Source organism: Cupressus sempervirens, chromosome 11 (genome assembly GCF_028749045.1).
Source record: "Cupressus sempervirens isolate cs-2001-9-10 chromosome 11, ASM2874904v1, whole genome shotgun sequence".
NCBI classification, from domain to species: domain Eukaryota; kingdom Viridiplantae; phylum Streptophyta; class Pinopsida; order Cupressales; family Cupressaceae; genus Cupressus; species Cupressus sempervirens.
In genome coordinates, this window is record NC_143128.1 from 38,805,680 (window position 1) to 38,877,768 (window position 72,089).

Sequence of the window (72,089 nt, forward strand, 5' to 3'; positions counted from 1 at the left end):
GATTACCATATAGATTTGAATTTTGCAAAGGGTCTTGAGGCATACCTTCACATTGGGCCCATGGCCAACACTGAGCAACAAAGAATACTTGCTTTTCATCTTCATCTATCTTAATGTACCTAATCAGAAGATGTTGGTTTTCCATGCTAGTGACTAATTTGTATTGGCAATCTTTCTTTTGCTTCCAACAATTGGGGAAGTACTCAACTAGTTTTACTTTAGCTTTTGCATATTTCTTCTTTGTAATCATTATGTTAAGATGTGTAGAAACATCATTTATAATATCCTACTTAAAATCTAAGAGTAGACTAGATATCTCAATCTTTGAAATATCTTGACTAATTCCTTTAATAGTTGTAGTTTGGTGTCCTTTTCCTTTCTTCATGGTTGATTTTGAGTAATGAAGACAAATTTTCTTGAGGTCATTCCAAGAAGATTGATATACATCTCCTCTAGCCATCAAGTCTAATGCTTCTAGACAACTATCATTCACACCTCTCAAAAAGACTAGCTTTTGTGAATCCTCAAACAACACATGTAGAGGGTGTATATAAGAAATTTCAAACATAATCTTCCACTCTTTTTCCTCCTTTTTTGATATTCTAAAAATATCATCTCCTCTTGACTCATTTGCTTTGAAATACCCCTTCTATTTCTCTAGAAACAAAGTTTACATTTTATCCCAAGTACCTATTGCATTGGCTCCTAAACCCATGAACCATCGTAAAGCTGACTCTTTTAGTGTTGTTCGAAATAATTTGATTTTGTGGGCATTAGTTTTGTAGTCAAAGATATGATAGAGTATGAAAAGCTCAAATAAGAAAGTATTAGGATCTTCAGTTGTGAGGCCATAAAACTTTGGAAGAGCTTTTGGAGGTATATTTTTGAAATTAGCATTGGTTACAAGACTTGGGAGAGGAAATGGAAAATTAGGTTGTGCCATTATTGGAAGTATTTAATTATGAGATTGCTGTTAAAAAGGGATATTGGGAACTAGATTGTTAGTAACTACTAGATTTGGAGTAGTGCTATCAAGAAAACTAGCCAAAATTTCAGCAAAAGGTTGAAGGCCACTTGTAACCAAATTTTTTTTCCCTTGAGGATGATTTTGTAGGAAAAATAGGGCTTGTGTTTGAAAAAGACAACTCAGCTCCTTCTTCAATTTCTTTGTTTAGATTAACAAGCTTCCATGGAAGAAATCTCCCCTATTCATCTTGTGGTCTTCCTCTTTGATACATGAAATTGAATTGGTGACTTGTGAATCAAGCACTCAATCTTGTGGTTTCTAACTAATGCACTAATCTAGAAACAAAGGACTCATGAAGGTTCCTAGTTTGACACCATCCCAAGTGGGCCCCCTTGGTTGGCTTCAACTAACTTAAGAACACAATAGGTAATCCAAAATCACTCTCTCATTAGAAATCTTCTTTTGTTAGATGATTGAAAAATTTGTAGAGAATAGAGAAAACAACTTCAAAATCTCTGAATCCCCTCACTAACTCTAACTTTCCATAATATAGAGGATTGGAACTTATTTCAAAACATAACATAAAAACTCGTGAGAAAACATTATCAGTAAAAAAAGGGAGGGATGTTAACCATGACTTTTAGAACATTGATTGAGTAAAAGACTAGTAGTCCCTAGATAATGTAACAAGTTAGCTTTCTGAAATAACTCCTTTCATGGATGTGGCTTATCACCTAGAACTAACCTGGGCTTCTCATGCTATGACCGGTGTTCATTAATCCTTCTTTAACACAATGCTCATGACTATTCATGCCACTTCTATATTTCCTAAAGATTAGAAACATTCAAACACATACAACAACATTTCTACTCATTCAAATATTAAAACATAGCCTAAAATATTTATATGAAATACTACACTTTATATACAATATTAAGCAAGGTATGTTATATCCACTATCCATAGGTTTAATAGGTTCTAACTACATTCAACATAAGTTCATAAGACATTTAAAAGAAGTATTTTGGAAACAAAATTCTTGTGGTTCAAGGAGTAAATTTAAACTATATAAAAACTATATCAAATTTGAGACATGCATATGCCTCATCAAAGATGTTGCAACATTTCTCTATGGAAAATGCTAAAGCTATTAGCACACCTTTACTTGGTCATTTGAAGTTGACTAAGGAGAAGTGTCCTAAGACACAAGAAGAGGAGGATAAGATGTCTAAGGTACCCTACACTTCAACTATAGGAAACTTGATGTATGTTATGGTATGTACAAGGGTAGATATTGCCCATGGAGTGGGAGTTGTTAGCAAGTATATGAGTCATCCAGGAATTGAGCTTTGGAATGCAATCAAATGAATTCTTAGATAATTGAGACCATGGTTATACTTCTGTATGTGTTAATATCTATTAGACTATTGGTGTATCATGATGTTATTTCATGATTATCCATTTGATGTGCTCAATTGGTTGCAATATGTGATGCATTTGATTACTATGCATTAATTTTAGTTGTATCATTGGTGATTTAAATGTCAAATCATGTTATTACTATTTTTATGATATATGTATGATGATTATCATTGATTCCTAATTTTGTTGTGCCTCACATGTTGTTAGTTATGTTTATGAAAATTTGCATGGATATATGCACATATTTCTAGAAATAATAATTTGATGTTTTTATATTTATTTGAGATGCTTAATGTAAATGTAATGGTAAATTTAAAAGATATAAAGATAATCTCTACGTTCAAACAAATCTTATGCATTATACCCATTGTGTTGTGCAAAGTAAGAAAAAATATGTACTTAATATACTTAAGGTCCAAGATTACGAACAGGGGGGTGAATTAGTAATCTATTAGATTCAAAATTGACACCATCTTATCAACAAAGATCAACCAAAAAAGATCATAACCATTTAACCATTCACCACATGCATTCAATGTAAACTTTTCAAACAATAAGTAAGATAACTAATAAAATCATTTGCTCAAGTACTGCAAAAACAACAATATTCTTCATGTGGAAACCTTTAGTTAGGGAATTAGTACCTGCATATACCTTCACTCTTCTAAAATGTGCTCTATTAAAGGCTTATTTATTTTAGGAGCTTACACTAATGCCATGTTTGGAGAAAATTGTGTTACAATTCATCTGATTAAGGGATTTTCCTCTACCCCTATTAGGAGCTTTACCCTATTAGTAGTAACCTCCTTGGAGGATTTTTAACTCAAGCTAATGGAAAACTCAGTTAAGGGAATGAGTCTTCAGACCTTTTAGGGTCCTACTCACCCTATTAAGAGTGGCTTGGTTAAAGGATTTAATTTGGCAAGGAAAGTGATTTGGGTATAGAAATTCTCAATTACTTATATAGATGCAATTTATCTCAATGTCTACTTCTAATTGTAGGAATTCAACAACTACCTTGATTTCACATGCCATCAATGATCATCATACTTGCAACCACAATATTCTGTCACACAAATACACTTCTTAATCTCTAGGGAAGCCACCCCCTTAACCAAAATGTTTTACACTTGAACTCACCTAAGGACCACCAAAATGTATTACCAAATCCTAATATATCCTTTACGAGATCTACATGATCACCTATTTGAACTGGACATTGATTTAATAAAGAAATCTAGCATTTTGCACTTTTTCTAATGAACATGCACAAATTCGAGAAATTTGATCACAATGATCAATGTATGATCAATTCATTATAACGTATTTATGCCACATCATTTTCACATCATCACTTAACTTTACATCACAAAAAATCTACCCAATTCATCCCAAAAACTAGCAGTTGAAGATCAAACATAAGCGTTTCTCAGTATTCTTTCATTTCCTCCTAAATGTACTTCCATTGATCCAAAACATGTCTTCTAGTCAGCCAAATCATGTACTACTATAATTTAGTGATCTAACAATTGAGTACAGAACATAAATCCTGAATTAGAATATCTAGATCATCACAAATTTGATACACCAATGAAATCATTCATTGTTTATCACTAACTATTCAACTTTGTTACATTTTCACAATTAAATCTTTCATAACTTTCTCCATGCTTATGTTGAGTACATAAAATAATACATACACCATCTTGAGACATCTCTAAGTTTCCCATCCTAATTGTGTAGTTCAATTCCACACATAGATTAACTACACACTAGATTTCTACTCTAAAAATACTAGAACAATGTTCCTCGTAAACTATCAACCAACGACCTTCAAGTTGACATCAATAGAAACACAATAATTGATCAATTGACCATCAAATGAGTACTAAATCATCTCTTCAATACAATATACATCAATTATTCCAACAAAGACATAGTCACTCATTCATGAGATCTACACAATGTATCATGCTCATTCATAATTTTCTATCATGCCTGTTTATGTGTTTAAGCTATTTATAGTGTGAGTAGCTACAATTGATATTTGTGTGTTTTAGTGAATAGGTTATCAGAAACATTTTGCCTAAGTTGCATAATTTGAGGGTGTCTATATCATCAATAGTGATATAGGAAAAAGTAACTTTGGCCTTTCAATAGTGAGCCAATAAAATTCTTGTATGGATGATGTACACATGATTATAATGTTATCCCTTTGACACATTCATAAACTTGAACTTTATAACAAATATTGTGATAGACTAGTTGTATATTTATGTCTTAGAGCTTTCGTAGTTGTCGCAAAATAAGTTTAATATTATTATTATTTTTGATTGGTAAAAGTTCTAAGCCAAATAGTTTTGTTAATTTAAATTTATAGTTGAGTTTATACAATTTAAATTAAATATTGATTTTTACGTTTGGAAAAATAAAATTATTTACCAACTAATTTTTCATATATGGGTTCTAATTGTTTGCAATTGATTTAATTGATTTTGGGGTAAAGTCAATAGTTCACTTAAAATATCTAAGTGAGTTCTTTTCACTCACTTCTCACCTTTGCTCTTTTGCGAGAATTTTGATTTTTCTCTAAACTTGAATGGAGAGAATCACATATTATCTTGTTGGGTGTGATTCACTTGTTGGATTGGTGTATGAGTGTCTTGTGCCAGAAGTCATGTTCAATTTCATTGAGTTTTGGATTTTTGCTCACTGTGTATAGGTTATACAGTTTGTATGAGATATAGGGCTCTTCAAAAAAAATTTATTCACTTTGTCTTTTCCTATGAAGTAAATTGCTTTAGGCTTGTAGGCTAAGAATTATCACCCCCCACTATTTAATTTCTTATTTAAGTTTCCATGAGCATTGCATATTTTGGAGTTTGGCATTTAGGGTTTTAGAAGTGTTATGCTACCCAATTTTTTGTGTGTTCCTAGAAATGATATTTTATTTTAGAGATGTGATATTGGGAACTTAAGGGAAAAAAGGGTTGTAATTTCATCAATTTATTTGATGTTTATTTTTTTGGTCTTTTTCATCAATGCATGATTTTGTGTGTTGCCTAGAATTGTGTCTCCATGTTTGGGTGATTAGGAAGTTGGGTTTAGTAGTATCCCATAACTATTGAGAATTGTGTCATCAAAATAGTTAAAGTACATTTTGGGTATTTGTTATGGTAATCCAAACTTGGCCCTTTGATGTTAAAATATCATTTTTTGCAAGAATTTCGGGTTTTCATGTATCTTGTGGCTTGTGATCTTTCCTTGTGTTCCCACAATATGTATGATGGATTCTATTAGAATTTGAGCTCTTGGCATAGTGGCCAATAAATCATTTGGCTTTTATACCCATTTATTGATTTTGAGTATTTTTAGCCTATCTCATGCTCTAACAAGATGTGTGGTGGATTTATTTGAATCATGTGCTCTTGGAGAAGTGGCAAATTGAGATATCTGGTATTTGTGCCTTTAGTTTTTCCTTTACTTGGTTCTTACCTAGACCGTGTTGGGATTTGACACCTCCTCCTTTCTTTTCTTGTATTGTTGTGGCTTTTGTATTATGTAAAGACACCTTTGATGCTTGAGAAGAGCTCCAATGTGACATGTGGATGTAGGTGCTGAGATTGCATTCAAGCATGTAGTTGAGCTATGCTCCTACGATGATGTTCAAGTCACCTGTGCTCTTGGGTTAAAACCAATGAGATACCATGTTCTTATGGATTTTGACTTGAGAGTCTATTCTTTTTTTTCCTTTTTCTTGTGAATGCTTACGTTGCTTCTTGTCCTTGATGTAGACAATGTTGGTGATGTATCTTGTGTAATTTTTTAAGTAGATAAATTAGAAAATCCTTGGGTTATGCTATCCTTGTGTAGGCCAAGCAGAGAATCTTGGGGTTATGCTATTGTCATGTAGATTGAGTGGACAAAGTTCATTATTTTTGTCTTTAGTACGGTTAAGTAGATGAAGAGCTTTGTGTATGTCCTTGTGTAGATCAAGCCAACAAGATTCTTGTTTGGTCTTTGTCTTCTGATGTTTAGTCACAAAAATAGGTGTGTTGTGAAGGCTTGAGGAGTAGTTCCTTACATATACCCCTAAAAGTGGACTCATAGGTTGCATTAAGGATTTTCTTAGAAAGTGAAAACCATAATCAAATACATCGAGTATAAACATTAAAAATGATTAATTAGATTTGCGGAACCCATTAAATCTCAAATGTCATGCGTGAGTGAAGTACGAGTGTAGATGGTGATGTGATTATCATTGAATCCCAAAACATCATGAGTGATGCCTGAGTGTTAGTATAGATGGTGTAGACCATTGAATCCCTAAACACCATGAGAGATTCATGTGCAAGATAGATGATTGCACCCCAAATTTTAGTATTGATCTATACATGCAGAGATACATCTTATGGTTGGTACTCTCGTGTCTAGGTCCATTTGTAGTGTGTAGTACCCCCAATGTATTGTGATTTGTGGTATAGTGATTATGCTTGGATATTGACCCATATTTCAAATGATCTCCATGTGTATTTTTAATTTTCACCTCTGTGTATCACATTTGATCACATGTTGAGTGCTCTCTGTGTATGAATTCATTATGTACTTATGTTTATATTGGACCTCTGTATCATCCTTGAGATTATGTATTTTCTTGGCATGTGTGTTGTCACTTGTTATATGTTTTTCTCGTGTTTATGGATGAGTTTCTATCTTCTCGAGCATAATGGGGTAGGCCTGAGGGTTCCACATAGTAGGGTGGTGATGTACTTTACCATAGTTAGAGGTTACTATATAGATGGAAGATTCTTCTAGGGATAGAGATTATGAGGACTAAAGGCTCAATGCGTTTCCTTCATCTTGTACCATTGATATATGTACATAGATATGCACTGATGTTATGATATTTCACTTAGTTTTCTTTATGCTATCGATTTTGTAATTTATGAAAGCAATCAAGTGATTATGACATTGATGTATGCTATCCAATTCTCCTTAGTGTGGAGCTAGATGTTTATCAGTCGTACATTGGTGTCATCATAGGTTTTCCCAATGATTATGACCTTGATGTATGGTATTCAATTCTCCCTAGTGTGGAGCTAGATATTTATCAGTTGTACACTAGTGTCATCATAAGTTCTGGGAAAAAATCATGAAATGATGTCTATGTGGATCACTTCCATAAATTTGTGACTCCAATTCACTAGTTTGAGACTTTTTTGTTTAAAAACTCTTCCAAACATTAATCAATGTCTCTATGGATTTTTTTCTCTGCAACCTAAATTGGCATCACTGCCTAGTTTGGTTTTCTAATTAGTTTTGGAAGTTGGGTGAATTTACTATGCTTTCAGGTTGGTCTCTTAAGGGTTCTTGGATGTCTTCTAGGTCTTGTCAATCTGATTTAAGGATTAGGGTGATACATAAAATGTAACATTTAAATATAAGTTTGATATTCTTCCTTTCTTATACTTAAAGCTGTATTTTATGTAATATTCTCACAATTTTTGAGAGTGGTTTCAGCTTCATAGGAGTTAAGATAAAGACTCTAGATTTTAAGGGTTTTAAGGAAACTTTAGACTTAGTCAAATTTGAATTCTTCAATGAATTTTCTCCACCATAGATCTTGCATGGTGATTTGGTTGTATCTTTCCTTTCTTGTTGAGAATTAATCTTATGCACGATCATTTGTGGATTATTGCTTGTGCTATTCCTTATGCTTATGGTTAATTGGTAATTAACATGTATGTTTAACCACTCAAGAAACATTTACTTTGAGATTAAAATGAATGTCAATGAGATGGGTTTTGAGTATGAACTAGTTTTCTCTTTGTATAGTTGTGGGTTCTTGTTGGCTTAGTCTCTTGTGGTTTGTTGACAAGCAAAAACCTTGCTGGGAAACCTTGGGAAAACTTGTTCTTTATTTCAAGATGATCATGATCTCTTCTCTTGCATGTTGTATCTTGCTTATGTTCATGGTTATGACATGCACATTATTACATGATGTTTATTCCATGTTTCAAAAAAAACCTATTACTTGCATATTTAAGTCTTTGTTCCAAGGTCTCCTTGGTGGAGAATTATATTTTGTATGGATAAACTTAAAGATTTCTTCAACAAAGTTGTTGGAGGAGTGGTGTAGGATCAGGCCTCCTAGAATATAGAGTTAGTAATTAGAAGAAAATGTAATAATAATGATGATTGTTCCATCCATTTATTCAATATAAGCCAACTTATAAGGCCTTGGAACCTTTAGGTGCAATTACGAACCAGGGTTCTACCTTAGTCAAAGGGATTTTTTTAATGATTTTCACAAGTATTTATGCTCATAGGGTAGTAGTAGGTGTTTTGGATTTCTGTTTGATTGCAAGGAAGCAAGATGGTCCAAAAAGTGCAAATATTGTAAAATTATTTGTCAACGGTGCATAATGCAACTTTGACAACTTTTAGCAAAACATATCAACTACCTTCCCAAGTGGCCATTCTATTCAAATATTAGTTATAACCATTGAGAAGGATTCAAATAGCCCTCTAGAGGATGAGGGATTCAGATTTGGAAATTTGTGTGAAGGTTGGAGCAATTGGAGTGAACAAAGTATCAAGTTATTGTGTAAACTTGTTGTTTCAGTGACTTGTACAAACTGCATAGATTGGGAAATTTAATACTACATGCATGGTTAGCAGGGTGTCTTATCTATCTACTGCAATTGATTTCATATCTTGAAGTGATTGGATATGGTATATTTTGCAATTTTTGTCTTGGGTGGTCTAAAACCCTCTCAAATATAAGGGTTTCACACAAAAATGACCCTATCTTGACTTTCCATTGAAGGATTTCAATTACCATTGGTGAAAACAAAGTAGGGTCATGCTTCTCTTAGTTTCCAAAGACTTGGTCCTATTCAAGATGGTTTTCTATTTTTAGTGCTCAGTCCTAGACCCAACATCTCAATGTGCTCGAGTAAAAATTGGGTGAAAAATGTATAACAGAGATAGATCTATTTGTGGGGTTCCAATATGATAATAGAAATGATGTTCTTATCCATGAGGAAAGATTCCTAAATTTTTGGTTTGACCAAGGTACCCTTACATTAGGTAGTTTCTTCACAAAAGTGGTCTAATTAGCCCTATTAGGCCTAGGTGGCTATAGAGGGAATAATGGTTTATTGAAGATTTAGGAATTTGATCCTTTATAGCATGTTGGAAGGATTGAATGGTTATTTGAAAGGTCACTTAGTTCCCTAGGTTATGTGGATAATATCTAAGTTGTTGTCCAAAAACCTTTTAGGTCAACCTAATTGCTTTAGGTTTATCCACTAGCCTCTTTGGTGATAGATACCTTGTGGCTATTGAGGAACCCAACCAAGACTTGAATCGTTGTTCTTCTATTCTAAGTAGAATATCCAAAAAATTAGATTGAAGGGTTGATAAGTATTGGGTAGATTTTCCATAATGGACCTAATTCAAGGAACCTTTCCCCAAAGTATGAAATCAGTCCAATTTGATCAATTCTCAAGAGAGTTAGGAAGGTTGTGAGATGTATCTTGAACACATGAGGACTTGCCCAATGTTCCAAGGAAGTGGATGAGTATAGTGAAAGGATTTGTAGGTGATTTATTTTGGAAGAAACTTGGGTAGAGGCCCTAACCATTATTTTTGTAGTGCCCTCTGCATCAAGTAGAGACTTGGTTGATTGGTGAAGTGGTGAAGTTTCTTTATATGAAGACACAATCAAAATACTTTAGATTTATTTCACTAAGAGGTTGGAATGCAAGTAAACATCAACACGAGAATATAGTCATGATTTTTTCTTTAAAAAGGAAGCAACAAACTAATTTTATTTTTGATGTAAGCTTGCTTGAGATAGTGAAAAAATACAAATACGTAGGAATTAAAAATGCAAAGTGGCTAGAGAGATTTATTTGTACTTCAAAATATATGGAGAAAGTTGAGTTACGGAATAGAAAATCAACTTAGCTCTTTTTGGTTGGTTTCTTGTGTCAATATTCCTATAAGGTTGTGAGGTTTCAAAGAGTAAAATATGAAGTTGTAAGTGTAGGCAAGTAGAAACAATCCAAAAACATTTAATCATCACCTATGTTGAATTAAAAAATTGAAATCATATGAGATTCTTTTGGCTAAGATGGGAATGGAGCATCAATAATAATTCATTTTCTATGCTGGTGAAAGAGGGCTAAGAACACAGATGAGCCTTTTGGCCAAAATTGCTTCTTGAGTGGGAACTAAACAAAAGAAAAAGACTTGGAAGAAACATAACAAGCAGTAGATGAATAAGTTGGACATTAGTTTGCATGTTTGCCTTAACAATAATGAAGAGAAAAAAAAGTCTCAAGTTACAAAGATTTAAACAAAATGTAAGATGTAATTGAAACAAAATGTTACTTCCTCTTAATACTAAGAGTATGTGGATATTTGAATTTTTTTAGCCTAAAATCGTTGTGAAGGTGGGCAGTTTGAATGAATTATTTAAGGTGGCAAGGCTTCATGAAACACAAATTCCTTGATCAATATTCACAATATAAGAGTTGTCATCGAAAGGCACTTAAAAATGTGTTAATAGTTGTGTTCCTTGGTCCCTTAGGCTGCTCATCCTTGTCAACATCAATAATATTCTTTCATTTGATGTTTGCAAATGCTTTGAGAAATATAAATTGTTATTTTTATAGTAGAGCATGTTTATCAAATCCATTATCAAAACAAGGAAATACTTCTATTTACTATGAATGTGAGGTAATGAAATTAAGCATTGAAGCTCTCCTAGACCGTGGAAGTAAACTTAGATTCCATGCATTTAAATTTCTTTTATTGACTATAAGATGAAATTGAAGTTATTGAAAAAATGAAAATTTTGAAAATATAAAAATTTCATTAATTTGTTCTTTTAGAATTTTGATTGCATATGTTTCTAATATCGAAATCCTCTCTGAATTCAATTCAGATAAAATGATTTCTTTGATTTCTTCTCAATTCTTGGAAATAAATCTTGCTGGACTTCAGTTCCACCACAACTCTTCAAAGGGAATCCATTAATTATAATTCTCACAAAAAGAGGTTCTTTTAGCTTCAGGTTGTATATGATTCTTTGTGTCATGGATAAAAAAATTCTATTAATCATAATGTTTAGATAAGTAAATTGTTATCCAAGCTATAGAAAGAGTTATGGTTCTATTCTGATGTATAAAAAGCTAGTTCGCGACTTGAACCATATTTGGATTATATGACTTGCAACAACGTCAAATGGACCTCTTGTTTTGTTTGGTTATTTCTGAATTGGCTCCCCATGCTAGTCTAATTTGAAAGCTATAAAATCCATTGTACAAGAAAAATTAGATGTAAAGAGGCAAAACAAGTCCAGGAAAAAATTAATTTACAAATTTGCACTTGCATGGATTTCATGAACTTCTCCATGTCTTGTCTATTGGCATTATGTTTATTGAAGGATGAACATGATTTCTTTGTTTATGCGCAACATTGTCTTTATACACATACTGATCTGACTAATGGCTACAGGGCTCCAATGAGGATATGCTCCCTTCAGCAAAGCTACAATACCAAAAATGTGTGACACAGTTGTGCCTGAAATTATGTTGAAGGGAACATGCCTTTTAAGTTCTAACAAAATAATCTCCCTCACTAAGGAGCTACTGCTTCTGAATAGTTCTGAACATGCTGTAAGGATGTTCAACCCTGCAGCTATAGTTAGGCTGCATTAGTCACTCAAAATTTTTAATTGCAAAATATTTCCAGGTTCACAATGTAAGATCAAAATAAAATAAAATAAAAGAAATAATGGATTATGAATTTCAATTTGGGATATATGATATCTTTTGCTCTAACAAAACAGACAGTGATTCGAACTTGGCACATGTTTTTGTATCTAAAACGAAACAAACGACACTTGAAACTATTGCTGGCAACAGACATAATTTAAATCATTTGACCTAAGGCCTGGCTTGTTTAACAATACGTTTGAACTTTTAAATGTATGACCAAAATATAAATTAAAATTGACTTGGTATGTTAGACTCGTATTTTTCAATTCTGTTGAATTTTCCTCTTGTCCAATATCCAAATGTTGAAGCTTCATGAATCACAGAGAAAAGCTGATTAAAAATTCAGTTGTTTATGATTCTATTCTAACTAATTGTCTTTTATGTAAGGTCATAAATGAAGGTTTCATTTGAAATATGAACATTTATCAATGATAACAGTGAGAGAATCATAATATCATATTATGTCATTATTTATAAGTTCAATGTATAAGAGACCTTGCTTTCAGCGTAGACATTCATTTATATTGAAAATAATTTTAGAAAGAAGAATTATACAATAAATAATTTAATTATCAGATTATATTCTGAAAAGAGGCTAGTATCATAATATAACCATAACTATATACTTTTAACAATACACCAACACAATATTTTTGTATTTGATCTAAAATAAGGTGATAGGATACTATATTGATGAAGAAGAAAATTATAAAGAACTCCTTAAGTTCCTCATTGTTAATAGGAATGTGTTCAATTAACTATTGGATGGATAGTTCTAGTTCTTATAGACTTTGTCATGTGTTGCTAAATTTCATAATCATTTTACTTTTAATTTCTTTTAAAACTATTTATCTATTTTTATTTTAATGTTAAACTACGATTAATGTATTGCTAATGTTTAATTGATAACTTCCTTAAACTATCTTCCAATTGTCAGTATAATACCACCCTAATCTGGACTATCATACTATGAAATTAGAAAATAGATGAACATAATTTAACCACTATATTAAATACATGATCATAATTTAACCACTTTATTGTATAATAAAAAATTTACGACAATTATTAAACAATCACACTATCCTATGACAATGTCACTACCATAGTTTTTATTAACATGATATGATTTTTTTTTATTGGATGTCAAACTAGAGTTTGAATTGTGTCCTGTAAGTGCTCCTGAGATTTATCAGGTTGAATAGAAAACAACACTGATTACAAGTGCTGGCATTTGTGTAGTAGTCAAAACTCAAATGAATATTGTCATTTCAGTAATGACGTGCTCTGACGTTATCCTTTCTCAATTTATCCAGTCTTGTTCTATTGTTGGAATCTTTAACGTTAAGCTCCATGAGCTTTCCACAGTGTCTTTTTGTCTCCCCACATTTGTTGCTGATTAATGTCTTGTGGTATATAGAGGCCTCACCTTGTTTTTTAAGCCGAATATACTGAAGATTGAATGACAGTTCCTGCAAAAGTCATTCTCATTAGCTCAGTCTCATATCACACGACTCATCAGTATCACTTATATTTGTTAAGTGCTTAGAAATATATCAAATTCAAAGAGACCAGTTTTAGTTGATAAGTAATGTATTTAAAAAACTAGACGACAACTACAAGTCATCAAATCCTGTTTGTCATATTGGTGATTCAAGCATTTTATATATTAGAAAGCTGCAAGCCTTGGTCACTTTTGTAAACATGACAAAAAGATCTTTCCTCAATGCATTGTAAAAAACCCCATACTTATATTATAAATACAACATTGTTGTTCAAAGATTTAACTAATTCAAATGTAGTAGTCAAGAGGGAAAGTTATAGTTGTCCCCATCTGCAAAAGTATTTGCCTATTTGGTTAAGAAGAAATAAAATATTGAGTTTTTGTAATGATGAGTATATAGAAATTGGTAGACACAACCCACAAATGTTACTGTTCTCCAAAATAACTGACAACATGTTGGTATGACTCCAAGTCATAGGGGTGAGCAGCAAGGAGATTTTGTTGCACTCTTTCTGAAGAGTCGTATGTCACAGTATTCCAAAGATGTGAATACTTTCCGTAATTTAGTTTTGAATATAGAGCACTACTGAAAACAATATTGAAAACCATACTACAAGAATATATTTTATTATGTTTCTATCTGCATTTCATACCCCAGATATTTAATGTTCGAGCAAGAGAAGGCAATTCCGAGAACGACATACTTCGTGTACAAAGCAACATAGCTTTGTTGCTTGGAAAGCACAATCCAAAAAATCATCATTATAATTATTAGCGTAGATTCCAAAATAGTAATAGAAGTAGTCCTTAAATCAATAATATATTAGAATATTTATCTCAAAAATTTGATAGAGGTAACTTTAATGGCCGTCAGAACAAAGTTGGTCAAAATTGATAGAATGACTTTCATCAGAATATTAGAATGTAAACGAATTAAGAATGTAAATGAATACTCTGCATATGAATAAAAATGAAAATATTCTCATCAACTAGAATGAAAATCATGGAATGCTCAAATGGCAACAACATCTTGAAGATAATCTACAAGAGCCGCTATGTTACCAGAAATGAGAAACGAGAAACGCAACGTAGAAGTGATGAGAAACAAAAATTTCAAAGGTTGTGTAAAAGAAACGTATTATATATATATATATATATATATATATATATATATATATATATATGACCAAACTAATTTATTTCTTAGAAATTAATTCTTGACTCTATGTTAAATTGTATTAATAAATTCCTAATTCAATTGCACAAAATAATTAATAGTTGACTGGTACTAAAGTAATTCTCTTGATTAATAACACTCTATGTTTCCAAATATTAACAAAACTAAAACTATCACTTTGTTAACAAGACTGAAACTGTTACTTCATTTACAAACTAAAACAATACTAAAACTAAAACCACTAAAACTAGTTTAACAAAACTAAAACTACTACGCCTGTTACATTCCCTATGCACCCTATAAAATATATTATTGGTTTTTAAATTTATAACATTATTGCCACACAACAAAAAAATTATTAATAGTTTTTAAATTTATAACATTATTACCATGGAGAAATGGAATGGCCGTTGTGTGATGGGAAACCTATTTCGCACATTGCAACATGAAACGGGGCTTCCCCGTCAAGTTTCTGGCAACTATGGCAAGAGGTAGATTAGAGGATAGAAAAATAAACATATCTACTCCAAATGCTGCAAGAATATCTGCACCATATGATCCCTTTTCCCAGCAAACTTTGTAAGCTACAGATCTTGCAAGGGGAGCTCCTTCCTATGCAATACATACCCATTCTTCTTTCATGGCATACAGAGACCTCACCTTGGCTTTTTGGCCAAAAAAGCTGAAGATTGAGAGAAATTTCCTATAAATTTTATCCTCACTAGCTCATTGCCATATCATACAATTTTTTATAAACATATTAAATTCAAAGAAACCATGATATTAGTAGATAACTAGCATGTTTCTAGGTACCTGTACTTTGTACCTCATATTATTTTCTGGCAAAGAAAAGCCGATTTGCAGAAACATGAACCTTGCACATAAAGTATTGTACCTTTGCTCCCTGCAAAAGAAAATTAAAAAAAACTTGTCATTATAATTCTTAATACAGATTCCAAAATAGGTCCAGAAACAGTCCTTCAAATAAAAAGGAAACATTCCCAACAAAAATTGCTCTGCTTTATTTACCTCTTCCAGAGGCCAGAGGCCAGAGGCCCAAGAGGATCCAAACCAGAAAGAGAATTTACATGGAACCTAGAAATGCAATTTCTTTTGCAAATTACCCCAACTCATTGGAAACGCAAAAGGATCTGATTTTGCAGTAGACCCAACAAACTTAATTGGTGCTTCTTGAGGCAATAGGTGATATTCAATTTCAAGTTTCTCAAAAATATCCTTCATTTTCAATAACAGATCGGATCGTCTACTTGACTTCTCACAAATGTTCTGATAATTCATTGTATGTCTGAGGTAAAGACCCATTCTCATTCTAGTTTTCTCAATCTCCTTCACAAATAAACTATGCTCCGGGTGCCAGTGCTGAGGCTTATTTTCAATATAGCTGCATAACAAACACAACACTTGAAGATTCAAACATCCAATAGCTATTTCAGAAGTAAGATAACCTAACCTAACCTTACTGACCTAGGCCAGATATTAAGCATAATTTTTTAGAAATTTTGCATGCTTATCCCAATCAAATATTTCATATGTAAGGCTATTTGCAAATATATGTGTAACTGTGGCTTGTATTATTGCCATTAGTAAAGAAACCACACAATCACAAAGAGAAATACCTGCGTATTCTCTCCTTAAGTGCAGCAGTTTTTTCTGCAGTAGTAGTAGCATCCACATAAAAGTCGACGCTCTCTCCCATATCTGGACTCCTATGATAGTTACTGATTGGTTTTGTAGATAATATAGAGTTGGGGTAGTACACTTTCTCGTTATCAGCACACAGAAACATTGTTGTGAGGATGTTCATTTCTTCTACAACCATCTGTACAACTCAAAAACGGGTTAGTTATATGGTTTTATTCAATATGTTGTGTGTAACATTTGTTACTTTTCTAATCCATTGTTCAATCTTCAGCTCTCATCTTTTCTGCTTTAGCTAGATGTATAATTATTACCCATTCACTCATTTTAGTCATTTGTCAAAGCAGTGAAAAGTGACTTCTACCTGAACTCCATCAACAACACAACGATCGCCCACATCAAATGGATGGGTGACAAATACGAACACAATGGCTTCAAAAATTGTTTTGCACGTATTTCCGAACATGAAAGCCATAAGCAGCAGGTGAGATATTATAATAGCAATAGCATGGGTGCTGGCAATGCCCAGAAGACCCAAAGAAAACATTAGTATGGTTATAATCACAACTGCATTGATGAGTCTGTGTAGCTGTTTAACTGCAGTTCAATAACAGATCGGATCGTCTACTTGACTTCTCACTAATGTTCTGATAATTCATTGTATGTCTGAGGTAAAGGCCCATTCTCATACTAGTTTTCTCAATCTCCTCCATAGACAAAATATAGGATCCTCTTCCTTAAAATAAAATTCCTCTCAATTACGAAAACTGCTACTCGAATTATCCACTGGGAGACCAATCTATGTATCTAATCCCCAGATAGTATGTTTCTTCAGAGGCCCAGCTATAAGGCTTGATATCAGTCTTGCTATTAGGGCTACAAAAGTTGCACATTCCACAAAAAACCATTTGTCACACTCAGAGCACTTGTAATTTCGCGGAATCTCCTCTTCTGTGAAGGGATCATATTTCAGTTTCCTTTCAGCCATTCTCGTAGAGTTTTCCATTGCCTCAAATAAAAAAATTGTATATGACACAGTAAATAAATTACGAACTCGTTGGAATGAAATGAAGAAATTGTATAGGAAAGTTGCATCCATGACGCATTAAATAAGCAATGAAGAACTCGTTATAATGAAAAACCTTTCCCGTTCCCTTCCAGTCCGCAGTCCGTTTGAATGAAAAACCATTCACATCCCGCCCGTCCCCTCCACCCTACCCCACACCCCATTCGAAATTACATTGTAACGCTCGAAACAGCGTGAATGGAAGGAAAGAAAGAGAATATTATGAATATGTTAAAAAATATAAAAATTATCAGTTGATTTTATATATTAATAGTATTTGTTGCTTAATGACCTATTAATTTAGGAGCCGATTCAATTGTAAATTCTTATACGATGCATATGCAATTTATAAATTATATTTTTTCTATATTTTTAAATATTACAATTGAGAATGAGCAGTAAGATTAGATTTTTGAAGAGAAGAATATATTATATGTGACTAATTGATGATCTTCAAAGGTCGAGCATAATTTCAAAACTTCTAAAATTAGCAATTGCATCTAAGTGTATAACGGGTATAAGATATAGAAGGTTAATTAAAAACAAATTGCTCCACTTTAAGTATCAAAAATGACAACAACAAAGAGAGATCGTACTCATACAACATTTTGATTCATCTATCTACACTCATTTCAATACTCTCTATAAATGAATTTTGATAAAGTTTGGTATCTAATAAGACCTTAAATTGCCTCATTCTATGATAAGGAGACTTGTCAAATACTACCATAGATAATCTTATTTCGTGACATTAGAATTGGTCATCCATTTGAATAGATCCCTCTTAATCTAGTGAGTTAGTCTAACATTTACCAAAAATTATTTTATATGATCATATCATCAATAATGAACATTTATGCACATTTAGGTATGTAATTGAACACAATTTATAACATTGTCATTTATACTTTGGTTTGCATGATCATACCTCTCCAAGTGGGGTTCAAGAAGGTTAATGCCATGTTTCATCTTGTTGTGTCTTCTTTGTACCTAAAATGAATATAAAATACTTAGAGTTGCATTTCAATCATATTGTTGCAAAGTATTTTATACTCATATGCATTAGTTTTACATCATGACATCAATGACATACATATATTTAATAGTTGTTCATCTATTTTTTAGGAAGTCATTAGCCTTCTTTTTGAATATAATAGATCTTCAAGGTTCATTTTATAAACATCATTGTTTTAGATGTAATTAAAAAATAAGTAGGTATCAAAGATTATTGAACCAATCACACATATGCAAACTATCCAATAAATTAATTATGTGCAACACTTTATCTCAAATTAGACCAAAAATTAACATTGGATCCTATTGTTGTGAAGTAATTTTTACTATTTTTATGTATCAAAAAGATGAATGAAAAAAGTTAATGAATAAAACCAATATAAAAAAGAAATTAAAAATTACACATTACAACAATGATTATTGTCATTCTCCTTTTTCAACATTAGCACAACCTTTCATTGTTCACTCTCCAAAATATGTCTAGTATGTTAGTCTTAGATTTGTTTTGACATTTGAGTGTCAACACACTTAAACAAATTCTCAAGATGATGTTGAGTATAATACAGAAGCTGAGCTATAGTGTACACTGAGCTGAAGAATTCAATAGGTGCCGAGTGAACTTCAGGTGCTAAGCAATCTTTAGGTGCCGAGCAAAGTTCAAGTGCCAAGCAAAGTATAGATGCTGAGTGAAACAAAATTACTATAGGAGCCGAGTGAGCCAATTTTCCTATATGTGTCAAGCATCAGGAACTAGTAAGTGCTGAATAACACAGAATCAACATTAGAGTTTGGGGCTTCACAAACTTAGATGTAAACCATTTTTGGAGCTAACATAGGATGAATCTTGAAGAATCTTGAAGATAAGATTGAATCTTTTGCATTACCTATATAATTAGTATGTAACCAATAGGAAAAGTGCAAGAAATGAGCAGAAAATGAAGATTTGATTTTGATTGTAGATTCATACCTAACCCTAAGTCTTTGAAATCTTTAGAAAGAGGACAAAGCCCCATTATTTAAGAGAGAGGATATGCAAGAAAGAAGTGTATGGGTTAATTATAGCAAAGTGCAGAAGGGTAAAAAGATTTAGCGAACAATAGAACATCATTGCAAAACCTAATTGATCAAGAATAGAGTATCAAAAACTCGAAGAGTGACATATTAGATTGAGCAAGGGTACAGAGCAAAACAAGGATCTGAAGTCAGCAATTGAGGATTGCAAGTCATCAGGTCAAGACATTCTTCTATACTTTCTAACCATTGTATTATGAGAATGGAAATCCTATGTTGATAGGTTGGCTTAGCGGCTATATTGGTTTAGTAGCCACATTGTAGATCCTTGTCAGGATTGTGCAGGGTAGCATTCCAAGTGAATGTTTGTAAATCCTTTAACCAGGTCACTTTTAAAAGGGTGTAAAGTCTTTAACAAGACAAGCCTTTCATAGGGCAGACCATTGGAAGTGTTCAAACTTATAACTTTGAACAATTACACATTGCTACAGTGATATTTTGTGGGTGTCATCCCCACCCCAGTTTTACCTTATCATTTTGGAGGGTTTCTGGGTTACCAAATTTGTTAGTTATCTATTTTCATGCATGTCTTTTACTTTCATGTTTATTAGATGAATTAGATGCATGTGGATGGTATCAATTAAAAGGATTTGAAAAGGTTAAAGTTACTTACTTCTGATTCACCCCGCGCCCTCCCCCCCCCCACACCTCAGAAGTAAATCTTCCCACTTGTTAATTCCAAAAATTGGTATCATAGCCAAGCTCTCCCAAGAAGGAGCCTTACAGCTTGGAGAAAAGATTAAGAAATGGAAGTCTACAAACTTGAGAAGATCATAGAGAATCAGGCAATTGATATATGACTTGCATTACATGCACTAGAAGAAGCTAGAGAGGAACTAAGAAAATCCTTAAAGAGAAGAAGAGAGATTGCCATAGCTGAGAATGACACACAATACAAGGAGATTGACACCTCAAATCTATTTTCAAATGGAGATTCAAAAGTGTTTGATGTAGCAATAGTAGACCTAATGGAGAAGAATAGAGCTCAAGTAGAAGAAATCAAAACACTCAAGCTTGAACAAGAATCACAAGTCATGATGCTTTGTGAAGTGACTAAACAAAAGAAAAGAGCCATTGAAGACAAGGCTATGCTAGAAGAAGACAAGAGAAATCTTGCGAACAGACTGGAAGAAAATTCAATTGAACTTGCAAGAATTTCAAACATGCAACTAGACACCCTGAGCCAGACGATGAATGCACATCATGAACTGAATGTCAAGGATATTGAGATCTCTGCATTGAAGATGTAGAATGAACAACTGCAAAATGATCTAAAAAGAGAAAAGGAGATCGCATAAAGCTTCAACAAACCTAATGAGGCCATCAAGTACTTTGAGTAGCTATTGAAATCACTAAGGGCTTGTAATGATACTTCAAGACTAGGATACACCAGCATCGAACAAGGAGAGTCATCCAAGAGTGTAGAAGAAAGGATTAAGAAAGGTAAGAACACTAAACCCACTTGTCATTTCTATGGTAAAAAGGGACATACCTTTAATGTGTGTAGGAGCAAGAATGCCCATCATCTTGAAAAGCCTAAGAATGCAAGTTATTGTCATAAATGCAAAAAGCAAGGACATCAAGAACATAACTATAGGACTAGGACTATTAAGACACCAAGATTTGAAAGTCACTACTACAATTGCAAGAAGTATGGACATAGAGCTTGTGAGTGTAGATCAAAACCTATGTGGACACCAAATTAGGAAACAAGGGAAGCAAACCATGGTCATCACTAGAATTGGGACTACAACACCAGGTATAGCTGTCATTATGTCAGGAATATGTACACATTCCTAAAAATTGCATAAGAATGCATTTTAGAGGGAACTACAATAGATGGTTGAGCCAAACCACATGTTTCAGTTACTTGAAGACTGGTCATATCAGCAGGAATTGCCCAACAAAGTCAAAGGCACTCAACTCAAAAAATGACAAAGGTAAAGATAAGGTAGATGTTGAACACATCAAAGGAGAAATGAATAAGATATGGAAGGAGAAAGATGGGTGCAACTCATAAAATGAAGGGATCACTTCACCTAATAGGTCAAGTGATCACATTTCATCAAATTAAGTAAAGAGAAGGCATGAGGGACTGATTTACAAAGTTTGATCATACATCAGTTCCTAAACAAGCAAGTACTAAAAAGAAGAGATCAACATGAACAAAGATGAAAAGTTAAAATTTTAAGATTTCACAAGTGTTTCTAATTTTTCCTTAGATGCCAAGTAAAAATCCAATACATGTCGAGTTGATTGTCAAAATAATGGCAGCCGAATGATTAGTAGGAGCCGAGTTGTTAGAGGAAGCCAAGTGAAAAAAAAAAATTTAGTTGAAGCCAAGTAAAGAATACTCCTATGGAAGCTGAGTAATGAAAAGGCAATGGAAGTTGAGTAATGTAGAATCCTTCATAAGTTGAGTGGACAGTTGTAAACACACTAAGCATTAAATGTGATGAAAATAGGGTATATTATCATATTTTCAATCATTTTTCTTCATCATGAACAAAGAGAAAATATGAGAAAGAGTATAGAATGAGGTTAAAGTAGAGATTCAAGTGTTTAAACAAGATTTCAACAGCATCACAACATGATTTCATCAATATTAAGGTATTTACATCTATGCCGAGTTACACAGTTTAATACTTTCTTTGTGATAAAAACCTAGAATTACAAAAATTGCTTCTAGCTCTAGGAAAACTCAGGAGAAGGAACCTTTTGAAGTCTAGCTAGTGTCCAATGAGGTCAAACAACCTAATTTCTATCCAGTACCAGAGGTTGCATATAAGAATGACCAAGCTGGAGCCCTATCCATCACACCCCCTAAGGTTTTAATGGTTCAAGATGTAAGGAGATGCTATAATTGAAAGCTTGGAGCCATATGTGACATGGAAATGAGAGAAGCCTATGAAAAATTGTGTGATAATGGAGTGTTGTAAGAAGAGTTTTAGAATGTTGAAAGTAAGGGTTTAACGCATCTCCTAGAATTTCTCACCATTTTTAAAATTGAATGGATTAGACTAGTACTCAACCGAATACATGATGGAAGCTTATGGTTGGAAGATGACGTAGTGAAAGTCATGAAAGGAATTGTTCATAGAGTGACAAGGTATCCAACCCTAGATCGGTCGAAGATCCTTAGGAGTGATTATAAGGAGGCAATTGAGAAGAATACTAGTGCAAAGTGGAATAAGAGAGGGATGAAAATTGACGATCCAAGACCTTTTTGTTGATTTTTCTATTAGAGTCATTGCACACAAATTCTACCAATCTAGCAGACTCAATAGTGTGTCTTGCATTGCAGTGGCTATAGGATATAGATTGGTGAAGAAGGATCATACCTATGATCTTGCAGAACAGCAACTACAACAGATAAATGATAATCTAGAAGCTATCAAGAGAACCAAGGGAGCCCAATGTAAATTTGGTGCTATTTTGATATGTATATTCTTTTATGTTTAGAATGAGTTTCCTTCATTTGGTAAAGTAGCATGGAAAACAAATAGGTTTATTATAGCTCAAGTTAATGAATATATAGAACAAATAGGAGCTAATTTTGAGACCTTAATGACTAGTTATTTTGAAGACTTTAAGAAGTTAATGAAGCAAAGGCTAAGAATTCCAGTGTTAGAGAGACATGTAAATGAAGTTTTTTTTCTTGTAGATATAGACTATACATACATTCAAGCTACCATACAAAGAGTGAGATGGCTAAGACCTCTTGGATATGAAATAAATATAGATGAAGCATCAATAGCAATAATTTCATTATTGGTAGAGGATATAGACAACGATGCATCACATTTTGGTACCTATGATGTGGTGAGATCAAAAGTGGATATGGAGTTAAAGACTGCCTCCACTTTGAAAAAGAAAGATAAACTTGTCAAGAAATTAAAAGCCAAATTTGGGGAAGGCACTGTACAAGTAGTAGAAGAAGAAGGTGATGATGTCGAGGGTGATGAAGAAGAGAAAGGTCAAGGACCACTTACCTTACCCCAAGGTATGGGGGATGATGTAGATGAGGAGGAAGGTTCTGAGTAGGAAGCACCCAAGGCTAAGACAAAGAAAAGGAAAGCTCAAAAATAGCCAATTGTCTAGCCAAAAGGAAAGAAGAAGGTAACAAAGCCAAGCCCATCCAAGCCAACTACAAGGGAAAACACCAGGACTAAAACTCAAGGGGAAAAAGAGCAAGAGAAATAGAAGGCAACAAAACAAGGAGAACCTATATAGAAAAAGAAAAGAAGAAAGTATGTTGCACCTCCTGAATCAGACAAAGAAAGAACAGAGTCTAATTAAGATCAATTCAAATTGGTAAGTCGTTCTACCACATCTAAATTGGAAAGCATTTGCAATAATATTAGAGATAATGCTGATTTAATTGGTCTAAATACCATTGACTTTAATAAATTGTCAAAAGAACAACAAAACATAGTGGAAGAGTCCATCTACAATATGATGGCTAAGTTCAAGACCACTCCACTTGAACTAGACAACTCAATGCCTAAGGAGCTAAGCTCATTGGTTGAAAATAAATAGCATTACTATCTCAAGATGGAAAAAGAAATAAGGGAGTCAACATTGGCTCATATAATGCTAGACCTTACAAAAGGTCAAATAAAAAAGGCTAGCAAGAGACATGGGAGAAAATTTGCACCCAAATATAGAGCCTTCAATATTTTGCAAAATCAAATTGAAGATATTATGACAAATGTGGAAACTAATCTATGGATTGACAACTGTCAAGGAAGAATAGGAAGACCCTTTTGAAGTAAGGAATGATGAAGAAGAAGAAAATGGGAAAGATGAAGAAGCAGAGAAAGAGAAGGAAGAAGAAATAGAGGAGAAAACAAATGGTGAAGAGGCAATAGCTGAAGAGCATCAGAATGAATAGAGTGTCCAAGACACCCAACTACCACCACCAAGTCCTCCACATACAACACCTATAGAAATAGTAATAGTTAAGGATGTTCGTAACACCACAAGTCAGAACATCAATCCTTTAACTCTATAGGATCTCAAGAAGATTCTTCACCAAACTACATTGCAATCACAACTACATACAAATCTAGTTTTGGTAAGTGTGGATGAACTACAAAAGCTTGTAGTAGAAATCACAAGGGAGAAGGTGAACACACAAGAACCAACTTCACAACCTCCCATAGCTACAAAAAATTAACCTAAAGAGCAGGAAGCACAGGACATAATTGCTAAGGTTGATTCTACCACAAAAGTGACAACAACTGCCAAGAAGCCAACAAAGGAACAAATAGGGCAAGACATTCCTACAACACACACTCAAGGTAAGTGCTGAATAATACATAATTAGCATCTGAGTTAGTGCCTTCAAAAAATTAGATGCAAACCATTTTTTGAGCCAACATAGAATGAATTTTGGAGGATCTTGAAGATAAGATCAAATCTTTTGCATTACCTATACAATCAACATGCAGCCAATAAGAAAAATGGAGAAGACATGCAACCAATAGGAAAAGTGCAAGAAATGAGCAGAAAATGAAGATTTAATATTGATCATGGATTCATACCTAACCCTAAGTCTTTAAAATATTTAAAAGGAGGACAAAGCCCCATTATGCAAGAGAGAGGATATGTGAGAATGAAGTGTATGGGTGAATTATAGCAAAGTGCAGAAGGGTAAAAAGACTTAGTGAAGAATAGAGCAGCATTGCAAAACCCAGTTGATCAAGAATAGAGTGTGAGAACCTTGAAGAGTGACATATTAGATCAAGCAAGGATTAGAGCATACAGAGTAGAACAAGGATCTAAATTAGCAATTGAGGATTGCAAGTCATCAGGTCAAGACATTCTTCTATACATTCTAACCTTTGTATTGTGAGAATGGAAATCCTATGTTGATAGGTTGGCTTAGCAGCTATATTGGTTTAGCAGCCACATTGTAGATCCTTAACAGGATTGTAAATCCTTTAGCAAGGTAGCATTCCAAGTGTATGTTTTTAAATCCTTTAACCAGGTCACTTTTAATAGGGTGTAAAGTCTCTATTAGGATAGGCCTTTCATAGGGCAGACCATTGGAAGTGGTCAAACTTGTAATCTTGAATAGTTACACATTACTATAGTGATATTTTGTGGGTGTCATCCCCACCCTAGTTTTACCTTCTCATTTTGGAGGGTTTCTAGGTTACCGAATTTGTGTGTTATCTATTTTCATGCATGCCTTTTACTTTCACATTTATTAGATGAATTATATGCATGTGGATGATATCAGTTAAAAGGATTTGAAAAGGTTAAAGTTAGTTACTTCTAATTCACACCCCCCTACCCTACTCAGAAGTAAATCTTCCCACTTGTTAATTCCAACATAGTAATCTCTCATGCATAATTGTTTAGGCATGTTGCTAAGAAATAAATTGTTAGAATAGCTTTAAAAGCTCCAACAAAGTCCTGACTAATTGCATCATTAAAATTGGAATTAAAGTTTTAATTTAAAAACATAAATATTTGGTTAAATTCAAGAAGCTTATAATCACAGTATTGGATTGACAATGGAAAAAAAAAAAAAACTAAAATGTAAATATATAAGAGAACTTTGGAGAAAATCTATCCCACTTAATAATATATATGCTTTAGTTCTTTGTTTAGGTGTTGCCATATTTTAATGCTTAGCATCAATGTGTCAACTCAATAAAAATTGCCCTTGAATGGATATATCAACACTTGGGTTTGTAATCTTTTGCAAGGAAAATGTGATAAAAGATTTGACATGAGTTGATAGTAGTGAAAGCATAACCATACATCTGAAATGGAGAGATATAAAGTGGATGGTACTAGAAGATTCCTGAAGAGGTTTCTAGAGGACCATGCATTCAAATTTGAGCTAACAAGATGAAGTAATAAAATTTCCACCAAAAAGACTTGATGTGGACAACATTCCTCTTTTAGGATAATGTGAAGCAATCCTATCTTAGAGTGAAATTAGATAGTGCTACATGTTTTGGTTGTAGTTCATTCTTCTATGTGTTAAGAATTGTCAAAGTCCACTTCAAATAAGGAGATGGCTTTGACATAATTAAAATAGTAACAACTCAGAATAACATATATAAATATTTATTTTGATTTATTCTCTTATCGTTGAGTATTAATTGAGTTGCACTCCTATCAGGATTTCAAGAAGGATGCCATTATTTATCTATATTTATAGTGAGGAAGGCATTGCCTCATACCAAGAGTGACTTAGCAAACATGATGAAAATCCACCTATTTGTAGATTCTTTGTACCAAAGATGTGTCTATGTGGGTGTTGTTAGCTTCAAAGAGAATGAGGAGGACATAAGAAGAGCCGACAAGATAAAAATGGATATTTTAAATGTTACTATTATTATCATTTTGTGTTCATTAATCATCTTATACATAAAATCATTATGAGCTTCTCCATCTTCCTCATTTTATCATTGGAAAATAAAAGATGCTTCATGCAAAAAAGAAAAAATAACAACAAATAACTTCTTTCCAAAATACTTTAATTTATTCATGTAACATTTCCACCTAATGTTGTGGTTTCTAAACTTGTTCAAGTCACTTTTGTGGAAAACCACCCCTCCCATTTCCTAATAAAAGAAAACCCCTTGCAACTCACTTGTCAACAACAAAAATAACTCCCTTACTTTTGTAGGTCATCTTTTTATCTCGATGCTATAAAAAAAGCAATGGATTCTTTGCTAAGCTTTTAAATATAGATCATGTTCAAGTCTTCCCTAAAAAAGAAAATGCCATGATGTTGTGATTTATCTATGCTCCCTAATACTTATCTCTCTTTCCAACATAGACTCTAAAGTAGGACATATTAAGAGAGATGACGTAGGAGCATCCTGGGCTTCCTAGCTATCTTGATCATCTTTGTGAATCGTGTCAATTATTTTTGAGTTGTAGTTGTTGCCGAGTTGCAGTATTGGCTAAGCGCACTAATTTCCAATTGCAATAGTGACCAAGTTTCCTATGATGGCTGAGTTCCTTCTTTTCTTGAGTCCTATGGTTGCTAAGTTCTTTCAAGTGCTGAGTGAACTCACTGATTTTTTGATGCCTAGTTCCTTCTTTGATTGATTTTTCTTGTGATTGGTTTATAGTGAGAGCTTACTTCATTTAATTTGAGTTATGAATTAATGTAAGGATCATACATTGGGATGTATGTAGACCATTATGAGGCCATACTTCTCTATTGTAAAGGTCTAGGATCTGCTGTAAGCCATTTTGCCAAGTAGAAGTTGAGCTGCCAGGTTTAGGTTTAGGAGCAAGAAGTGAAAAGTGGATCAAGTAGAAGAATCATAGAAGGTAGCAAGTGAGATTTTGGATATTCTAATCATAGGTATATCATGTTGAATGCATTTTTATGTATTTATGATCTTGTACTAGCCATAACCTGAAAGACCTCATAGCTAGGCATGTTTGTGGATAATCTAATGAATCAATAAATATATTGCTATTTTTCTCTCTCCTTGGTGTTATTCTCATTGTATTTTCTTCCCTTATGCTCATTCAATAGGGTGTTTGGATAGTTAGGTGTGCCTCTTTCCCTAAGTTTCCATCCATCCTTGCGTTAAGAACTTGTGAGATGAAAAATTGACCAACAAGAAAATAAATAAGACTAAGGGCCCTATGGTCTTGATGGTCAAGAAAGCCCAAGAGGGTTGCCAACCATTTTTTATGCCAAGTTGTTCTCCTACTATTGAGAGATCCCAACTGCTTTGTAGAAGGGAAACACGAGGTACTTGTTGTTTAATAAACCACTTATAAAAAATGATGTTCTAATAGATATCTTGATAAGGATGATTGATTGAAAGAAGGTACAAATATTGAGGATGGTTTATTTGAGACATTTTATTTTTTCATGAAGGTAAAAGACTTTTTAATGAGAGGAATGCACCTGATATATATTCTAAGATAGAGGGTGTTCTTGAGAATCCAGTTATTGGAATGGATGACTTCTTTAAAACATCTCACAATATTAATAATATTGTGACCAAGGATGATAATATGATGTAGATGAGGGACTTCAAACTGAACAAATACAAAAGATTTTACAAAATAACTAGTTGTATCCTAGGGATGCTTTCCTAAACACCTCATCTTTAGACCCTATTAGGATCTAGGATCTTGTCACCATTTCCCAATCCCATTCAATATTTATTTAAAATAAAAATTAATCTTTACATTTGATTCCATATCAAGATATTTCTTAAAATTAAAAAATCCAAGCATGCACCATCATATTAAGTCCTCAAGGCCAAAGACCAAACCTTGTCTCTATATGGGCATGAGAACAAAATATTTCATATTTGAGTCATTCCCATACAAAAAAGTTCCTATAAAAGCCTGAAACCATACCTTTAGAATACATACAACATAAACTCCCATTGATTATACCAAGACATGACACCAAGACATCAAACCCTCCTTGATTTGGCTTCTCTTTGAGCCTATAATCTTGCAACATGCATAACAGTTACATATATCTTCTACGAACTAAAAAAGAATCAAACTTTCTCTTTGAGGGATGATGGAAGAAATAAAAATATAGACATTAATACCATTTTTCATGAGTTTCAAATTGTGGAAGTTTGAGCTTTTTAATTTGGTATGCTAAATGGAAACCGTAGGTAAGTTAGGAGGAGTTCACACAAAACATATTGTATCTTATTCAAATCATAGTAAAATTGAGTGAAGACATATGAAAATGAAAGTAAAGACAAATTTATATCCTCTCTAGACATGTGCATGGATTTTCCTTATCCAAATAGGCCTTATAAATTATTTTTTAGAGTACGACTGCGAGAATGATACAAAAAGAGATATTGTTCAAGTTCCAAAAAATAAATTTCCTTCATTTCAACTTCACAAAATGCAACCTTTTCATGAAAATAAGTAGTTTTACATTAATCTACACTTTAAAACTTCCCTTACTAATTCCCATTCATTATGTAAAAATTTAACATTTTTTTGACAAGTCTTGCAACCTTTTTACATTTCAAATTTATAACCTTTTTGCAATTTTAGAAATTTTTAAAATTTTGCATAACCCAAGGCCCATATGACCTAAGAAATAACTTTTAATGCTTAATAGCCACAAGAAATATGTCATTCCAAGTTTGGTGAACTTACTTCCCAGCCTATTTCCTCCCTTGAGAAACCCAATGATGTTTTGATTTCATTTTCAACCAACCTTTGACTAGCATAAGGGATGAGGAATATTTTTAGAAAAAAACTTATCTAAGCAAGATAATCATTCTTTTTGTATGAAGATCCTATTTTGATTAATATATATGATGACATGGATGATATTATTGTTAACAATGATGACTCAAATATTGTTTCATTCCTTATTATCTTGATGATATGCATGAGGAAATTATGGCTTTCTTACTTTCTTTCTTTCTTGATTGAAATTGTGACTTACAATTTCTTTTATTTTGTTGGAAATATTCAAGACTATGCTAGGTTATTGAGAGGGGAGGGTTGAATCAGTAACCTTAAAAACTTTATCAAATTTAGATCTTAATTGCAATAATCCAATTACCATTTAATCCATTAAATCAGATCTAATTGCATGCATGAGGAGACAATGTATCTGTAAAACTTTAGAGATGAGGAGACACATCTTGAGGATGGTAGATGGAAATATGTTCAAGATTCTTGTACATGTCTTTAAAGTATTTCAGACGTGGAGCTCAATAAAATAGTACCACATTGTGCATGGTTCTCATAGACCCAGTTGCATAGTGTCCTTCATGTGATCGAGCATCCAAGAAAAAGAAATCCCATCTCAAGGTGGTGAACATCTTATGCCATATTCTTCTTGTGATCTCAAATATTGAAGCACAAGTGAAACTGATATGCACCATATAGCTAGCAAGCCCGCACAATGTCAACAAAGCCAACATAGTGTGTTATGCAATGCTTGTGTAGTAAAACATCAAGTGGTATTGGTACTAAGATCATCCCACCATATCAAGAGATGTGTAACCATATTCTCAAAACCAAGCATATCAAGTATAGTAAAGCAATTTTATCCAATTAATAATAGTACCATTAAGTGATTAATACATTTTTACAAATGATAGGTAGAGTTATTAATATGAATAAATAATTGATAAAAACAAAAGAATGTGATTACTATGAATTATACAATGTCAATCAAAATAGGAATACATACCTTGATGTGGTTCAAGATTCACACAGTGAGGTATATCAGAAGCATCAATGAACATTTATTAGGAATCAATCAAGAATTAGAAAAGTCAAGGGATTCCCCCCAACTTAACTTCATACTGCAAGGGCATAAGTAAAGTAAACCAAAGAAATAGGATAACCCATGAAAATACCTCTCATCACCAATCAACCAAAGATTTAAAAATTCAATGGATACCCCCTAGCTTAATTTCACATTACAAAATTATTAAGTTATTAGGACAATCCAAGGATTCAAGAAATAGAATGATAGTACAAAGAATCAATATTGGCAAATAGATATTAATAATTTGATTCTTTTGAAAATAAATAACCATCCATTTGCAACATATTTTATTTGTCCATTAATGCATATAATCCCTCATGATTGTGCTTGATCAATTATTGGTTCCAAATCAACAAGTATGTGAGGAATAAACAATTTAACCATAGGCCTCCAAAGATCAATATGCATGAGTACAAAAGTAATAAAATATAGATCTTGGAGAATCCAAAAGCACATTTGTGGAATGAGGAAAGCATATGGTTTAATAGTACTTAGTGAATGATTAATGTTAACACACATGCTGATGAGTCCAATAATTAAAATTGGTGCAATTTGAAGTATGGGCTCATTTGTGGGTATTTGGGATTCACTAATTAGAAAAGAAGAACAGAGTTGATTATAATTCAATAAATTATTTTTTCTCCAAAATCATGTCGCTTATGTGCATCAATACATTCCAACATTGATTTACCAATTTCAAGCACATGATTCAATGGAAAAGGGATCCTTGAAAGTTCAATATTAGATGCAATTTCAACCACATTATTATGAAATGATTTAGGAAGCATTATAGTTTCCATTAGTAGATATGGTGGAGTGCAATGTGAATGGGACAATGACAAGATTTTTTAAGGATATAAAGTGGATGGGATTAAGTATTATAGGTAAAATAGAGATGGTAAGGATGGATATGGTAGAATATAAGAGGGATATAGAGGTTGCTGTGAGCGTGCATGATTATATTTATTGTGCATATTGGGTAGATAATTGTATTTTGAAGAAATATTTTATCTTTGCAATGCAATAGAGTAATCCGTTCCTTGATCTTCTTGATTTTGAGTTTGAAATTGTTTATCGGTTACAAGAAAAACTTATCCACTTTCACCCTTATTATGGTGAGACTTACAAGTAGGTTGTACCTCATTCACCATGTTCTCATGGTTGTTGGAGCATTTGCACTTGTCATCCTTCCTATAACAAATAGAACAATAAATGGTCAAATTTTTGTTCTCAAAATTAAATTGTTCTAAAAATTCATCAATTATTTGCTCTTGTTCAGATGCAAAAATAACATTTAGACATACCTATGACAATGGAAGATCAAAATTTCTTAAGTTGCATTCATTAGGCAGAGAAGGTATAAAAACATCACCTCTGGTTGGTGCAATTTCCCCACCAGTTTCTTCTTTTTTTGAAAAAAATTGAAAGTAGGGGTTTGGGGGTGGCAGCCCCTAGTGGGATCAAGGGGCAATGCCCCTTGTAGGGTCCTAGGGTAGCACCCCTATCACCAAACACATTTTGCCTCTTGTGTTTCCTTCAAATTTTGTATTTTTGAAACAATTTTCACCCAAAATTGATGTACTTGAATAACATTGAAAATGCATCATTTTAAAAAAAATTCTTCAAAATATCCTTTTCTTTACCAATAATTCACAACAACTAATGATAATGTAAAATTGAATCTAATTTCTAAGACCTACTTGCAAACTCTAAAACAATGCATCTATATGATTTATGCAACACAAATTAAAATTAATTACTTAAGCAAGGCTAGCAATTTATATAGCACAAACTAAAATCAATTAATTAAGCAAGGCTAGCAATTGCAAAAGATTTCATCCTAACACATTGTTCCTAACTCAACTCATAAAGCTAACATGCCTTTGACACCTTTCCTTGTAAACAATGCCAAAATGATAGGCCAATACTGGGGCAAATGAATTTGAAATATTTAATATTTTAAAATAAGTTTTAGCTTGGTCTAATCATTTCAATCCGGGGATGTAATCTTGTGAAAGGTTCTTGAGAAATATGCCATCAAAGGATGCTTGTTGTGAGATGAGGGATTATGAATGCAACTACAATAGATGAAAGTAAATCTATGAAAAACCAAATAAATCCCAGTGACAGAAATTGTCACTTCCTGGGGATAGGAACATCAGAAATTGAAATAAACATCAAGCTATAAAAATAATTTTAAAAAAAATTTATGAAAGAAATAAAAATAACATAAATTGTTATAGAAATACTAAATCCAAATCTAAATTAACTAATCTAAAAATCTAAATTAATTAATCTAGAAATTAGTAAATAGACAAGAACATGAACATCTAATTTACCAGATAGACTAATTAAGAAATAAAACTATTAAATAATACATTATAAAAACACACTAAATAAAAATACCACTATATCTTATACTGCTTATATATACACAACCTTAAAAATTTAGTAACACCTTTGATATGCACTCCATAGAAAGAATGACTATTACATAACAAATCTATAACATAAATCTATGACTTGCAAAGAATAGGCAATCTATTGTTATTTCCCCAACAAAATTCTATTTTCTTTATCTATATTCATTAAATCATGATTCTAAAATGGGTTGGTTGTAACAAAAGACAATTATAGAGAGAATCGAGTTGATGTGTTTTCTGTCCACGTGATACTTGGTAATGAATCTCAACTATAATATCTTTTCTTTACTTCCTTACACCCATTAGATACAAAATGCTTCAACAATAATAGTGGCTAATTTTGGGCCAAGTTTATTTCCATCTTCTGGCATGTAACTCACCTTCATGTCCTTTACACATACATGTATTATGTATGAGGTCTACATCAAATATTGATGAAAACAAAATGTGTCTCTACTTTGCGAAGAAACATTAGCCAATACAAAGTAAAGTTTGTGGTCTTCCTCTTCATAACCATCACTTAAGTAATATCACCATAGAGGTAAGTGTTATACATTTACAAATTGATGGAGCTTTGTATTAGTGAAATTGTAATAGGAAGATGCATAGTAGGTGACATAAGGACTGACAACTCACAATCAACATGTTAGATAAATACAATCACATCTATTTATTCAAATATTTTATCTCATAACTAGATTAAATATCACTCATATATATCATAACATATGCAACATAGAAGGAGAAAATGGAATATTAAAATGGATATGGAAATGAGTGGGAAGGCTTATATGAAGGCTAAAACATGACATAATTTGGGATATAAATAGCTCTCATCAACTCTAACCATCTTTGAGATCCCTTTGCAACTCCATGTTTGATATATTTGCCTTTGAATTCTTGATGAAGAGTAATAGCCTCAATTGCAGTGAATAATAATAAACTAGCCCTTGCTTTCACCATGAAATTTCTCTAGCTTAGATTGGGATGTCCACAAGTATTTTCTCATTGCTCCTCTCATACCATGTTATGTACAAATAAGGGATTTAATGCCATTTTATAGGATATTTCATGAAATTACTCCACAAGGGCTAACTGCACAAGTGGAATTTTACTGGAGGAGTTAAATACTTTCGAGCCCTTAATCAATGGAAACCCCAAAATAGGTCAACCTAGTCTAGAAGGTTCATCTTCAGGGTCTTCATGTCTAGGTTCCAGACTAGTAAGGGTAAGAGGTATAATTTGTGTGTTATACTATCATCCAAAGATCCCATTTGGGATTTTGAGATCCTATGAAGAGAGGATACTCATAGATTAGGTCTTAATATAGTGAATGTGTGAAGAAGGAGGGAAATTGAGGAGGATTTGTTAGGTCCTACCTCATTTTCACCTAGAAAACATAGGAGAAACAAAGTGAAGTGTGTACTTAAGGGTTGAGTATGAAATGAAAACACACCAAAGAGGAGCTAAAAGGTCTTAAATTGAAGTACACCCAATTTAAGATGACACATACAAATCAAGAGGATTTTTAACAATGTCATACAAAGAAAACCCCTAGTCAAGTGGACTAGTAGTGAAGATATCCCACTTTTTGAAAGTGGTGATATAAAAAATATTTCTAGTATTGTATAATGATAAACCATATTCTCTACAAATTTTTTTAAGAACATCCTAGAACATAGAATAAAAAAATGGGTAGAAAAAAGAGGGAAAGAGAGCAAACAAGAAGATTTTCCTTAGAAAAAGAAACTCTACCATTCATCATTGCCTTGCTCTTGGGAACTTCATTAACAAGGTTTGGAACACCCATGGTGGAGAAGAATTTTGTTTCTTCATTGATTTCAAAGCATTTAAAATCATTCCTAGAGATAAATTTTGGAGTAGGATAGAGGAACTTAGGTCACCTAATGAGTATTATAGAACCCAATACTTGATAAATGTTAGGAAATGGTTAGAGCTAAAATCAAAACTAATGAAAGAAGGCATGTTTGAATATTTTGCTAGAAACATTGGAGTCAAACACTGGTGCTCTCTAACCCCCCAGATTTTTTTGGTGTGTATGTAGTGCCTCTCCCATTTATTTCTACATGGCATCTTATTGGACGTGGCTCTAACTTCATATGTTTGATTTTTGTGATCATGTTGGGTACATGTGACGTTTGTACCTTTAGGGTGATTTAATTTATGTTGTTTCACAAGAAAATTGTTTATGCCCTTATGCTTTTTTTTAAGAACCATTGTGTTATGGGTGGTTTTATACCTGATTTGTGATGGTAGACCTTCTAAGCCCTTTATTATAAGTTGTGGGAAGTCATTATGTTATTAGCGTTTGATTTGAGCTTGACTTGTATATGTGATTTAGTGATTATTCCCATGTTATGATTTTATATTGGCATTGTGAGATCTACCAGTTCAATTTACTCTAGTGTTCATTAGAGATCATTGTTGTGGTTATGATGGTATTGTGATTATGTGATGGTTATACTTCTGTATGTGTTAATATCTATTAGACTATTGGTGTATCATGATGTTATTTCATGATTATCCATTTGATGTGCTCAATTGGTTGCACTATGTGATGCATTTGATTACTATACATTAATTTCAGTTGTATCATTGGTGATTTAAATGTCAAATCATGTTATTACTATTTTGATGATATATGTATGATGATTATCATTGATTCCTAATTCTGTTGTGCCTCACATGCTGTTAGTTATGTTAGTTATGTTAGTTATACACTTTGTATGAGATATAGGGCTCTTCACATTGTTTTTATTCACTTTGTCTTTTCCTATGAAGTAAATTGCTTTAGGCTTGTAGGCTAAGAATTATCAACCCCCACTATTTCATTGCTTAGTTAAGTTTCGATGAGCATTGCATATTTTGGAGTTTGGCATTTAGGGTTTTAGAAGTGTTATGCTACCCAATTTTTTGTGTGTTCCTAGAAATGATATTTTATTTTAGAGATGTGATATTAGGCACTTAAGGGAAAAAAGGGTTGTAATTTCATCAATTTATTTGATGTTTATTTTTTTGGTCTTTTTCATCAATTCACGATTTTGTGTGTTGCCTAGAATTGTGTCTCCATGTTTGGGTGATTAGGAAGTTGGGTTTAGTAGTATCCCATAACTATTGAGAATTGTGTCATCAAAATAGTTAAAGTACATTTTGGGTATTTGTTATGGTAATCCAAACTTGGCCCTTTGATGTTAAAATATCATTTTTTGCAAGAATTTTGGGTTTTCATGTATCTTGTGGCTTGTGATCTTTCCTTGTGTTCCCACAATATGTATGATGGATTCTATTAGAATTTGAGCTCTTGGCATAGTGGCCAATAAATCATTTGGCTTTTATACCCATTTATTGATTTTGAGTATTTTTAGCCTATCTCATCCTCTAACAAGATGTGTGGTGGATTTATTTGAATCATGTGCTCTTGGAGAAGTGGCCAATTGAGATATCTGGTATTTGTGCCTTTAGTTTTTCCTTTACTTGGTTCTTACCTAGACCGTGTTGGGATTTGACACCTCCTCCTTTCTTTTCTTGTATTGTTGTGGCTTTTGTATTATGTAAAGACACCTTTGATGCTTGAGAAGAGCTCCAATGTGACATGTGGATGTAGGTGTTGAGATTGCATTCAAGCATGTAGTTGAGCTATGCTCCTACGATGATATTCAAGTGACTTGTGCTCTTGGGTTAAAACCAATGAGATACCATGTTCTTATGGATTTTGACTTGAGAGTCTATTCTTTTTTTTCCTTTTTCTTATGAATGCTTATGTTGCTTCTCGTCCTTGATGTAGATAATGTTGATGATGTATCTTGTGTATTTTTTTAAGTAGATCAATTAGAAAATCCTTGGGTTATGCTATCCTTGTGTAGGCCAAGTAGAGAATCTTGGGGTTATGCTATCCTCATGTAGATTGAATGGACAAAGTTCATTATTTTTGTCTTTAGTACGGTTAAGTAGATGAAGAGCTTTGTGTATGTCCTTGTGTAGATCAAGTGGACAAGATTCTTGTTTGGTCTTTGTCTTGTGATGGTTAGTCATAAAAATAGGTGTGTTGTGAAGGCTTGAGGAGTAGTTCCTTACATATACCCCTAAAAGTGGACTCATAGGTTGCATTAAGGAGTTTCTTAGAAAGTGAAAACCATAATCAAATACATCGAGTATAAACATTAAAAATGATTAATTAGATTTGTGGAACCCATTAAATCTCAGATGTCATGCGTGAGTGAAGTACGAGTGTAGATGGTGATGTGATTATCATTGAATCCCAGAACATCATGAGTGATGCCTGAGTGTGAGTATAGATGGTGTAGACCATTGAATCCCTAAACACCATGAGAGATTCATGTGCAAGATATATGATTGCACCGCAAATTTTAGTATTGATCTATACATGCAGAGATACATCTTATGGTTGGTACTCTTGTGTCTAGGTCCATTTGTAGTGTGTAGTACCCCCAATGTATTGTGATTTGTGGTATAGTGATTATGCTTGGATATTGACCCATATTTCAAATGATCTCCATGTGTATTTTTAATTTCCACCTCTGTGTATCACATTTGATCACATGTTGAGTTCTCTCTGTGTATGAATTCATTATGTACTTATGTTTATATTGGACCTCTGTATCATCCTTGAGATTATGTATTTTCTTGGCATGTGTGTTGTCACTTGTTATATGTTTTTCTCGTGTTTATGGATGAGTTTCTATCTTCACAAGCATAATGGGGTAGGCCTGAGGGTTCCACATAGTAGGGTGGTGATGTACTTTACCATAGTTAGAGATTACTATATAGATGGAAGATTCTTCTAGGGATAGAGATTATGAGCACTAAAGGCTCAAAGTGTTTCCTTCATCTTGTACCATTGATGTATGTACATATATATGCACTGATGTTATTTCACTTAGTTTTATTTATGCTATCAATTTTGTAATTTATTAAAGCAATCAAGTGATTATGACATTGACGTATGCTATCCAATTCTCCTTAGTGTGGAGCTAGATGTTTATCAGCCGTACATTGGTGTCATCATAGGTTTTCCCAATGATTATGACCTTGATGTATGGTATTCAATTCTCCCTAGTGTGGAGCTAGATATTTATCAGTCGTACACTGGTGTCATCATAAGTTTTGGGAAAAAATCATGAAATGATGTCTATGTGGATCACTTCCATAAATTTGTGACTCCAATTCACTAGTTTGAGACTTTTTTGTTTAAAAACTCTTCCAAACATTAATCAATGTCTCTATGGATTTTTGTCTCTGCAACCTAAATTGGCATCACTGCCTAGTTTGGTTTTCTAATTAGTTTTGGAAGTTGGGTGAATTTATTATGCTTTCAGGTTGGTCTTATAAGGGTTCTTGGATGTCTTCTAGGTCTTGTCAATCTGATTTAAGGATTAGGGTGATACATAAAATGTAACATTTAAATATAAGTTTGATATTCTTCCTTTCTTATACTTAAAGCTATATTTTATGTAATATTCTCACAATTTTTGAGAGTGGTTTCAGCTTCATAGGAGTTAAGATAAAGACTCTAGATTTTAAGGGTTTTAAGGAAAGTTTAGACTTAGTCAAATTCGAATTCTTCAATGAATTTTCTCCACCATAGATCTTGTGTGGTGATTTGGTTGTATCTTTCCTTTCTTGTTGAGAATTAATCTTATGCACGATCATTTGTGGATTATTGCTTGTGCTATTGCTTATGCTTATGGTTAATTGGTAATTAACATGTATGTTTAACCACTCAAGAAACATTTACTTTGAGATTAAAATGAATGTCAATGAGATGGGTTTTGAGTATGAACTAGTTTTCTCTTTGTATAGTTGTGGGTTCTTGTTGGCTTAGCCTCTTGTGAGTTGTTGACAAGAAAAATCCTTGTTGGGAAACCTTGTGAAAACTTGTTCTTTATTTCAAGATGATCGTGATCTCTTCTCTTGCATGTTGTATCTTGCTTATGTTCATGGTTATGACATGCACATTATTACATGATGTTTATTCCATGTTAAAAAAAAACCCTATTAATTGCATATTTAAGTCTTTGTTCCAAGGTCTCCTTGGTGGAGAATTATATTTTGTATGGATAAACTTGAAAATTTCCTAAACAAAATTGTTGGAGGAGTGGTGTAGGATCACGCCTCCTAGAATATATAGTTAGTAATTCAAAGAAAATGTAATAATAATGATGATTGTTCCATCCATTTATTCAATATAAGCCAACTTATAAGGCCTTGGAACCTTTAGGTGCAATTATGAACCAGGGGTCCACCCTAGTCAAAGGGATTTTTTTAATGATTTTCACAATTATTTATGCTCATAGGGTAGTAGTAGGTGTTTTGGATTTCTGTTTTGGTATTTATCTTTAACAATGTCATGCAAAATATTTCCAAGTTCATAATGTAAGATCAAAATAAAATAAAATAAAATAAAAATAAAGAAATAATGGATTATGAATTTCAATTTGGGATATATGATATCTTTTTCTCTAACAAAACAGACAGTGATTCGAACTTGGCACATGGTTTTGTATCTGAAACAAAACAAATGACACTTGAAACTGTTGCTGGCAATAGACAGAATTTAAATGATTTGACGTAAGGCCTGGCTTGTTTAACAATATGTTTGAACTTTTAAATGTATGACCAAAATATAAATTAAAATTGACTTGGTATGTTAGACTCGTATTTTTCAATTCTGTTGAACTTTCCTGTTGTCCAATATCCAAATGCTGAAGCTTCATGAATCACAGAGAAAAGCTGATTAATAATTCAGTTGTTTATGATTCTGTTCTAACTAATTGTCTTTTATGTAAGGTCATAAATGAAGGTTTCATTTGAAATATGAACATTTATCAATGATAACAGTGAGAGAATCATAATATCATATTATGTCATTATTTATAAGTTCAATGTATAAGAGACCTTGCTTTCAGCGTAGACATTCATTTATATTGAAAATAATTTTAAAAAGAAGAATTATACAATAAATAATTTAATTATCAGATTATATTCTGAGAAGATGTTAGTATTATAATATAACCATAACTATATACTGTTAACAATACACCAACACAATATTTTTGTATTTGATCTAAAATAAGGTGATAGGATACTATATTGATGAAGAAGAAAATTATAAAGAACTTCTTAAGGCCCCATTTGGTTGCTGGAATATGAGTGGAATAGGAAAACGAAATTAGAATATGTTTTATATTCGTTGTTTGGTAACCTCAATCGGAATTGGGAATAGGAAGACATATTCCAATTTTGCCCCTAAAATGAGCATATATCTATGCCAAAAAATATCTGTTATTGGAATAGGCCATTTCCATTCCCATTCCGATTTTCCTTTAAAAAATATTTTAAATTTTTTTTAAATTTGTTTTTTTTTTAATTTTTCTTTTTTTTAAAAAAAAAAATTAAAAAATTTTTTTTTTTTCGAATTTTTTTTTTTTTTTGAATTTTAGTTTTTACTTTTACTTTTTGAATTTTTTTTGTTAAATTTTTTTTTTTTAAATTTTTAATAACATTTTCTAAAATTATATCTATTTGTTTAAAAAAATGAAAATGAAAATGAATTAACTAAAAAAATAATAAATTAAATTTTTTTTAAAGAAATTTTTTAAAAAAAATACAAAACTTAACCTTATTCCTATTCTATTTTTGTACAACCAAACAATAGATTAACATATTCCTAGTCGAATTCCAAGTGCACCAAACATGATTGGAATTGCCTATTTCTATTCCCATTCCTCATTTCCATTCCCATTCCATTTTTCTATTCTAATTTTCTATTCCTATGCCAACAACCAAACGTGGCCTAAGTTCCTCACTGTTAATAGGAATGTGTTCAATTAACTATTGGATGGATAGTTCTAGTTCTTATAGATTTTGTCATTTGTTGCTAAATTTCATAATCATTTTACTTTTAATTTCTTTTAAAACTATTTATCTATTTTTATTTTAATGTTAAACTACGATTAATGTATTGCTAATGTTTAATTGATAACTTCCTTAAACTATCTTCCAATTGTCAGTATAATACCACCCTAATCTGGACTATCATACTATGAAATTAGAAAATAGATGAACATAATTTAACCACTTTATTGTATAATCAAAAATTTATGACAATTATTAAACAATCACACTACCCTATGACAATGTCACTACCATAATTTTTATTAACATGATATGATTTTTTTTTATTGGATGTCAAACTAGAGTTTGAATTGTGTCCTGTAAGTGCTCCTGAGATTTATCAGGTTGAATAGAAAACAACACTGATTACAAGTGCCAGCATTTGTGTAGTAGTCAAAACTCAAATGAATATTTTCATTTCAGTAATGACATGCTCTGACGTTGTCCTTTCTCAATTTATCCAGTCTTGTTCTATTGTTGGAATCTTTAACGTTAAGCTCCATGAGCTTTCCACAGTGTCTTTTTGTCTCCCCACATTTGTTGCCGATTAATGTCTTGTGGTATACAGAGGCCTCACCTTGTTTTTTAAGCCGAATATACTGAAGATTGAGTGACAGTTCCTGCAAAAGTCATTCTCATTAGCTCAGTCTCATATCACACGACTCATCAGTATCACTTATATTTGTCAAATGCTTAAAAATATATCAAATTCAAAGAGACCAGTTTTAGTTGATAAGTAATGTATTTAAAAAACTAGACGACAACTACAAGTCATCAAATCCTGTTTGCCATATTTGTGATTCAGGCATTTTATATATTAGAAAGTCTTTAAAATCTTTAGAAGGAGGAAAAAGCCCCATTATTTAAGAGAGAGGATATGCAAGAAAGAAGTGTATGGGTTAATTATAGCAAAGTGCAGAAGGGTAAAAAGATTTAGTGAACAATAGAGCATCATTGCAGAACCCAATTGATCAAGAACAAAGTATCAAAACCTCGAAGAGTGACATATCAAATCAAGCAAGGATCAGAGCATACATAGCAGAACAAGGATCCGGAATCAGTCATTGAGGATTGTAAGTCATCACGTCAAGACATTCTTCTATACTTTCTAACCATTGTATTGTGAGAATCGAAATCCTATGTTGATAGGTTGGCTTAGAAGCTATATTCATTTAGTAGCCACATTGTAGATCCTTATCAGGATTGTAAATCCTTTAGCAGGGTAGCATTCCTAGTGAATGTTTGTAAATCCTTTAACCAAGTCACTTTTAACAGGGTGTAAAGTCTTTAATAGGACAAGCCTTTCATAGGGCAGACCATTGGAAGTGGTCAAACTTATAACCTTCAACAGTTACACATTGCTATAGTGATATTTTGTGGGTGTCATCCCCACCCCAATTTTACCTTCTCATTTTGGAGGGATCCTGAGTTACCAAATTTGTGTGTGATCTATTTTCATGCATGTCTTTTACTTTCATGTTTATTAGATGAACTAGATGCATGTGGATGATATCAGTTAAAAAGATTTGAAAAGGTTAAAGTTAGTTACTTCTAATTTACCCCCCTTCTCAGAAGTAAATCTTCCCACTTGTTAATTCCAACAATTGGTATCAGAGCCAAGCTCTCCCAAGAAGGAGCCTTACAACTTGGAGAAAAGATTAGGAAATGGAAGTCTACAAACTTGATAAGATCATAGAGAATCAGGCAATTTATATACAACTTGCTTTACATGCACTAGAAGAAGCTAGAGAGGAACTAAGAAAATCCTTAAAGAGAAGAAGAGAGATTACCATAGCTGAGAATGACACACAATACAAGGAGATTGACACCTCAAATCTATTTTCAAATGGAGATTTCAAAGAGTTTGATATATCAATAGTAGACCTAATGGAGAAGAATAGAGCTCAAGTAGAAGAAATCAGAACACTCAAGCTTGAACAAGAATCACAAGCCTTGATGCTTTGTGAAGTGACTGAACATAAGAAAATAGCCATTGAAGACAAGGCTATGCTAGAAGAAGACAAGAGAAACCTCACCAATAGACTAGAAGAAAAGTCAATTGAACTTGCAAGAATTTCAAACATGCAACTAGACACCCTGAGCCAGATGATGAATGCACATCATGAACTAAATGTCAAGGATATTGAGATCTCTACATTGAAGATGTAGAATGAACAACTATAAAATGATCTAAAAAGAGAAAAGGAGATTTCATAAAGCTTCAAAAAACCTAATGATGCCATCAAGTACTTTGAGCAGCTATTGAAATCACCAAGGGCTAGTAATGATACTTTAGGACTAGGATACACTAGCACTGAACAAGGAGAGTCGTCCAAGACTGTAGAAGAAAGGAGTAACAAAGGTAAGAACACTCAACTGATGTGTCATTTCTGTGGTAAAAAGGGACATACCTTTAATGTGTGTAGGAGCAAGAATGCCCATCAGCTTGACAAGCCTAAGAATGCAAGTTATTGTCATAAATGCAAAAAGCAAGGACATCAAGCACATAACTGTAGGACTAGAACTATTAGGACACCAAGATTTGAAGGTCACTGTTACAATTGCAAGAAGTATGGACATAAATATTTTGAGTGTAGATCAAAACCTATGTGGACACTAAATTAGGCAACAAGGGAAGGTAACCATGGTCATCACTACAACTGAGATTGCAACACCAAGTATAGCTGTCATTATTGTCAGGAATATGGACACATTCCTAAAAATTGCATAAGAACACATTTTAGAGGGAACTACAATAGATGGTTGAACCAAACCACATGTTTTAGTTACTTGAAGACTGGTCATATCAGCAGGAATTTCCCAACAAATTTAAAGGCACCCAACTCAAAGAATGAAAAAGGGAAAAATAAGGTAGATGTTGAACACATCAAAGGAGAAATGACTAAGACATGGAAGGAGAAAGATGGGTGCAACTCATCAAATGAAGGGATCACTTCACCTAATAGGTCAAGTGATTACATTTCATCAAATTAAGTAAAGAGAAGGCATGAGGGACTAATTTATAAAGTTTGATCATAGATCAGTTCCTAAACAAGCAAGTACTAAAAAGAAGAGATCAACATGAAAAAAGATACAAAGTTAAAATTTCAAGATTTCACAAGTGTTCCTGAGTTTTCCTCATATGCTAAGTAAAAATCTAGTACATGCCAAGTTGATTGTCAAAATAGTGGGAGTTGAATGATCAGTAGGAGCCAAGTTGGTAGAAGAAACCAAGTGAAAAATGAAAAATTTAGTTGAAGCCGAGTAAAGAATACTCCTGTGGAAGCTGAGTGATGAAAAGGAAATGGAAGCTGAGTATTGTAGAATCCTTTAGAAGCTGAGTGGACAGTTGTAAACACATTTAGCATTAAATGTGATGAAAATAGGTTATATTATCATATTTTCAATCATTTTTCTTCATCATGAACAAAGAGCAAAGATGAGAAAGAGTGTAGAATGAGTTTAAAGTAGAGATTCTAGGGTTTAAACAAGATTTCAACAGCATCACAGCACAATTTCATGAATCTTAAGGTATTTACATCTATGCCAAGTTACACAGTTTAATACTTTCTTTGTGTTAAAAACCTAGAATTACAAAAATGGCTTCTAGCTCTAGGAAAACTTTGGAGAAGGAACCTTTTGAAGTCTAGCTAGTGTCCAATGAGGTCAAACAACCTAATTTTTGTCCAGTACTAGAGGTTGCATATAAGAATGACCTAGCTGGAGCCCTATCCATCATACCCCCTAAGGTTTTAATGGTTCAAGATGTAAGGAGATGCTATAATTGCAAGATTGGAGCCACATGTGACATGGAAATGAGAGAAGCCTATGAAAAATTGTGTCATAATGGAGTGTTGAAGGAAGAGTTTTAGATTGTTGAAAGGAAGGGTTTAATGTGTGCCCTAGAATTTCTCACCATTTTCAAAATTGAATGGATTAGACTAGTACTCAACTGAATACATGATGGAAGCTTATGGTTGGAAGATGATCTAGTGAAAATCATGAAAGGAATTGTTCACAGAGTGACAAGTTATCCAACCCTAGATCGGTTGAAGACCCTTAGGAGTGATTCTAAGGAGGCAATTGAGAAGAATACTAGTGCAAAGTGAAATAAGAGAGGGATGACAATTGACCATCCAAGACCCTCTTGTTGATTTTTTTGTTAGAGTCATTGCACACAAATTCTACCAATCTAGTAGACTCAATAGTGTGTCTTGCATTGTAGTGGATGTAGGATATAAATTGGTGAAGAAGGATCATACCTGTGATCTTGCAGAACTACAACTACAACAGATAGATGAGAATCTAGCAACTATCAGGAGAACCAAGGGAGCCCAATGTAAATTTGGTGCTATTTTGATATGTATATTCTTTTATGGTCAGAATGAGTTTCCTTCATTTGGTAAAGTAGCATGAAAAACAAATAGGTTTATTATAGCTCAAGTTAATGAGTATATAGAACAAATAGGAGCTAATTTTGAGACCTTAATGACTAGTTATTTTGAAGACTTTAAGAAGTCAATGAAGCAAAGGCTAAGAATTCCAGTGTTAGAGAGACATGTAAATGAAGTTTGTTTTCTTTTAGATATAGACTATACATACATTCAAGCTACCATACCAAGAGTGAGATGGCTAAGACCTCTTGGGTATGAAATAAATATAGATGAAGCATCAATAGAAATAATTACAATATTGGCAGAGGATATAGAAAAGGATGCATCACATTTTGGTACCTATGATGTGGTGAGATCAAAGATGGGTATGGAGCTAAAGACTGCCTCCACTCTGAAAAAGAAAGATAAACTTGTGAAGAAATTAAAAGCCAAATTTGGGGAAGGCACTGTAGAAGTAGTAGAAGAAGAAGGTGAAGATGCCAAGGGTGATGAAGAAGAGAAAGGTCAAGGTCCACTTACCTTAACTCAAGGTATGGGGGAGGGCGCAGATGAGGAGGAAGGTTTCGAGTAGGAACACCCAAGGCTGAGACAAAGAAAAGGAAAGCTCAAAAATAGCCAGTTGCTGAGCCAAAAGGAAAGCAGAAGACAAAAAAGCCAAGCCCATCCAAGCCAACTACAAGGGCAAACACTAGGGCTACAACTCAAGGGGCAAAAGAGTTGGAGAAATAGAAGGAAACAAAACAAGGAGGACTTGCAAAGAAAAAGAAAAGAAGAATGTTGCACCTCCTGAATTAGACGAAGAAAGAATAGAGTCTAATGAAGATCAATTCAAATTGGTAAGTCATTCTACCACATCTAAATTGGAAATAATTTGCAATAATATTAGAGATAAAGCTGATTTAATAAATTGTCAAAAGAACAACAAAACATAGCAAAAGATTCCATCTACAATATGGTGGCTAAGTTCAAGACCACTCCACTTGAACTAGACAACTCAATGCCTAAGGAGCTAAGCTCATTGGTTTAAAATAAATAGCATTATTATCTTAAGATGGAGAAAGAAATAAGGAAGTCAACATTGGCTCATGTAATGCCAGACCTTACAAAAGGTCAAATAACAAAGGCTAGCAAGAGACATGGTAGCAAATTTGCACCCAAATACAGAACCTTCAATATTTTGTAAAATCAAATTGAAGATGTTATGACAAATGTGGAAATGTATATATGGATTGAAAACTATGAAGGAAGGATAGGAAGAGCCTTTTGAAGGAAGGAATGATGAAGAAGAAAATGGGAAAGATGAAGAAGTAGAGAAAGAGAAGGAAGAAGAAATAGTGGAGAAAACACATGGTGAAGAGGTAATAGCTAAAGATCATTAGAATGAATAGAGTGTCCAAGACACCCAACTACCACCACCAAGTCCTCCACATACAACACCTATAGAAATAGTAATAGTTAAGGATGTTCTTAACACTACAGGTGAGAACATCAATCCTTTGACTGTAGAGGATCTCAAGAAGATTCTTCACCAAACTACATTGCAATCACAACTATGTACAAATCCAATTTTGGTGAGTGTGGATGAACTACAAAAGGCTGCAGTAGAAATCACAAGGGAGAAGGTGAACACACAAGAACCACCTTCACAACCTCCCATAGCTACAAAAAATTAACCTAAAGAGCAGGAAGCAAAGGACATAATTGCTAAGGTCGATTCTACCACAAAAGTGACAACAATTGTCGAGGAGCCAAAAAAGGAATAAATAGGGCAAGACATTCCTACAACACACACTCAAGGTGCACCTCCTCAAACCATCATTATTGATTAGGGTAGTAGAGAAGAGGAGAAAAACCCTAAGGAGCAAGGGGCAATACAAACATTAGTGAACTTGCCTACCTTGAGGACTCCTACTAAGAAGTCGAGCATTGATGTAGTATCATTGCAGATTTCAGCACTAGGCTCGAGCTCCACCAAGATTTCAAGGGTACTTCAATTTGGAGACCCTACACTTGATGAAGAAATAGTCATACATAGTCATGACTCAAGGACTATGAATTTAGCACAAATAAATGTAGTGCAAGAGGCACTTGAGAGAAGGAAGAAATGAGAGATACTAAAAAATGAGTACAGGTAGAAGCAAGCACTGGTGGAAATTAAAGACATATTTCTTGATGCTTTTAGCCTAAAAGTACCTAATAAAACCTAGCCCATCATGGAGCAATTAACAAACATTGTGTACTAGGTACAAAATGAAGACCTTGAGACTAATGTTAAGTTATTAGAATGGTTAGAAAAGAAATTTCAAATGAAAGTGAATGAGAAAATATCAAGTGAAATAACACTTTCCCAAGTAGAATTGGCTAAGAAGATTGAAAAGGTGAAGAGATTACTTGAGCATGTATTCTCATTATACACCAAGTTGTGTGATTCATCATATTTCACACAAGAAACTAGCCAAAAGATAATGAGCTTGGAATGAAATCTCAAGATTTCTAGCACTCAACTACCCAAAGATCAAGCTAAGAGTGAGAAGCATTTTGCAACTACGCTTCACACACAAAAAGATTTAGCTATATTGACAGCAGAAGAGGCGAATATCAAGGCCAAATTGATGCAAATTCAATCTTCCATTACCCCACATCTGGAAGTACTCCATAAGGAACAAGCCTATGCAAAGAGTGTTCTAAAGAAAGATCCCAATCTTTCTACTTTAGGTCTTGTTCATCTTGCAGTAGAGACAACTATCCAACACAAGTCATTAGAAATTGTTTTAAATAATTGGGATACTTCTCTCAAGATGATTATGGAGGCAAATAAAACATTTTTGGCTAAATATTTTATTCATCCTTCAGACCCTTCGACATAAGTGTCAAAAAGGGGGAGATAATCTATTCTTGCATCTAATAAGAATGGGTGATATAATGTTTTGGGGGAGATGTGAATAAGAATGGGAGATAATACATTCTTTGATGGTACTAATGAATATCCAAAGGGGGAGATATTCATATTCAAATTTTGAGGATGTAATAAAAACCAAGAAGGATGCAAAATTGCAAGAAGATGTGAAAGGGAAATAGATATAGAGTATAGGAAGTAGAAATAGGGTACACAAATACAGAGACAAAAACATACAAGGAAAAGAGTATCAGATACATCAACATGAGACACACTCAGCACAAGAATTTTGCTTAAAGGAATGGAAATGGCACATCAACTTAGGGGGAGTTACAAAATTTTGAGGTATATAAAAATTTTGAACAAGTTTTTTAAATCTTGTATATATGCCAAATAGAATCTGTAATATACTCATAGAGATCATATGCATAATGTTTAGTCAAGTGTTTTTTCCACTCACGTCAAAGGGGGAGATTGTTAGTGTTAGATCGATTTTTACATTTGACTGTCAACACACTTAACCAAATTCTCAAGATGATGTGGAGTATAATATAGAAGTCAAGCTATAGTGTATGTTGAGCAAGAGAATTCAATAGGTGCCAAGTGAACTTTAGGTGCTGAGAAATCTTTAGGTGCTGAGCGAAGTTCAAGTGTCAAGCAAAGTATAGATGCTGAGTCACTATAGATGCCAAGTGAAACAAAATTACTGTAGGAGCCGAGTGAGCCAACTTTCCTATATGTGTCGAGCATTAGGAACTAGTAAGTGCCAAATAACACAGAATTAGCATCTGAGTTTGTGCCTTCAAAAACTTAGATGCAAACCATTTTTGAGCCATCATAGAATGAATTTCAAAGGATCTTGAAGATAAGATCAAATCTTTTGCATTACCTATACAATCAACATGCAACCAATAACAAAAATGGAGAAGACATGCAACCAATAGGAAAAGTGCAATAAATGAGTGGGAAATGAAGATTTAATATTGATCATGGATTCATACCTAACCCTAAGTCTTTGAAATATTTAAAAGGAGGACAAAACCCCATTATGCAAGAGAGAGGATATGTGAGAAAGAAGTGTATGGGTAAATTATAGCAAAGTGAAAAAGGGTAAAAAGACTTAGTGAAGAATAGAGCAGCATTGCAGAACCCAGTTGGTCAAGAACAAAGTGTCAAAAACTCAAAGAGTGACATATTAGATCAAGCAAGGATTAGAGCATACAGAGTTGAACAAGGATCTAAATCAGCAATTGAGGATTGCAACTCATCAGGTTAAGACATTCTTCTATACTTTCTAACCATTGTATTGTGAGAATGGAAATCTTATGTTGATAGGTTGGCTTAGCAGCTATATTGGTTTATCAACCACATTGTAGATCCTTAACAGGATTGTAAATCCTTTAGCAAGGTAGCATTCCAAGTGAATGTTTGTAAATCCTTTAACCAGGTCACTTTTAACAAGGTGTAAAGTCTTTAACAAGATAGGCCTTTCATAGGGCAGACCATTGGAAGTGGTCAAACTTGTAACCTTGAATAGTTACACATTGCTATAGTGATATTTTGTGGGTGTCATCTGTAATGGTCACCCTTGGATGTCCCAAAAAAACTAAACCAAATTGCTGAAAGGAATTATGTCAAACAGTTTGCATTCAACTTCTTAAAACCCCTTATAACTCCGAAAATCAAACGTTTTTATGGAATTGGTATCATATAACATAAACAATAAAGAAACTATAATAATATGCAAAGTGGAAATGAATTGCTGCTAATAAAATGTTATTTTCAGAATTCATAAAACCAAATACATGGCAGATTTATCAACTCACTAATTACTTCAGCAATATTGTCATAATACTCCAGCCCATGCTTACGAACTTGCTGCTACAATACTTTGTCCTCCAATCAGTCCACTACCTTCATAATACCATTCCCTCCAAGCGGCATAAGCGACGGACAAGTAGTGAAGAAGATATGAGCAAAATATCAAATCTGCCTGTAGTCGGAAATGCAACTAAACTGCCTGATAATGAAGCCAATAAGAAAGAATTCCAAAGGCCAAACCCCAAGGGAATGACATCTAGAATGTTACAAGAGAGGATAGACGTCCTCAAATGCCAAGAATGAAGCTGCAACTCACACACCAATTTCTTCTCATATTCAACCTGTCTAATGAAGCCACAAATGCTTCCTTTTATTCTATTCCCACGGGTCCCCTCAACTCATATGGGCAATGTGGGATAAAAGATGTGTAATATAAAACATATATTAAAATACCCCTTATGTCTCCCTTGGGTACACATCACCATAAAATAAATATTAAAGTAACACTTTAATATTTTACAATTAAATTAGACGTTACTTTAATAAAACTTCAGGCATTAAAATGTATTAGCAATCAGACTCCGAATAATGCAAGTGATAGCTCATCGAAAAGCTCTCAACGAGGAGTATCGAATCCAATCACCAAAATTGACCTGCACTGTGTCCTGCCGACTTACTAAAAATAGTAAGTATGCCTGAAACTGAGTAAATCAACTTCGTTTTGGCCCAAACTGGAAATGACTAGGCCAAAAAACTCCAAGATCCCATTAAACCCTTTGTTAGCCCTCGGGACCATGTAGAACAAGGCTAACGCGCACACACTTGGTCAACTGCTAAAATGGGGACATTACAGTCCACCCCCCTTGAAATTACTTGTCCTCAAGCAATCTCAGTTCAGCCTACTGAATAACCTGCTCACTCTCCCATGTAGAATCTTCCTCTGGCAGGTCTTTCCATTTGACCAAATACTCCTTCACTATCCTGTTTCTAAGCTTCCTCTCTCTGGTATCCACAAGAGCCTCAGGTACTAACACAAGCTTCCCCTCCTCATCCAAAGGGGGTAAATCTGCAGAAGGCACTACACTCTGACCAATGGCTTTCTTAAGCCTAGACACATGAAACACATTGTGCACTCTATTGCCCTCTGGAAGCTCAAGCTCATAGGTGACTTTGCCCACTTTGCGAATCACCCTGTAGGGACCATAAAATCTAGGTTTCAACTTTTCAGCTCCGCTCTTCTTGAGCGATGACTGTCTATATTGTTGTAGCCTCAAGTAAACCATATCCCCTACCTCGAAGCTACGCTCTATTCGGTGCTGATCAGCATACAATTTCTGTTGATTCTGGGCCTGTTGTATATTCTCTTTGAGCACTTTCAGGATGTCCTAACTATCCTGCAATAAGTTTTTGGCTTTGGGCACTCTACTGTCCCCCAAAACTAAATCCATGAAGCTAGGTGCTTCATAACCATAGAGTGCCATGAAAGGAGTCATCTTGATGGACATATGATAAGTGGTGTTATAACAATACTCTCCCATATGCAACCATCTGATCCAAGCCTTTTGTTGTGTAGTTACATAGTTCCTCAAATATCCTTCCACCCATTTATTCACAATCTTTGTTTGCCCATCTGTTTGCAGATGATAACTAGTGCTAGGTGTAAGATCTGTACCACACAACCTAAACAACTCTTGCCAAAAAAAACTCATAAACTTACTATCCCGGTTGCTGACAATGAATCTGGGCAGCCCATGTAACCTGAATATCTCTTTAAAGAAAAGATCTGCCACCTGTGCTGCTGTGTAAGTGGACGGAATAGCAAAGAAGTGAGCAAACTTCGTCAAGTGGTCCACCACCACATAGATGCAATCCCTTCCCTGCACTTGTGGTAAACCAGTGATGAAGTCCATCGAAATACTTTCCCATTTCCTATCAGGAATGGGCAAGGGCTATAATAAACCTGCAGGAAATGTGTGTTCTCCCTTATTCTGTTGACAAACCATACACTCCCTGACATACCTCTGAACATCATCCTTGAGCCCTTTCCATGAAAACTGCTCTCGGATCTTCCTGTAGGTCTTGAAGACCCTCGGATGTCTTGCTGTGGGTGCATCATGAAATGCCTTCAATATCGCCTCTCTCAAATGTGATGACGGAATCAAATAAACCCTATCCTAAACTCTGATCAATCCATCTATCACCTCATAGCGATCATCCTGTATGGTACCTAAAATCAATCCAGAAGCCCAAGCATCTCCGACATACTCTGCTATAATCCAATCTCTCCAATCGCCTGAAATCTCTGCCAGAGCACATAAGTGAGGTCTCCGAGATAAGGCATCAGCCACCACATTTTTCTTACCTTTGACAAACTCTATGTCAAAGTCATAAGCCTGCAATTTAGTCACCCATTTTTGTTGCCGGTCATTAAGATCATGCTGGCTCATGAAGTATTTAATACTATTGTGATCAGTCTTGATCACAAAATGTCCACCTACCAAATATGATTGAAATTTGGCCAATGCATGCATTATGGCCAACATCTCCCGATCATAGACAGAATAACTTTTCTCAACTCCTCGGAGCTTCCTACTCTCGAATGCAATGGGATGCTTCTCCTGCATCAATACTGCTCCAATCCCATCACCTAATGCATCACAATGAAGCTCAAAAGGCTTTGTGAAATCCGGTAGAGCTAGAACTGGACATGAAGACATTACCTACTTGAAATGCTCAAAACACCTCTGTGCTGCCCCTGTCCACACGAAGGCTCCTTTCCTGGTAAGATCTGTCAAGGGTGTAGCAATCTGTGAGAATCCCTTAACAAACCTTCTATAAAAACCACATAAACCAAAGAATCCCTTAAGCTGTGTAAGGTTTGTGGGAGTAGGCCACTCTACAATAGCTCTAATCTTTTCGGGATCAACCTGAACGCCATCTGCACTAATGATATGCCCCAGGTAAAGGAGCTCAGTGATGCCAAACTCACATTTAGATTCCTTGGCATACAATGACTCTCTCTCCAGAATAGATAACACCTCCTCCAGATGATGTAAGTGCTCCTCCCAGGTCTTACTGAAGACCAAGATGTCATCAAAGAAGATTAAGACAAATCTCCTCAGCTGCTTCCTGAATACCTGGTTCATACAACTTTGAAATGTAGCAGGTGCATTGGTTAGACCAAATGGCATAACCATGAACTCAAAGTGGCCATAGTGACATCGAAAGGCTATTTTATCAATGTCTTTTTCTCTCATCCTGATCTGATGGTATCCGGATCGCAAATCAATTTTGGTGAAGAAGCATGCCCCATGCAACTCATCAATCAACTCATCAATCCTAGGAATGGGATACCTATTTTTAATTGTTTTCTTATTCAGTGCCCTGTAATCAATGCACATGCGCATTGTCCCATCCTTCTTCTTTACCAATACTACTGCTGAAGCAAAAGGGCTCTTACTGGGCCTGATATGCCCCATCTCCAAAAAATCCTTAATCGCCTTCTCTATCTCATCCTTGTGTTTCTTAGGATGACGATAGGGAGTAATCATAACTGGTTTGGCTCCTTGCTTGAGCTCAATAACATGTTCCATCCCTCTGTCAGGAGGAACCCCATGAGGAATATCGCTAAATACTTTAGCGTGTCTATCAAGTATCTTCTAGACATCTAGTGGATGACTCTTTTCTTGTGTCTCTGGTGAAGTTGGCATAATGTGGTACTCTACCGCCCACTCTATGTCATCATGACAAAAAAGTCTCTGCATTCTCCTCAAGGACACTATTCTGCAACCTCCATCTGAAAGCCCTCTAAGTACCACAGTTCTCCCCTCATGCTGGAATCTCATCTCCAATTTTGCTAGATTGAGTGTGAACTCAACTAGTGAAGCCATCCATGTCATGCCGAGGATGACATCATAATCTCCCATGTCCACAACATAGAACTCATCTTCCAACTCGTAGCCATCTCCAAACCTGATGCGAAGATTAGATATCTTCCGAGTGCATAATAACTTATCACCGTTAGCCACCATGACTCTAAACCCATCATGCTCCTCTATCTGTAACCCTCTCCTGGCTAGCAACTGTGCATCTATGAAGTTATGTGTAGCCCCAGTGTCAATAAGAGATATCACTTTCTACCCCTGGATAGTACCCCTGACCTTAAATGTGATTGCCTTTTGGGCCCCTGTCAAGCGTGCCAACGATCTATCATCCTTAGGAATGTTGCTCTCCTCTATAGTGTTACCCTCATCTGAATCGGAGTGTTGATCCTCCCCTTCTGACTCTGACTCTTCTGCTGAAAAATACTCCATTTGATTTGCCTTAGCCTTGAGAGAACATTTATGAGATAAGTCCCAAGGCTCTCTACAATGGAAGCACAGCTTCTTCTTTCGAAGTTCATTCAAGGTTTCATTGTCTAGTCCTTTTGATCCTTCTTTGGGTTTGCTATACTCTTTCTGAAATGATTTTTTGTCTTTGTCCTTGCGGTAGGAAGAATCTATTGAATGGTTTTTTCCTTTGTATACCGAAGGGGCTAAATCTCGTGCCTTTTTAGTTGCTTCAGCTAACGTGAGTGGATCATGTCCCTTCACCCAACCTCGTAATGGATCAGCAAGACCATCACAAAATAACACCACCAATCTCCTAGGAGAGATATCAGTAACAAGTACAGACAAGCGCTGAAACTCGGCAATGTAAGCATCCACAGAACCTGACTGTTTTAACTGTGCTAGCTCCTTGAAATGTAACTCGGGATCCTTAGTGTCAAATCTCCCAATCAATGTTTCGGTGAATTCCTCATAGGATGTAATCTGATTATGCCCCAAAGTCACCATGCCATGATGCCACCATTCATGTGCAATGCCATCCAAGTGCATAGCCGCATACTTGATAGCCTCCTCCTCAGGCATAGGATTAAGCTGCAAGTATGTATCTACCTTCTGCACCCAAGCTCGTGCAGTCATCTTCCCTGAAGCATCATAATAAGGTAAAGAAAGTTTTCCAACTTTCTTCCTCAGCTCAAATTTTTGATTCCTCCCTCCTGCTTTAGGCATGTGTCTCATCCTCAAGTCCATATAATCTCTAAGAGAAATATCTGCCTGAAACTCTGGTCCACTAGCCTCCCAGTCCCTCCTAAACTGATCCTGTAACTCGATAATCTGCGGTTCGTTTACTGGATGAACTGGATCTCTGGGTGGAAAAGTGGGTAGAAGAGGTCTCGAGCTCATAGTCTGTGCTGGGCATGCAACGTGTCTAAAGTTATCAGCCTCATTCCCATTGTTGCCGTGTCCATTATTACCATTAATGTTATTCTCAAGACCATTGTTGTTGCCTTGGCCTTCATGGTTATTATTTCCCCCGTTGTTATTGTTTCCCTCGTTGTTATTGTTTCTATTGTTGGCATCACCTGGATTAATATTGACACCCATCTGTCTAGCCATGAGCTGCAACATCATGTCCATTCGCCTATTCTGCTCCTGCTGCATACGCTGCCCCTGCTCTAATGTATCCAGTAACTGTCGGAACAGTACCTCCCCTTGATCTGGACCCGCATTTCTGCCTCCGGCTAATCCTGTATTCCTGTCATCTCGATCACCCATATTATTGTCCTAATCACAGAATATCTCCTCTATATCTGTATGGTTGAATTCAATGTCCCCCTGCACGGATGTACTAGACTATTTGCTTTGCAAGTCTGAAATCCTATTTTGTCTTGCTCTGGTATCGCGGAAATTATAAGACCCCTGTCGCATGCTCAAACATAAATGCTTAGCCTGTGTTTTTTTTTACTTACTTTTTCCCTCTATCTGGCTGTTCCAAATTCCCTATAAGACCTCCACAGGATGGCAGGACTTATAGCTCTGATACCACTGTAATGGTCACCCTTGGATGTCCCAAAAAAACTAAACCAAATTGCTGAAAGGAATTATGTCAAACAGTTTGCATTCAACTTCTTAAAACCCCTTATAACTCTGGAAATCAAACGTTTTTATGGAATTGGTATCATATAACATAAACAAGAAAGAAACTATAATAATATGCAAAGTGGAAATGAATTGCTGCTAATAAAATGTTATTTTCAGAATTCATAAAACCAAATACATGGCAGATTTATCAACTCACTAATTACTTCAGCAATATTGTCATAATACTCCAGCCCATGCTTATGAACTTGCTGCTACAATACTTTGTCCTCCAATCAGTCCACTACCTTCATAATACCATTCCCTCCAAGTGGCATAAGCGACGGACAAGTAGTGAAGAAGATATGAGCAAAATATCAAATCTGCCTGTAGTCGGAAATGCAACTAAACTGCCTGATAATGAAGCCAATAAGAAAGAATTCCAAAGGCCAAACCCCAAGGGAATGACATCTAGAATGTTACAAGAGAGGATAGATGTCCTCAAATGCCAAGAATGGAGCTGCAACTCACACACCAATTTCTTCTCATATTCAACCTGTCTAATGAAGCCACAAATGCTTCCTTTTATTCTATTCCCACGGGTCCCCTCAACTCATATGGGCAATGTGTGATAAAATATGTGTAATATAAAACATATATTAAAATACCCCTTATGTCTCCCTTGGGTACACATCACCATAAAATAAATATTAAAGTAACACTTTAATATTTTACAATTAAATTAGACGTTACTTTAATAAAACTTCAGGCATTAAAATGTATTAGCAATCGGACTCCGAATAATGCGAGTGATAGCTCATCGAAAAGCTCTCACCGAGGAGTATCGAATCCAATCACCAAAATTGACCTGCACTGTGTCCTGCCGACTTACTAAAAATAGTAAGTATGCCTGAAACTGAGTAAATCAACTTCATTTTGGCCCAAACTGGAAATGACTAGGCCAAAACACTCCAAGATCCCATTAAACCCTTCGTTAGCCCTCGGGACCATGTAGAACAAGGCTAACGCGCACACACTTGGTCAACTGCTAAAATGGGGACATTACATCATCCCCACCCCAGTTTTACCTTCTCATTTTGGAGGGTTTGTAGGTTACCAAATTTGTGTGTTATCTATTTTCATGCATGTCTTTTACTTTCATGTTTATTAGATGAATTAGACGCATGTGGATGATATCAGTTAAAAGGATTTGAAAAGGTTAAAGTTAGTTACTTCTGATTCACACCCCCTCTCCCCTTCTTAGAAGTAAATCTTCCCACTTGTTAATTCCAACATAGTAATCTCTTGTGCATAATTTTTTAGGCATGTTGATGAGAACTAAAATGTTAGAATAGCTTTAAAACCTCCAAAAAATTTATGACTAATTGCATCATTAAAATTGGAATTAAAGTTTTAATTTAAAAACATAAATATTTTGTTAAATTCAAGAAGCTTATAATAACAGGATTGGATTGACAATGGAAAAACAATAAACTAAAATGTAAATATATAAGAGAACTTTTGAGAAAATATATCCCCCTCAATAAGATATATGCTTTAGTTCTTTGTTTAGGTGTTTCCATATTTTAATGCTTAGAATCAATGTGTCAACTCAATAAAAATTGCCCTTGAATGGATATCAACACTTGGGGTTTGTAATCTTTTGTGTAGAAAACGTGATAGAAGATTTGACATGAGTTGATAGTAGTGAAAGCATAACCATACATCTGAAATGGAGAGATATAAAGTGGATGGTACTAGAAGATTCCTAAAGAGGTTTCTAGAGGACCGTTCATTCAAATTTGAGCTAACAAGATGAACTAAAAAATTTCCACCAAAAAGACTTGATGTGGACAACATTCCTCTTTTAGGAAAATGTGAAGCAATCCTATCTTAGGGTGAAATTAGATAGTGCTACATGTTTTGGTTGTAGTTCATTCTTCTATGTGTTAAGAATTGTCAGATTCTACTTCAAATAAGGAGATGGCTTTGACATAATTAAAATAGTAACAACTCAGAATAACATATATAAATATTTATTTTGAGTTATGCTCATATGGTTGAGTATTAATTGAGTTGCACTCCTATCAAGATTTCAAGAAGGATGCCATTATTTATCTATATTTATAGTGAGGAAGGCATTGCCTCATACCAAGAGTGACTTAGCAAACATGATGAAAATCCACCTATTTGTAGATTCTTTGTACCAAAGATGTGTCTATGTGGGTGTTTTTAGCTTCAAAGAGAATGAGGAGAACATAAGAAGAGCCAACAAGATAAAAATGGATATTTTAAATGTTACTATTATTATCATTTTGTGTTCATTAATCATCTTATACATAAAATCATTATGAACTTCTCCATCTTCCTCATTTTATCATTGGAAAATAAAAGATGCTTCATGCAAAAAAGAAAAAATAACAACAAATAACTTCTTTCTACAAATACTTTAATTTATTCATGTAACATTTCCACCGAACATTGTGGTTTCTAAACTTCTTCAAGTCACTTTTGTGGAAAAAAAACCCCTTCCAACTCCCTTGTCAACAACAAAAATAACTCCTTTACTTTTTTAGGTGATCCTTTTATCTCGACGCTATAAAAAAAGCAATGGATTCTTTGCTAAGCTTTTTAATATAGTTCATGTTCAAGTCTTCGCTAAAAAAGAAAATACCATGATGTTGTGATTTATCTATGCTCCCTAATACTTATCTCTCTTTCCAACATAGACTCTAAAGTAGGACATATGAAGAGAGATGACATAGGAGCATCTTGGGCTTCCTAGCTATCCTGATCATCTTTGTGAATCGTGTCAATTATTGTTGAGTTGCAGTTGTTGCCGAGTTGCAGCGTTGGTTGAGCTCACTAATTTCCAATTGTAATAGTGACCAAGTTTCCTATGATGTCTGAGTTCCTTCTTTTCCTGAGTCCTATGGTTTCCAAGTTCCTTCAAGTGCTGAGTGAACTCGCTAATTTTTTTATGCCTAGTTCCTTCTCTGATTGAGTTTTCTTGTGATTGGTTTATAATGATAGCTTACTTTATTTAATTTGAGTTATGAATTAATGTAAGGATCATACATTGGGATGCATGTAGACCATTATGAGGCCATACTTCTCTATTGTAAAGGTCTAGGATCTTCTATAAGCCATTCTGCCAAGTAGAAGTTGAGGTGTTAGGTTTAGGTTTAGGAGCAAGAAGTGAAAAGTGGATCGAGTAGAAGAATCATAGAAGGTAGCAAGTGAGAGTTTGGATATTTTGATCACAGTTATATAATGTTGAATGCATTTTTATGTATTTATGATCTTGTACTAGCCATAACCCAAAAGACCTCATAGCTAGGCATGTTTGTGGATAATCTAATGAATCAATAAAGATATTGCTATTTTTCTCTCTCCTTGGCATTGTTCTCATTGTATTTTCTTCCCTTATGCTCATTCAACAAGGTGTTTGGATAGTTAGGTGTGCCTCTTGCCCTAAGTTTCCATCCATCCTCGCATTAGGAAAGTGAGATGAAAAATTGACCAAAAAGAAAATAAATAAGTTTAAGGGCCCTATGGTCTTGATGGTCAAGAAAGCCTAAGAGGGCTGCCAACCATTTTTAATGCCAAGTTGTTCCCTACTATTGAGAGATCCCAACTACTTTGTAGAAGGGAAACATGGGGTACTTGTTGTTTAATAAACCACTTATAAAAGATGATGTTCTAATAGATATCTCTAAAAGGATGATTGATTGAAAGAAGGTACAAATATTGAGGATGGTTTATTTGAGACATTTGATTTTTCCATGAAGGTAATAGACTTTTTAATGAGAGGAATGCACTTGATATATATTCTAAGATAGAGGGTGTTCTTGAGAATCCAGTTATGGGAATGGAGGACTTCTTTAAAACATCTCATAATATTAATCATATTGTGACCAAGGATGATAATATGATGACCAAGGATGATAATATGATGTAGATGAGGGACTTCAAACTGAAAAAATACAAAAGATTTCACAAAATAACTAGTTGTATCCTAGGGATGCTTTCTTAAACACATCATCTTTAGACCCTATTAGGATCTAGGATCTTGTTACCATTTCCCAGTCCCATTAAATATTTATTTAAAATAAACATTAATCTTTTCATTTGATTCCATATCAAGATATTTCTTAAAATTAAAAAATGCAAGCATGCACCATCATATTAAGTCCTTAAGGCCAAAGACCAAACCTTGTCTGTATATGGGCATGAGAACAAAATATTTCATATTTGAGTAATTCTCATACAAAAAAGTGGCTATAAAAGTCTGAAACCATACCTTTAGAATACATACAACATAAACTCCCATTAATTATACTAGGACATGACACCAAAACATCATACCCTCCTTGATTTGGCTTCTCTTTGAGCTTATAATCTTGCAACATGCATAACAATTACATATATCTTCTGCAAACTAAAAAAGAATCAAAATTTCTCTTTGAGAGATGATGGAAGACATAAAAATATAGACATTAATACCATTTTTCATGAGTTTCAAATTGTGGAAGGTTGAGCTTTTTAATTTGGTATGCTAATTGGAAACCCTAGGTAAGTTAGGAGGAGTTTAGAAAAAACATATTGTATCTTATTCAAATCATGGTAAAATTGAGTGAAGACATATGAAAATGAAAGTAAAGACAAATTTATATCGTCTCTAGACATGTGCATGGCTTTTCCTTATGCAAATAGACCCTATAAATTGTGTTTTAGAGTACGAATGCGAGAATGATACAAAAAGAGATATTGTTCAAGTTTCAAAAAATAAATTTCCTTCATTTCAACTTCACAAAACCCAACCTTCTCATGAAAATAAGCAGTTTTACATTAATCTACACTTTAAAACTTCCCTTACTAATTCCCATCCATAATGTAATTTTTAATAAAAAAATTTGACAAGTCTTGCACCCTTTTTACGTTTCAAATTTATAATCTTTTTTGCAATTTTAGAAATTTTAGAAATTTTGCATAACCCAAGGCCCATATGACCTAAGAAATAACTTTTAGTGCTTAATAGCCACAAGGAATATGTCATTGCAAGTTTGGTGAACTTACTTCCCAACCTATTTCCTCCCTTGAGAAACCTAATGATGTTTTGATTTCATTTTCAACCAACCTTTGGCTAGCATAAGGGATGGGTAATATTTTTAGAAAAAAACTTATCTAAGCAAGATAATCATTCTTTTTCCATGAAGATCCTATTTTGATTAATATATATGATGACATGGATGATATTATTGTTAACAATGATGAATCAAATATTGTTTCATTCCTTATTATCTTGATGATATGCATGAGGAAATTGTGGCGTTCTTACTTTCTTTCTTTCTTGTTTGAAATTGTGACTTACAATTGCTTGTATTTTGTTGGAAATATTCAAGACTATGCTAGGTTACTGAGAGGGGAGGGCTGAATCAGTAACCTTAGAAACTTTATCAAATTTAGATCTTAATTGCAATAATTCAATTACCATTTAATCCATTAAATCAGATCTAATTGCATGCTTGAGAAACTGAAAACATAAGACATTCATAACACTTGAACACAATAATTTGGTGACCCAAAAATCTTCCAAATAGAAAGTAAAACAGGGGTGGGGATGATACCCACAAAACTTCAATACTATAGCATAAAGTTGGCTTGTTAAGGCTTACAGTGATTACTTCTGATGATCTGTCCTGTTAGGAGCAATTATGACTGCTAGGTCCACCTTGTTAGAGGATTTACAAACACATAATGAAGTATACTTGGTAAAGAGATTTGACAAAAGATTGTTAATTCTACCTTGTTAAAGGATTTAGATTGGTTCACCTATTAGGATGAAATAGTAGATCTTTGACTTACAATTGGATTGATAATAGAAATTCTTTGAAGTACTAGTCACCTTTATGTGATAGATATGACTCTTAGAGCTATCAGATTTCCACAATCCATCAGTGTTGTGATTTGATTTCTGGATTTGATTGTGTGAACAATTTTTTACATCAACTTTTTGGATCACACTCTATGATCCATCATCAGGGTGCATGCAAGAGAAGAGAAGGAGAAAGGAGATAGATAGAAAACTAGAATCCCAATAAAAATGGTGGGGGGGGAAGGGGAGAGGAGGAAGATTACACACAAAATGAGGACAACAACCCAACAAAGGAGACCCCTAAAACAAAAAGGGCAAAACATAAAAGATCAATAATGGAGATAAGAAAGGCCCAAAGAGAAGATCACAATTAGCAATCTAAAGACCCCAATTAAAATAGAAATAAAAATTATGGATTGAAAATTTAATTTTTTAATTTTTTTTTTAAATTAACAAAATTAAATGAAAAATTAGTTGATTGATTAATAAATAAATAGATGAATGAAAAGGCATAACATTAATTATTAAAATAGATATATATTTTAATTATTTAAATAGTTAATAAGTTGAATAATTAATTAAATAAATAAATAATCAATTGATTAGTTAATTGATTAATTATATAATTAATTAATCAATTAATCAATTGATTAATTGATTAGTTAAATAATTAATCAATTGATTAGTTAATTAATTAATAAGTTAAATAATTAATCAATCAATCAATTGATTGATTAATTGATAAATAATTAAAAAGAAAGAATAATAAAAGGAGTAGAAATCTAAAAGAAGGATAAAAAAGAGGGGGGGTTAAGGAAACAAGAACAATTAAATATAAATAAATAAACAAACTAAGAATAAGACATAATAATTGAAATGAAATAGAAATTAAAATAAAATAAGAATAAAAATGAGAAAATAAATAAATACATCTATTATATATATAAATATATATATATATAAGTACAAACAAATAAACAAACAAACACATAAATAAATAAATAAATATTATATATATATCTATATATATATATATATATATATATATATATATATATATATATATATATATATATATATATATATATATATATATATATATATATATATATATATATAAGATGGGGGGAAGGTGGGTTGAAAAAGAAAAAGAAATTATAAATAAAGTGCAAAAGAAATTGGAAATAAATCTCCAAAAACAATGGAACTAGAAAAAACTAATAAAGAGGAATATGTATGTATATATGTATGTGTATGTATATGTGTATGTATATATATATATATATATATATATATATATATATATATAAACACATCCACCTACCCTACACTAAAGTGAAGTTTCTATGTGCAAATCCCTGCATGCAAAAAAACATACATATACATAACTACAAGCAAATGGGTGAGAGTATGTGCATGAATGATGGCATACAACAAATTTCCAGACAAACAAGGAAGAGATGAAAATAAAGGAGTCGAAAATGAAAGGAGGGTGACAAGGAAAAGAAAGGTTGAAAGAACAAGGAGGAAACAAGAAAAAATGAAAACACAAGAGGAACTAGAGTGAGAGAGGGGTCGATATCGAGGAAGGGAGGAAAATTTTTAAAAAGACCACAGGGTGAAAGAGGGCCCTGGGGGGGGGGGGCAAGAGGGCAATGAAGGAAAAAGAAACAAGGAGACTAGGCATGATCAAGACTAGGTGGGTCTAGAGTTCCTAAGGGATGACAACAAGGGATGCCAAGAATGGTTTAAGTGCCACCCATCATCACAGTTGAGGTTAGACGGGTTGTTAAATATCTCAATAGCCTCTTTGATCTTCCTTTTAGAGAAGTTGTGTTCCTTGGAAACAATGAGAGTGTCCTTTGGGTGAATATGATGTTTAGTGGAGGATGAGTGCTCAGCCAGGGTAGACTTAAGAACCCGCTCATGTCTAATATTTGCTACATGTTCTTTGAGTTTGGTGGCAAAAGAGTGACCTATTTTTCCTATGTAGGGGGTGCCACAAGAGTAAAGAACCTTGTAGACTCCAGACTCTAGATAGGAATTCTTGGAGTCTTTGAGAGGGGGAAGGCAACGGTTGAGAGTGGAGAGGGGCTTGAAGGACACTCAAGCCCCTTTTTTAGATAAGATTCTACTATAGAACCTTGTAGATACTAGATTCCAGATAGGAATTCTTGGAGTCTTTGAGAGGGGGAAGGCAACAGTTGAGAGTGGAGAGGGGCTTGAAGGACACCTAGACCCCTTTTAAAGAAAAAGTTAGACAATATTGTGCTATTGCTCTTCAACACGCTAAGCCTCCCAAGTGTAACATCCCTAAGGATGAGTTCTTAGCCTTTAAAAAACTTGTGGGTAACAATGACCTTGTTATTATTAAAGTAGATAAGGGCAATGCCACAGTCATTCTTGACAAGGCGGATTACATTTCTAAGATGCTCAACCTTCTTTTGGACACCAATAGCTACAAGGTTGCTCCACGTAACCCTTGTGCCAACATCCTTAGAAAGGTTAAGGCATCTATTTCTAATTCTTCCTTTGAGGCTAATATTAAAAAACATTTGTTACCCACTAAAAAGGTCACTCCTTAAATTTATGGGGTCCCTAAAATCCACAAAAACAACATTCCTCTCAGACCCATTATGGACACCATTGATTCCCCTACCTACAATTTAGCCTCCTACTTTGCCAAGCTTTTGTGCCCCCTTGGGGGTAATTTAGACTCTTTTGTCAAAGACTCTAACCAATTTGTCCAATTCATCAAGGAGGCTAGACATGATAGTGATGAATTGTTAGTCATCTTTGACATTGTGTCCCTCTTCACCAAGGTCCCCATTCCTAATTCTATAGAGTTAGTCAGGTGTAAATTCAATGTTGAGGTGGCCTCCCTTGTGGAGCTTTGCTTGTGCTCCACCTTCTTTTCCTTCCAAGGTGTCATTTACAAATAGATTGATGGGGTGGCCATGGGCTCCCCCCTTTCTCTGGTAACAACCAACCTTTACTTGGAGCATTTTGAGGATATTGCCCTATGCTTAGCCCCCCTTAAAACCAAATGGTGGAAGTGTTATGTAGATGACACCAATGTTTGTTAGCCCCATGGTATTGATATATTAGAGGAATTTCACAACCACCTTAACAATGTTGTATCATGCATATTGTTTACCAAAGAAGTTGAGTCTGACAATCGTCTCTCCTTTCTTGACGTCCTCATCATCAAGAAACCAAATGGCTCCTTTGGTTGTGGCATCTTTTGTAAAGCCATCCACACTAACTGTTAACTTCAGGCCTCCTCCCACCATCATTCGAGCCAAAAAGAGGGCATCCTCAAGACCCTAACTTTGAGAACCCATCGGATTTGTAATGTTGATCACTTACCTCATTAGCTTTCATATTTTCACCAAGTGTTCTTGTGGAATGGTTATTCCAATTAGAAAATCTCTAGAGCTTTCAATTGTGCTAGGTCCCTTTCCTATTCCCCTTTGGTCCCCCCTCCCTCACCATTTGATCCTACCCCTTTCTTCTCCCTTCCCTATGTCGAGAGTATCTCATATAAGATCTCTAAAATTTTGGTTAAAAAAGGGGTCTGGGTGTCCTTCAAGCCCCTCTCCACTCTCAACTATTGCCTTCCCCCTCTCAAAGACTCCAGGGATTCTTATCTAGAGTCTGGAGTCTACAAGGTTCTTTTCTCTTGTGGCATCCCTACATATGTGAAACAAGTCACTCTTTTGCCACCATACTCAAAGAAAATGCAATAGATATTAGACATGAGCGGGTTCTTAAGTTTTCCTTGGCCAAGCACTCATCCTCTACTAAACATCATATTTACCTAGAGGACACTCTCATTATTTCCAAGGAACACAACTTCTTTAAAATGAAGATCAAAGAGGTTGTTGAGATATTTAACAACCCATCTAACCTCAACTATGATGATGGGTGGCACTTAAACCATTCTTGGCATCCCTTGTTGTCATCCCTTAGGAATTCTAGCCCCACCTAGTCTTGATCATGCTTGGTCTCTTCGTTGCTTCCTCCTCCATTGCCCTCTCCTCCCCCCCCCTGGGGCCCTCTTTCACCTTATGGTCTTTGTTTGTCTTTTCCTTCCTCCCTCGATCTTTTCCCCTCTCTCACTCTAGTTCTTCTTGTGTTTTTTTTCTTTTCTTGTGTCCTCCTTGTTCTTTGAACCTTTCTCTCCCTTGTCACTCTCCTTTCATTTTGGGGTCCTTTATTTTCCTCTCTTCCTTGTTTGTCTCATAGTTTTTTGTGTGCCATCATTCACGCACATACTCTCACCCATTTTCTTTTAGTTCTATATATGTATGTTTGTTGGCATGTACTGATTCGTACACACAAACTTCACTTTATTATGGGGTAGGTGGGTGTGTTTACACACACACACACACACATTCCTCTTTATTAGTTTTTTCTAGTTCCATTGTTTTTGCACATTTATTTCCAATTCCTTTTGCACACAGATATATATACATATATATATATATATATATGTATGTATATATGTATATATATATATATATATATATATGTATGTATATATGTATATATATATATATATATATATATATATATATATATATATATATATACATATATACATACATATATATATATATATATATATATATATATATATATATATATATATATATATAATAGATGCATTTTTTTTTCTCATTTTTATTCTTATTTTTTAAATTTCTATTTCATTTCAATTTTTATGTCTTATTCTTAGTTTGTTTCTTTATTTATATTTAATTATTCTTGTTTCCTTAACCCCCCGTATTTATCCTTCTTTTAGATTTCTACTCTTTTTATTATTCTTTCTTTATAATTATTTATCAATTAATCAATCAACTGATTGATTGATTAATTAATTAATTAACTAATCAATTAATTAATTAATTAATTAATAAACTAATCAATTAATCAATTGATTAATTAATTAACAAATCAAATGATTAATTTGATTAATTAATTAACTAATCATTCAATCAATTAACTAATCAATTAATCAATTGATTAATTAATTATTTAAGTTATTAACTATTTAAATAATTAAAATGTATATATCTATTTTAATAATTAACGTTATGCCTTTTCATTCATCTATTTATTTATTAATCAATCCACTAATTTTTCATTTAGTTTTGTTAATAATTTAAAAAAATCATATAAATTAATTTTTAATTTTTTTTTCAATCCATAATTTTTATTTCTATTTTAATTGGGGTCTTTGGGTTGCTAACTGTGGTCTTCTCTTTGTGCCTTTCTTATCTCCATTCTTGGTCTTTTATGTTTTGACCTTTTTGTTTTAGGGGTCTCCTTTGTTGGGTTGTTGTCCTTGTTTCATGTGCAGTCTTCCTCCTCTCCTCCCCCTTTTTTATTGGGAGTTTGGTCTGCTATCTATCTCCTTTCTCCTTCTCTTCTCTTGCATGCATCCTTATAATGGATCATGAAGTGTGATCCGAAACATTTATGTAAAAACTTATTCACACAATCAAATCACAAGATATGGCCTTCCAGTACACTTTGTCTGTTGCTGATTCACATTCCCATGCCTTTATTTCACATTATTTTCACTTCTTCATACTTGCTTCCCTTTTTTTATCATACTTCCTTGGATATGATACAATACATTACATATATATCAATCTAGTTTACATAATTACAAAGTCAGCCAATATACAAGTTAACACCAATATTACAAAGTCGGCCCAAATGTAGATACTCAAGTTTTGAAGATTGACTTGGTGAAGTCTGACACTCAACATCCACTATCACTACTTGGCATTATCATGCATTAGGTAGATGCTTGGTCCATACTAATCATCTTAAAGTAGTCTCAAACTTGGTCTGCACTGGCGACTTGAAAGATACTATTTAACTTGGTAGAAACTAAATTTCTCATTTACCATGACTATACTTGGTAAACACTAATAATCACATAGCTTGGTTAACACTAACTTCACTTCAGATGAACCACTAGCTTAGTAGAAACTACAAAACTTGGTAACCACTGAACTCCTTGAGTTGAACTATTGGACTTCACACTGCATGATTCTGCTTGTTTTGAACTATTGCACTTCACATTAACTAAATTACCTTGGTAACCACTAAAATGCTCGATAAGAACTGTAAAGCTCAGTGGCTATTGAATTACATGGCAAACACTATAGACTTTTCAATGAGCTTGGTATCCATACATAATCTAAATAAGTGTTGCCACTAATAAAAAAGTTGACTAAATGTCAACATTATTTATATTGATGTACAATGATGTATCTTTAATGTAAAAATGAGGTGCCTTGAATTTCTTGTATACTAGTTTTTGGGTGAAAAAATAAGGTGAGTTGACTAGGTCACCCGATTTCTTAATTTGCAACCCTAAAACAAAAATGGCTTGAAGACCTAAAGTACTTGGGGAATAAGTTGACCTAGGTCACCCTATCCCAAAATAGGTCAACATTTTTGTGATGTGGATCCTAATTGGACTTGAAGGTTTTTTTTTTCCCACTTCATTCTATGTAAATTACCCCTAGATTTTACTATGGGGGTTTGGTGGTAGTACCTCCAAGAACTAGGGGTCAAGGGAAAACACCCCTTGTAGGTTCCAAGAGTAGTGCATTTGCTGTGTTCAAGGGGAGGCACCCCTTGCGGGGTCTTGCAGTCAATCGTCTTAGGTGCATTCCATATCACAATATAGGTTGGGGTCCAAGGGCAACATGCCTGAAGCCAAAAATGAATTTAATATTCTAAAAGGCATTGAGAGCTATATTTTTCTATTGGTTCACTTATTCTAGCCCTAATTTCATAAGTGAGAAAATATTGTATAAAAAGGCTTAGGGTTAGTGACTTTCTTATGTATGCCGAGACTATAGCTTCTTGTGGTGGTATTGAGTTGCACAAATTACAAATTGTAATCATGTTACAATCATTGGATAATAAGAATATTGGACTCGTTGCATGGTGGACATAGCCCAGGGATTAGGTGAACCACATTAAATCTTTGTGTCTTGTGTTCTCTTATGTACAATTTATTATTTTCTAATATTGGTTATATTTGCATGTAATTTTTATTTTTATGTCTCATTAATCCTAAGAAGTGGTATCAAAGCAAGGTTGTCTTCAATTATCCTTTGTAGGAAGGTCTCACGATTGAGTCAGAGTCTCACAGTTGAGTGGGAGTAATGAAAGGTGAGGGTAAGATGGAGGTTGAGATGTTTAATGGGAAAAAATTTCATTTATGGAAAATACAAATGGAGGACTATCTTTATGAGAAGAATTTATGGCGACCATTGGAAGTTAAATCCAAAAAAATAACAGTTATGATAGATGAGGACTAGGATATTTTGGATAGAAAAGGCACTTGGAAGTATTCATTTAGGCTTGTGCAATTGATGACATTTAATATTAAAAAAGAGAAGATGACTAAAGAGTTGATGCACACCCTAGCATGGTTGTACAAAAGGCCCTTTTCTTAAAACAAGGTATTTCTCATGAAGCATTTATGTAATATGAAGATGGTAGAAGGTGGATCTATTGTAGATCATTTAAATGAGTTTAATATAGTTACCAATCAATTATCTTATGTAAATATTAATTTTGATGAAGAAATTAGGGATCTCTTGATTTTGTGTTCTTTGTCTGAAAGATAGAATGGCTTGGTAATAGTTGTATGTAATTTTGTTTCTAGATCTAATACCCTAAAATTTGATAATGTGATTAGAATTATTCTAAGTGAGAAAAATCATAGGAAAACTTCAGGTGGATCCACATCAGGAAGTGTTTTGAATGCACAAAGCAGAGGAAAAATGAATGGGAGAGCAAGTAATTTCGGAAATCATGGGAAATCAAAGGGAAAGAGATCTCAATCTATAGGACCAAGAGATTTCTAGTACTATGGGAAATTTTTGTGGTTTCACAACACATGCCCCATTTCTCCTAAGAACTGGGGACCCCTTAGTAAATTTTTTCTTTTCCCGACCCTCTACCTAAAAAACCCATGTGCAAGAAATTGTGCATTTTGGATGAAGGTGAGAATTTTGCATATAGAGGGGCACACTAGTGCACCTAGCACACCTAGTGCACCCTTCAAGGTGTGCTAGTGTGTTATTTGTGCTAGTGTAGAGCACACTTTCTTGGAAGTGTGTAGGTGTGCACCTCCAAAAGGTGCGCTCTATCTCAAGCCTATAAAAGCCTGTGATCCCCCTCCCCCCTTATGCATATTTCTTCTCTCATTGATTCAATGACACACCTCCACACCCTTTTAGGTGTGCCAATTTCTTCTTACTTGCACACATGCACACACCAAGTTAAAAAAAAAAGGTGTGCACCTTTATTTACAAAATAAAACCTAAAAAACCTTCACTTAAGAGAAAGGTGGGCATATATGCACCTTTCAAAGAGCTAAAAAAAGAACTCTTAGGTAAAAATGGTGCCCACATGCACACCCTTTCTAAGGTACACATGTGCACACCATTTTTTGACACTTAAAGCACCTTTGAAAAGAGTTAGGGTGCACACATATGCACTCCACAAGGTGTGCATGTACACCCCCTTTCATTTTGAAAGGTTAAAATAATTCATGTAGAGCACCCTCAAGGTGTGGAAGGTGGCCAAAAGCTACATAAAAAAGTTTTAAATGAGGTTTTTAGGTGTCTTTGTATGAGTTATAGGGTTCTAGGTTTGATTTTCCTCTAACTAGGGTTTGTTTATGATTGATTTTTCCACCTTCCAAACTAATGTACGTCTATTTTGTGTAGATATAATGGCTTCTTCTTCATCCTCCCTCATAGAAAAGATTTCTCCTAAGCCAAAAATTTTCAAGTTTTAGGGTGTACCATTCAAATCCTATTTCCAAGATACGCATTCAAAAATATAAGATACTGAAATGGGTCATATTTATTGGAATGCATTCCTAGTTCTTTGCAACAAACCAAATGAGAGGTCCCCAATGGTTTGTGCACTCATCAAATCGGGATTAGCAAACACAACTTCACACCTTGTTTCAGTACAATCTTTTGAGTTGATCATGGCTTTGGCTGAGAATTATGTTTTAGAAGAGAGAGTGGTAAAAAGAATAATAAGAGATATCATTGTCGATCTAAGACCTATGAACATCAAGAAAGTATTCCATATTTCAAGGATAGACTAGTATATAAGACTGACATACCATCAAGCATAAAGGTGTTATAGAGATCATAAATAAGAAGCTACAAAAATTATTCAATCATCATATTTGATTGATAGGACTCCTATGGGAAGAAGAGTGAGGAAAGTAGATATGACAATAGGTTACATGAAGGATGATATTTGACATTCCATAGCACTCTTGAGCATGATCATAGGATTACCAGTAGTAGGAAACTTAAACATATGGATGGTACACTTCATCAAAACCATCAGAATGTGATGCAGGAGCATTGAGCTTGGATTTTTGTGGAGTTATGATTTTTATGATTAGGTATGTGTTGGAGATACATTGGAGAAACTTTCCTCATGATTGCATAGAGATTGGATGGATTGAGTTGAAGTTTGAGTCATTTTACCTTACTTCTAGAGTTGTGTTTTTAGGTGTTTGTTGTAGGTCGTATAACTAATTTTACACAATGAGTTACAGGATGCAAATTTCAAGGGTTCAAAGTGCAAGTTCTAATTCAATCAGAGCTAGGAGATATGACAATTTTCCTAAGGTATTAATTTTTGGGTATTTAATTGTTATGGGAAGCCAACTTTTGGCATTTAATTTATGTATGAATATTTAATTTGTGTTCTAGGCCAACTTATGGCTTAGATTGGTATAAGTAGGGGTTGTGGTGGAGTCTTTTATCCATTCATTTATGGAGTAATTCATTCATTCAAAGGAGGAGTGAGTGTGGAGAGTAGCCGAAGA